This window comes from Manis javanica, chromosome 11 (assembly GCF_040802235.1).
Source record: "Manis javanica isolate MJ-LG chromosome 11, MJ_LKY, whole genome shotgun sequence".
Classification (NCBI taxonomy): domain Eukaryota; kingdom Metazoa; phylum Chordata; class Mammalia; order Pholidota; family Manidae; genus Manis; species Manis javanica.
Window position 1 is genome coordinate 72,312,893 of NC_133166.1, and position 72,089 is coordinate 72,384,981.

Consider the following 72,089-nt stretch of genomic DNA (forward strand, 5'->3'; position numbering starts at 1 on the left):
TTGAGACCCCTATAATGCAGATATTATTCTTCTTGATGATGACCTTTAATGTATCTTTACTTTATATATTTTTGCTGTTCTATCTGGGTGAGTCCATTGCTTTGTCTTCAGTTTGCTGTGTTCTTCTGCTTAATCCAGTCTGCTATTAAACTCTTCTAGTCTATTTTTCAGTTTAGTTATTGTATTCAGTTTTGTGACTTCTGTTGGGCACTTTCTTATATTTTGTATCTCTTTGTTGAATTTCTCATTGTGTTCAACCATTCTCCTGCATTCAGTGAACATCTTTATGACCATAAGTTTAAAGTCTTTATCAGGGAGTTCACTTATGCATATTTCATTAAGGTATTTTCCTGAGGTTTTGCTTCTTTCATTTGCAAAAATAGTCCTGTCTCATTTTGCCTGTTTCTATTTCCATGTATTAGGTGAAACAGCTACCTCTCCAAGTCTTGAAGGAATGAAGGAGTGGCCTTGTGCACAGAAAGACCTATAATTCTTAGAAGTGCAATCACCCTGGTCACCAGAGCCAAGCACTCAAAGGGTGTCCCATGTGGGCTGTGCATGGTCCACCAGTGTAGCATGGTGGGTGGGGCTAGTGCTTGCTTGGCCAGCTGTCAACACAGCTCTGGTGCAGAGAAGCAGAGCACACCCATCTCACTAGCAGGTTAGAGGGAGTTTGCCAAAATGGCCCCTATGAGCACCAGCATTAGCAGAGTAGAATGAGATCACAAAAATGATGCCTTACCAGTGCTCCCAGAGAAAGGGTCAACAGGTACTGCCTCTCCAGCAGTCATTTTAAGATTAGTAATGGGTCTCCTTCACATGTGGTCCAGGTGTTTTCAAACTGCTCCTTTGCTCTGGGTCCCAGAGCATGTGAGTGTGCATGTGAGCCCTTAAAGAACTAGTTCTCCATACCCCACAAGTCTATGATTCTCCTATATATAATCTCCACTGGTTTTATGATTGGGGGCTCACCACTTTGGTGCAGAATCCAAGGACTGGGGTGCTTGATGTTGGGCACAAACCCTTTGGTCCTCAGGGAAAAGTTCCATTTAGGTCCCTCATGACTGTGGGGCACTCTGCCTGAAGCGGGGTTTTTGGCAAGGGTGTGCCTCTGCCTCTCCTACCCATTTCAGTGAGGCCCTTTTATCCTTTGTTGTGGAGGTGCTGTTCATCTAGTATTCAGGACTTTCTCTGAGGAAATTATTCCATTTGTAGTTGCGGATTTGTTATATCGATTGGAGAAGAGTTTAGAACCTTCCTACATTGCCATCTTGTCTAAAAACATCTTATGGAGTACTCCATGTCTTAGTAATTCCCCATAAATATGTCATTATATAGTAAAACCCAGGTGTTACCCTGACAATTGTTATTTCAACAGGATCATACTACAAATAATTGGCTTCATTCTCATTCATCTCACCGAAAATTGTAAAAGATCTTGAATTGCTGTAATAAAAAGTTACAGCTTCTTTCTAATAGTCATTCAAAAGTAGGTACAAGTACAATTTCTTCTACACTACCTATTTTCATAACCTACAAATAGAAAGCACAAAACTATGACTTTCTTTCTTAATAAAGTATGCACTATTTTCAAGAAATTAGAATCTCTGTATTTGACTCATAACAACTTGCCTTTATAATTAGCCTTTTCTATATCCCACCACCCAAATTTGATTTTATCTACACCCAAACTTGATTTCCCTGCACACACTGCTTCTATACTTGCCATTTTTATGCTATTTCTTAGGCTCCAATAGAGGGAGGATAAAAAACCTTCTTTCACTCCCTGAAATGCTTTTCACAAATTGCTTAATCATTTTTGAGTTTCATAACTCTCATATTTTCTGAGTGTAATATTCATGAACCTAATTTTAACTATAGGAATGTTAAAATTATAGGAAGTTACAAAGTGGCTAATAATCCCATTATTCAGATACCTCATTTTAATATTCAAAAACAAGAGGGCCCTCATCAAGGAATTCTCTCTCTTCCCAAGAATCCCTCTACTTCATCCAATGTTAACGTTTTCTAAAATTTCTTTAAAAAATGAAAGTATGTCTTTATCAGCACATATATGTTTATGTGCATATTTTTGTTTCCATAGAAGTTGTTCCTTCCATTTTCAGTTGGTAATGATGTTAGAGATATTTCCCTATCTGCACATACAGATCTCCTTCATTTAGATGTGGTCCTGTCCACACATACTTGGAGTTTAATAGGGAGGATAGAGGTAGGAAGATATTAAACAAATGACCAAAACAAATAATTGTATAATTTGTGATAAATATAAAAATGCTATATAAGAGTAATAGGATTTCTACATCTGGCAATAAAGTTTCTGACAAATCTGAGAAAACATTCTTTCATTATTATTATGCCAGCAAATGCCTGTTTTCTAGTTCTTTCTTTTAAAAACTGCACTAAATATTAACAAAGTTTATGAAAGGTAAAAAAAAATATTTAAATTAAATCATCAAACGTAAATCTCTACAAAAATGTAAAAGAAGTCACTATTAAATAACTTCTGCCAAGAAGGTTTTTAAACATAAACCATTCCTCAAATGATCAGTTTGTCTCACATACACAAACATAAGTTTATTCAATTAAATTCTAGATTAGATAATATCTTCCCATTACGGCTCTGAAAGTTGAGAATATCCATTGAATTTTACCTTTAAATGAAGCAGTAACAATCCAAAATTCTTTGCAATGTCTAGCTCTGTGGGCAGAGACTACCTGAAGATCATATGGATTATAAGGGACTAAGCATTTTTCCAAGGAAGGCAATATACAAATTCTCCATCATCTTTCAGAGGTTTCTGAGGTTAAAAAAGCTTTTTAAATTAACTTTACCAAATTAAGTAGTAAAATGGCTGAACAAGTTACTCATTAAATTGAAACAATTTAATATAGATTAAAAATAATATCCCTGATGAAAGCTAACATCAAATTGCCTAATCAAAATTCAGTAAGATCAATCTTTTGCAAGATTTAATATATTTAACTTTCATTCTTGTAATGTGGTGATAGAACACTGGTGAAAACTGATCTATGTGCTTACTAACACATGCTTATTAACCCAAAGAACTTGATGACATACCCTAGGCATATATACTGCACTTCCAGTAAATCTGTCTGCAAAAACAGAAGCCTTTTGATCATATTAAATTTATCATTTATTTTTATAATGATGGTGGTTTAGTATAAAAATAATAATAATAACTAATATTTGTTAAGTAGAAAGTGTTTCATATACATTATCTTTACAACCACAGGAGTTTAATCCCTTAAGATATTAAAGTTTGGTCTTTTCAGCCTTATTAAACAGATGCAGAAACTAATATTTTGAGAAAGTAAGGGTCTAGATAGCACTTTGAATAAAAGTCTAACTCTAGGGGTGGAGCCAAGATGGCGGGGTGAGTAGAGCAGAGGAACTCTCCTCCCAAAACCACATAGAATTATGAAAATATAACAAAGACAACTCTTCCTAAAATAGAGACCAGAAGACACAGGACAACATCCAGACCACATCCACACCTGAGAGAACCCAGCGCCTCGTGAAAGGGGTAAGATACAAGCCTCGGCCCGGCGGGACCTGAGCGCCCCTCCCCCTGCTCCCAGTGGGTGGAAAGAAACCTGAGTGGTTTTTTTCTTTTTTTTTGGCGAGTGCTATTTGGAAGCCTTAAAGGGACAGGAACCTAAATACCAGGGAAACAGGGCAGTAAGGCCGGTGAGCGGGTGCCTGAGACTGGCACCTGAGGACAAAGAAAATCTCGTGAATTTTTTCCTTTTTTTTTTTTTTCCTCTTTCATTGTTGCTGTTCTTGTTTTGGTTTGGAGAGTGCTTTTTGGAAGTCTTAAAGGGGCAGGACAGGACACTTTCCCCAGAGGTATGGAATTTGGGGGTCTCTGGGCACTCTAACCCCTGGACAAGAGGGAGCACAGAGGAACATTACACAGATAAATAGCCTCCTGGCCAATCCCCATACAACGGGGCTCCACCATATTGGAGGAGCTGACCCAGCCAGGCCACGCCCACAGCAACAGCAGATATAAACTCCATAGCAACCGGGCAGGTAGCAGAAGCCCTGTCTGTGCACAGCTGCCAGGCATAAGCCACTAGAGGTCGCTATTCTCCCAGGAGAGGAAGGCCACAAACCACCAAGAAGGAAAGCTCTTCCAGCTGTCACTCGTACCAGCTCTGCAAACTATCTCTACCACCATGAAAGGCAAAACTACAGGCAGACAAAGATCACAGAGACAACACCTGAGATGGAGACAGACCTAACCAGTCCTCCTGAAAAAGAATTCAAAATAAAAATCATGAACATGCTGACAGAGATGCAGAGAAAAATGCGAGAGCAATGGGATGAAGTCCGGAGGGAGATCACAGACGTCAGGAAGGAGATCACAGAAGTGAAAGAATCCCTGGAAGGATTTATAAGCAGAATGGATAAGATGCAAGAGGCCATTGAAGGAATAGAAACCAGAGAACAGGAAAGTATAGAAGCTGACATAGAGAGAGATAAAAGGATCTCCAGGAATGAAACAACACTAAGAGAACTATGTGACCAAACCAAAAGGAATAATATTCGTATTATAGGGGTAGCAGAAGAAGGAGAAAGAGGAAAAGGAATAGAAAGTCTCTTTGAAGAAATGCTGAAAACTTCCCCAAACTGGGGGAGGAAATAATCGAACAGACCATGGAATTACACAGAACTCCCAACAGAAAGGATCCAAGGAGGAAAACACCAAGACACATAATAATTAAAATGGCAAGGATCAAGGACAAGGAAAGAGTTTTAAAGGCAGCTAGAGAGAAAAAGGTCACCTATAAAGGAAAACCCATCAGGCTAACATCAGACTTCTCGACAGAAACCCTACAGGCCAGAAGAGAATGGCATGATATATTTAATGCAATGAAACAGAAGGGCCTTGAACCAAGGATACTGTATCCAGCACGATTATCATTTAAATATGATGGTGTGATTAAACAATTCCCAGACAAGCAAAAGCTGAGGGAATTTGCTTCCCACAAACCACCTCTACAGGGCATCATACAGGGACCGCTCTACATGGGAGCAGTCCTAAAAAGAGCACAGAACAAAACATACAACATATGAAGAATGGAGGAGGAGGAATAAGAAGGGAGAGAAGAAAAGAATCTCCAGACAGAGTATATAACAGCTCAATAAGCGAGCTAAGTTAGGCAGTAAGATACTAAAGAAGCTAACCTTGAACCTTTGGTAACCACGAATCAAAAGCCTGCAATGGCAATAAGTACATATCTCTCAATAGTCACCCTAAATGTAAATGGACTTAATGCACCAATCAAAAGACACAGAGTAACAGAATGGATAAAAAAGCAAGACCCATCTATACACTGCTTAAAAGAAACTCACCTCAAACCCAAAGACAAGTGCAGACTAAAAGTGAAAGGATGGAAAAACATATTTCAGGCAAACAACAGTGAGAAGAAAGCAGGGATTGTGGTACTAATATCAGACAAAATAGATTTCAAAACAAAGAAAGCAACAAGAGATAAAGAAGGACACTACATAATGATAAAGGGCTCAGTCCAACAAGAGGATATAACCATTCTAAATATATATGCACCCAATATAGGAGCACCAGCATTTGTGAAACAAATACTAACAGAACTAAAGAAGGAAACAGACTGCAATGCATTCATCTTAGGAGACTTCAACACACCACTCACCCCAAAGGATAGATCCACTGGGCAGAAAATAAGTAAGGACACACAGACATTGAACAACACACTAGAACAGATGGACCTAACAGACACCTATAGAACTCTACATCCAAAAGCAAGAGAATATACATTCTTCTCAAGTGCACATGGAACATTCTCCAGAATAGACCACATACTAGCTCACAAAAAGAGCCTCAGTAAATTCCAAAATATTGAAATTCTACCAACCAATTTTTCAGATCACAAAGGTATAAAACTAGAAATAAATTCTACAAAGAAAACAAAAAGGCCCACAAACACATGGATGATTAACAACATGGTTCTAAATAATCAATGGATCAATGAACAAATCAAAGTAGAGATCAAGGAATATATAGAAACAAATGACAACAACAACACAAAGCCCCAACTTCTATGGGATGCAGCGAAAGCAGTCTTAAGAGGAAAGTGTATAGTGATCCAGGCACACCTGAAGAAGGAAGAACAATCCCAAATGAATAGTCTAACATCACAATTATCGAAACTGGAAAAAGAAGAACAAATGAGGCCTAAAGTCAGCAGAAGGAGGGACATAATAAAGATCAGAGAAGAAATAAACAAAATTGAGAAGAAAAAAACAATAGCAAAAATCAATGAAACCAAGAGCTTGTTCTTTGAGAAAATAAAAAAAATAAATAAGCCTCTAGCCCAACTTATTAAGAGAAAAAGAGAATCAACACAAATCAACATAATCAGAAATGAGAAAGGAAAAATCATGACAGACCCCACAGAAATACAAAGAATTATTAAAGACTACTATGAAAACCTATATGCGAACAAGCTGGAAAACCTAGAAGAAATGGACAACTTCCTAGTAAAATACAACCTCCCAAGACTGACCAAGGAAGAAACACAAAAGTTAAAAAAACCAATTGTGAGCAAAGAAATTGAAATGGCAATCAAAAAACTACCGAAGAACAAAACCCAGGGGCTAGACGGATTTACCTCAGAATTTTATCAGACACACAGAGAAGACATAATACCCATTCTCCTTAAAGTGTTCCAAAAAATAGAAGAGGAGGGAATACTCTCAAACTCATTCTATGAAGCCAATATCACCCTAATACCAAAACCAGGCAAAGACCCCACCAAAATAGAAAATTACTGACCAATATCCTTGATGAATGTAGATGCAAAAATACTCAATAAAATATTAGCAAACAGAATTCAACAGTATATCAAAAGGATCATACACCATGACCAAGTGGGATTCATCCCAGGGATGCAAGGATGGTACAACATTCGAAAATCCATCAACATCATCCACCACATCAACAAAAAGAAAGACAAAAACCACATGATCATCTCCATAGATGCTGAAAAAGCATTTGACAAAATTCAACATCCATTCATGATAAAAACTCTCAGCAAAATGGGAATAGAGGGCAAGTACCTCAACATAATAAAGGCCATATATGATAAACCCACAGCCAGCATTATACTGAACAGCGAGTAGCTGAAATCATTCCCTCTGAGATTGGGAACAAGACAGGGATGCCCACTCTCCCCACTGTTATTCAACATAGTACTGGAGGTCCTAGCCACGGCAATCAGACAAAACAAAGAAACACAAGGAATCCAGATTGGTAAAGAAGAAGTTAAACTGTCACTATTTACAGATGATATGATACTGTACATAAAAAACCCTAAAGACACCACTCCAAAACCATTAGAACTGATATCAGAATACAGCAAAGTTGCAGGATACAAAATTAACACACAGAAATCTGTAGTTTCCTATGCACTAACAATGAACCAATAGAAAGAGAAATCAGGAAAACAATTCCATTCACAATTGCATCAAAAAGAATACAATACCTAGGAATAAGCCTAACCAAAGAAGTGAAAGACTTATACTCTGAAAACTACAAGTCACTCTTAAGAGAAATTAAAGGGGACACTAACAAATGGAAACTCATCCCCTGCTCATGGCTAGGAAGAATTAATATCTTCAAAATGGCCATCCTGATTGTGAGGGGCGGAGCCAGGATGGCGGTGTGAGTAGAGCAGTGGAAATCTCCTCCCAAAAACACATAGAGCTATGAAAATATAACAAAGAAAAATCTTCCTAAAATAGAGACCACAGGACACAGGACAACATCCAGACCACATCCACACCTGCAAGAACCCAGAGCCTTGCGAAGGGGGTAAGATACAAGCCCCGGCCCGGCGGGACCCGAGCGCCCCTCCCCCCGGCGGGTGGAAAGAAACCAGAGCAGGTTTTTTTTGGCGAGTGCTTTTTGGAAGCCTTAAAGGGACGGGCCCCCGTTGCTAGGGAGGCAGGGTGGCGGGACCGGTGAGCAGGTGCCTGGGACCGGCACCTGAGGACAAAGAATATCCCGCGTTTCTACCTGCGGGACCGACGGGCGGGTGCCTGAGACCGGCGCCTGAGGACGGAGGAAATGGCGCGTTTCCCCCCCTTTTTTTTTTCTCTTTTTGGCGAGCGCTTTTTGGAAGCCTTAAAGGGACAGTGACCCCGGTGCTAGGGAGGCAGGGCGGTGGGACTGGTGAGCGGGTGCCTGGGACCGGCGCCTAAGGACAAAGAATATCCCACGTTTTCCCTGCGGGACTGGTGGGCGGGTGCCTGAGACCTGCACTTGAGTACAGAGGAAATCGCGTGTTTTTCCACATTTTTTTTTTCTCTTTTTTGCGAGTGCTTTTTGGAAGCCTAAAAGAGACAGGGACCCCGGTGCTAGGGAGGCAGGGTGACGGGACTGGTGAGTGGGTGCCTGGGACCGGCACCTGAGGACAAAGAATATCCCGCATTTTTCCCTGTGGGACCGGTGGGCGGGTGCCTGAGACCTGCACCTGAGGACGGAGGAAATCGCACGTTTTCCCCCTTTTTTTCTCTCTTTTTGGTGAGGGCTTTTTGGAAGCCTTAAAGGGACAGGGACCCCGGTGCTAGGGAGGCAGGACGGCGGGACTGGTGAGCGGGTGCCTGGGACCAGCGCCTGAGGACAAAGAATATCGAGCGTTCTTTCCCTGCGGGACCGGTGGGTGGGTGCTTTTTGGAAGCCTTGAAAGGACAGGGACCCTGGTGCTAGGGAGACAGGGCAGCAGGACCAGTGAGCGGGTGCCTGGGACCGGCACCTGAGGACAAAAAAAAAAAAAAATCGCGTGTTTTTTCCTTTTTTTTTCTTTCTGTTCCCTCTCTCATTGTTGCTGTTGTTGTTTTGGTTTGGAGAGTGCTATTTGGAAGTCTTAAAAGGGCAGGACAGGTCACTTAGACCAGAGGCAGGGAATCTGGGGATCTCTCGGCACCCTAAGCCCCTGGGCAGCAGGGAGCACAGAGGCCCCTTACCGAGATAAATAGCCTCCCGGCCGCTCCCCCTCCAATGGGGCTCCACCATTTTGGAGGAACATCCCCAGCCAGGCCAAGCCCACAGCAACAGCGGAGATAAACCCCATAGCAACGGGGCAGGAAGCAGAGACCCTGTCTGTGCACAGCTGCCCAGCAGAAGCCACTAGAGGTCGCTATTTTCCCAGGAGAAGGCCACAAACCAACAAGAAGGGAAGCTCTTCCAGCAGTCACATGTACCAGCTCTGCAAACGGTCTCTATCACCATGAAAAGGCAAAACTACAGGCAGACAAAGATCACAGAGACAACACCTGAGAGGGAGACAGACCTAACTAGTCCTCCTGAGAAAGAATTCAAAATAAAAATCATGAACATGCTGACAGAGATGCAGAGAAAAATGCAAGAGCAATTGGATGAGATGCAGAGAAAAATACAAGAGCAGTGGGATGAGATGCAGAGAAAAATGCAAGAACAGTGGGATGAAGTCCGGAAGGAGATCACAGATGTCAGGAAAGAGATCACAGAAGTTAAACAATCCCTGGAAGGATTTATAAGCAGAATGGATAAGATGCAAGAGGCCATTGAAGGAATAGAAGCCAGAGAACAGGAACGTATAGAAGCTGACATAGAGAGAGATAAAAGGATCTCCAGGAAAGAAACAACACTAAGAGAAATATGTGACCAAGCCAAAAGGAATAATATTCGTATTACAGGGGTACCAGAAGAAGAAGAAAGAGGAAAAGGGATAGAAAGTCTCTTTGAAGAAATAATTGCTGAAAACTTCCCCAAACTGGGGGAGGAAATAATCGAACAGACCATGGAATTACACAGAACTCCCAACAGAAAGGATCCAAGGAGGACAACACCAAGACACACAGTAATTAAAATGGCAAAGACAAAGGACAAGGAAAGAGTTTTAAAGGCAGCTAGAGAGAAAAAGGTCACCTATAAAGGAAAACCCATCAGGCTAACATCAGACTTCTCGACAGAAACCCTACAGGCCAGAAGAGAATGGCATGATATACTTAATGCAATGAAACAGAAGGGCCTTGAACCAAGGATACTGTATCCAGCACGACTATCATTTAAATATGATGGCGGGATTAAACAATTCCCAGACAAGCAAAAGCTGAGGGAATTTGCTTCCCACAAACCACCTCTACAGGGTATCCTACAGGGACTGCTCTAGATGGGAGCACCCCTAAAAAGAGCACAGAACAAAACACACAACATATGAACAATGGAGGAGGAGGAATAAGAAGGGAGAGAAGAAAAGAATCTCCAGACAGAGTATATAACAGCTCAATAAGCGAGCTAAGTTAGGCAGTAAGATACTAAAGAAGCTAACCTTGAACCTTTGGTAACCACGAATCTAAAGCCTGAAATGGCAATAAGTACATATCTCTCAATAGTCACCCTAAATGTAAATGGACTTAATGCACCAATCAAAAGACATAGAGTAATAGAATGGATAAAAAAGCAAGACCCATCTATATGCTTCTTACAAGAAACTCACCTTAAACCCAAAGATAAGCATAGACTTAAAGTCAAGGGATGGAAAAACATATTTCAGGCAAACAACAGTGAGAAGAAAGCCGGGGTTGCAGTACTAATATCAGACAAAATAGACTTCAAAACAAATAAAGTAACAAGAGATAAAGAAGGATACTACATAATGATAAAGGGCTCAGTCCAACAAGAGGATATAACCATTCTAAATATATATGCACCAAACACAGGAGCACCAGCATTTGTGAAGCAAATACTAACAGAACTAAAGAGGGAAATAGACTGCAATGCATTCATTGTAGGAGACTTCAACACACCACTCACCCCAAAGGATAGATCCACCGGGCAGAAAATAAGTAAAGTCACACAGGCACTGAACAACACACTAGAACAGATGGAACTAATAGACATCTATAGAACTCTACATCCAAAAGCAACAGGATATACATTCTTCTCAAGTGCACATGGAACATTCTCCAGAATAGACCACATACTAGCTCACAAAAAGAGCCTCAGTAAATTCCAAAATATTGAAATTCTACCAACCAATTTTTCAGACCACAAAGGTATGAAACTAGAAATAAATTATACAAAGAAAACAAAAAAGGCTCACAAACACATGGAGGCTTAACAACATGGTTCTAAATAATCAATGGATCAATGAACAAATCAAAGTAGAGATCAAGGAATATATAGAAACAAATGACAACAACAACACTAAGCCCCAACTTCTGTGGGATGCAGTGAAAGCAGTTTTAAGAGGAAAGTATATAGCAATCCAGGCACACTTGAAGAAGGAAGAACAATCCCAAATGAATAGTCTAACATCACAATTATTAAAACTGGAAAAAGAAGAACAAATGAGGCCTAAAGTCAGCAGAAGGAGGGACATAATAAAGATCAGAGAAGAAATAAACAAAACTGAGAAGAATTAAACAATAGCAAAAATCAACGCAACCAAGAGCTGGTTTTTTGAGACAATAAACAAAATAGATAAGCCTCTAGCCCAACTTATTAAGAGAAAAAGAGAGTCAACACAAATCAACATAATCAGAAATGAGAATGGAAAAATCACGACAGACTCCACAGAAATACAAAGAATTATTAAAGACTACTATGAAAACCTATATGCCAAAAAGCTGGAAAACCTAGAAGAAATGGACAACTTCCTAGAAAAATACAACCTCCCAAGACTGACCAAGGAAGAAACACAAAAGTTAAACAAACCAATTACGAGCAAAGAAATTGAAACAGTAATCAAAAAACTACCCAAGAACAAAACCCTGTGGCCGGACGGATTTACCTCGGAATTTTATCAGACACACAGAGAAGACATAATACCCATTCTCCTTAAAGTGTTCGAAAAAACAGAAGAAGAGGGAATACTCCCAAACTCATTCTATGAGGCCAACATCACCCTAATACCAAAACCAGGCAAAGAACCCACAAAAAAAGAAAATTACAGACCAATATCCCTGATGAATGTAGATGCACAAATACTCAATAAAATATTAGCACACAGAATTCAACAGTATATCAAAAGGATCATACACCATGACCAAGTGGGGTTCATCCCAGGGATGCAAGGATGATACAACATTCAAAAATCCATCAACATCATCCACCACATCAACAAAAAGAAAGACAAAAACCACATGATCATCTCAATAGATGCTGAAAAAGCATTTGACAAAATTCAACATCCATTCATGATAAAAACTCTCAGCAAAATGGGAATAGAGGGCAAGTACCTCAACATAATAAAGGCCATATATGATAAACCCACAGCCAGCATTATACTGAACAGCGAGTAGCTGAAATCATTCCCTCTGAGATTGGGAACAAGACAGGGATGCCCACTCTCCCCACTGTTATTTAACATAGTACTGGAGGTCCTAGCCACAACAATTAGACAAAACAAAGAAATACAAGGAATCCAGATTGGTAAAGAAGAAGTTAAACTGTCACTATTTGCAGATGATATTATATTGTACATAAAAAACCCTAAAGACTCCACTCCAAAACTACGAGAACTGATATCAGTATACAGCAAAGTTGCAGGATACAAAATTATCACACAGAAATCTGTAGCTTTCCTATACACTAACAATGAATCAATAGAAAGAAATCAGGAAAACAATTCCATTCACCATTGCATCAAAAAGAATAAAATACCTAGGAATAAACCTAACCAAAGAAGTGAAAGACTTATACTCTGAAAACTACAAGTCACTCTTAAGAGAAATTAAAGGGGACACTAATAAATGGAAATTCATCCCATGCTCATGGCTAGGAAGAATTAATATCGTCAAAATGGCCATCCTGCCCAAAGCAATATACAGATATGATGCAATCCCTCTCAAGTTACCAGCAACATTCTTCAGTGAATTGGAACAAATAATTCAAACATTCATATGGAAACACCAAAGACCCCGAATAGCCAAAGCAATCCTGAAAAAGAAGAATAAAGTAGGGGGGATCTCACTCCCCAACTTCAGGCTCTACTACAAAGCCATAGTAATCAAGACAATTTGGTACTGGCACAAGAACAGAGCCACAGACCAGTGGAACAGATTAGAGACCCCAGAAATTAACCCAAACATATATGGTCAATTAATATTTGATAAAGGAGCCATGGACATACAATGGCAAAATGACAGTCTCTTCAACAGATGGTGCTGGCAAAACTGGACAGCTACATGTAGGAGAATGAAACTGGACCATTGTCTAACCCCATATACAAAGGTAAACTCAAAATGGATCAAAGACCTGAATGTAAGTCATGAAACCATTAAACTCTTGGAAAAAAACATAGGCAAAAACCTCTTAGACATAAACATGAGTGATCTCTTCTTGAACATATCTCCCCGGGCAAGGAAAACAACAGCAAAAATGAGCAAGTGGGACTACATTAAGCTGAAAATCTTCTGTACAGCGAAAGACACCATCAATAGAACAAAAAGGAACCCTACAGTATGGGAGAATATATTTGAAAATGACAGATCCGATAAAGGCTTGAAGTCCAGAATATATAAAGAGCTCACACGCCTCAACAAACAAAAAACAAATAACCCAATTAAAAAATGGGCAGAGGAACTGAACAGATAGTTCTCTAAAAAAGAAATACAGATGGCCAACAGACACATGAAAAGATGCTCCACATCGCTAATGATCTGAGAAATGCAAATGAAAACTACAATGAGGTATCACCTCACACCAGAAAGGATAGCTGCCATCCAAAAGACAAACAACAACAAATGTTGGTGAGGCTGTGGAGAAAGGGGAACCCTGCTACACTGCTGGAGGGAATGTAAATTAGTTCAACCATTGTGGAAAGCAGTATGGAGGTTCATCAAAATGCTCAAAACAGACCTACCATTTGACCCAGGAATTCCACTTCTAGGAATTTACCCTAAGAACACAGCAATCAAGTTTGAGAAAGACAGATGCACCCCTATGTTTATCGCAGCACTATTTACAAACGCCAAGAATTGGAAGCAACCTAAATGTCCATCGGTTGATCAATGGATAAAGAAGATGTGTTACATATACACAATGGAATACTACTCAGCCATAAGAAGTGGAAAAATCCAACCATTTGCAGCAACATGGATGGAGCTGGAGAGTATTATGCTCAGTGAAATAAGCCAAGCGGAGAAAGAGAAATACCAAATGATTTCACTCATCTGAGGAGTATAGGAACAAAGGAAAAACTGAAGGAACAAAACAGCAGCAGAATTACAGAACCCAAAAATGGACTAACAGGTACCAAAGGGAAAGGAACTGGGGAGGATGGGTGGGCAGGGAGGGAAAGGGGGGGAAAAAGAAGGGGGGTATTAAGATTAGCATGCATGGGGCAGAGGGAGAAAGGGGAGGGTGGGCTGCACAACACAGAGAGGACAAGTAGTGACTCGACAACATTTTGCTAAGCTGATGGACAGTAACTGTAATATGGTTGTTAGGGGGGACCTGATATAGGGGAGAGCATAGTAAACATAGTATTCTTCATGTAAGTGTAGATTAAAAATATAAAAAAAAAAAAAAGCAAGCAAGGAAGAAAAGGGGGATTACTCCTTGACAGGATAAAACTATTGGTAAATCAAAGATCAATGCATGCTTTAAATATCCTTAATGTTGATCACTTAAAGGGTGTAAGATGATCAGCTATGGAGTTACTCTTTTCTGATAATATTCCTTTCTCTTAATTAAAAAAAAAAAGCAGTTACTGTGTGCTGACCTCCATTGAGTTCTGCACAGTGGTATAGAGGGCATGTCAAAGTGTGGGCAAAGGGTCTGTTTGTTTCTATGCAGAAGATCAAGGCCTAGCTTGGATACCCAGAAAATGAACTAAGATACGATATGAGGAGGAGCTTCCGGCATCAGCACTCTCTGGAGGACTTGTGCTGGGGGATGATCATCAAAAAGCCTCCACAGGTATCTGGACGATGCTGCGGTTGTGGCTGCATCCAGCCCACTGTCTCCTGGACTTGCCATAGGAATGAGGAGGGAGATGTCTAGGCTGGCATGTGCATACAGTGAGACAACGAATTTGACCGGATCTGTACTGTTGGAACTCAACCAGGAGTTGGGAGGGGTGCAAGTTGTAGCACTCCAAAATCTCATGACTATAGACTATCTATGGTTAAAAGAACATATGGGATGTGAACAGATCCCAGAAATGGGCTGCTTTAATTTGTCTGATGGTTCAAGTACAGTTGGACAATATCCATCATATCATAGATAAATTTTCACAAATGCCTAGGGTGCCTAAATGGTTTTCTTGGCTTCACTGGAGATGGATGGTAATTATAGATTTGCTTTGTTTATGTCACTGTATTCCTATTATGTTAATATGTGTGTGCAAATTAGTTAGTAGTTTAAAACCTATACATACTTAAGGTACTATACAAGAAGATATGTCAAAGAAATAATCAATCCTCCCATGTTTCCTTCATATGCTACATCTATAGCTTTTCTTCTTCCTTCCTAATTACAACCCTTAAATAGAATTCGTGCCTCATATCGAATTTACCGAGTATCATAATTCCTCCAGGTGGTAAAGATACCTCGAGACAAGTGCTGGGCATAGAAGCCACAGGGCATAAATCTGCAAAGAAGTAAAAAGCTAACCTTTTCAAACAATATGGCTTCTCTCTCACTTACCAACTTTACATTTCCCTGTATGGCCCCGGAAGATGACTGGTTAGCCAGAGACGGGTAAGATTCCTCAAGGGAGGAACAACCTAAGACAGGCACAGTCGCAGGGGGGCCATCAGGTGAGAATTTGGGGATCAACAGAGGTGAGGCGCAGAACCTCACCCCCCCTGCTTTGAGAGAAATCTTCTGCATCCGTGGATGTCTTGCTGCCCTTGTCTAGCCTGGATTAATACTTAGTCCATAGGCACACACCTGATCATCTGATCATCTACATTTGCCCTCTTACAGCACTAAACTATGTTTTCTACCTTTATCTTGCATCTACCTACCACTTCAGCAGTTTATTAAAAATAAAAATAATAATAAAGGGAGAAATGTGGGATCCAAATATAAATCAAGTATAAAAATCAAACGAATATTCATATTCAACCTGATTGTTTATAGTTCATAATGCGTGATCAAAACTGAAAGTTTCTGTGATGAATGCCCTTGTACTGTTCACCATGTAAGAACTTATTCACTATGTAGGAATTTTTTCACCATGTAAAAACTTGTTCGTTATGCTTCAGAAGATTGGAGACTGAAGAGAACTAGGCTTGAGATGGATTAATGACTGTGCATTGAGCATTGACCTCCCTAAACAGAATTTTATTGTTGTTAACAACCATTTGATCAATAAATATGAGAGATGCCCTCTCAAAAAAAAAAAAAAAGTCTAACTCTAACTCTACACCCATGTTCTAAGCTAGTGTAATACACCATAATGCCTGTTTCTTATTTATTTGGTATTATTGAGAAATCAGACATTCCACATTAAGATAAAAATTTAAGTGATTCTTTTAGCTTTAAACCTTTTAACTTTTACTGATGAAACTCAACAAGAAAGTTTAATTTGATCTTTTCTATATAATTAAATTTTATTATAAAAAAGAATTTAGCATTCATCATCATAATTCAGTGATGCCTTCAGAAGCTGTTGAACTGAAAACTAAACAGTTTCTAATCATTGTAATTAAAATTTTTCAATATAGGTACTTTAAAAAAATTTTGTCTTCCTTGAAAACTGCTATTATTTTGACTGTCTCAGCTGTTTTACTTTCTTATTTTGACTTCTGATGTGTTGTACCCAGAAATCTTAACAAGTTTAAAAACTGCAAGTAAAATGGAAACGGTAAGCTCTCAGTGGTGACCTGTATGGCACATGGGCTTTATTACGGTTATTTGGCCACTTGAGTCAATTTGCTCTTAATTATCTTTCAAAAAGGTTGAAGTTACTAAAGACATAATATAGAGCAATTATTCTAAATAGATCATCCATGTAATTAAATAATCCAATTATGGAAGCATAAGAATATGTTACAATTAATTATTTTTTCAATTAAAAACAACTGTTTTTTCATATTCTACATTCTTTCTTTACTTACAAATGTAACATATCTTAGTAGAGAGTCCAACGATATTAAGCTCATGTACAGTTGTGGGTTTTTCAACTATCATGCCCACTATCTGCCTGGCACCATGCCATATGCAATATCTCACTTAATTTTCACATTACTGTAAGGTAAGTACTATTATCTCCATTTCAACATCAAAGACTCTAAAGATCAGAGAGGTTAGGAAGTTGCCCAAAAGTGAGCAAATACATAGAGATTCAAAACTAGGTGAATCTGGTTCTATTGTGCATGTACTTTCCTATACATGAAATGCTGCCTCTGAACAATGATCAAAAGACCATTGATCCTCGTGGTAACAAAAGCAGGGATTAGCAAACTATGGCCAGGATTATAAGCCTATTTTTGTAAATAAAGTTTTATTGGAGCAAAGGCATTTATCTATTACCTATTTATCTATTATCTATTGCCATTTTTGTGTTACAGTGACAGAGTTGGGTAATAGCAACATAGATCATATAACCTGCAAAGGCTAAAATATTTATTATCTGGCCCTTTCAGAAAAAGTTAGGTCACCCTTGGTCTAGAGCAGTGGTTCTTAATTATGCATCAGAATCACCTGGAGAGCTTAATAAAAATAGCAAAATACAGTTGTTGGGCTTCACCCCCAGAACTTTCGATTCAGAAGATCAGGAGTGGAGATGAGAGTATGCGTTTCTAGTAAGTTGCAAGGTGGCACTGATGCTACTTGCCTGGACCTGCTTTGAGAATCCCTGATCTAGAGGTGGGAGAAGATGGCTCTTGTTCAACCTCGGAGTACCTGTAATAAATTAGGTCACAGGAGACAGACCTAATTTCTTATCACAGCTTGTACCCTCTCCTCATGTGACCTTGGACAAGATCAGTTTCTCTGAAGAGATTACTGGCTAAGGAGAAATGAGAATGTTGAGGAAATACAGAGGTAATATAGAAAACCAGGTACCAGGGAGTAAGAAAGTGAGAAGGATAGAATAATACAAAAGTACATTAGGATTTCTTCTTAAATTACAAATAATGATAAATAGAAACATAGAGGAGGTTCAAATTTCAGATAGATGTCCTATCTGTTCTCCATTCTTTAATTAAGTGAATTGAAATGTCAACACTTCTTAAAAGCATTTAATCATGAAATGATTATAATCTGACATTAATGTAATAATACTGTAATCATGTCTGATTTTGATATAGTATCTGAAATGAATAAAATAGAAATTAACATTTCAAGTACTAAGATTTCAAACAGTTTTAACTATTAATTTTTTATAGTAAAAAATTGAATAAAATAAAAAAATGCCTTTAAAATAATCTTCCAAGCTGGAATTTTAGAACTTTTGCATTCCAAATTGTGCTGTGATAATATCGTTTGCCAGTCAAACTTTTCTCTTAGCCTAACAATATGCCTTACCACATCATCATCCTTTGGTTCTGGTTTAACACACTAAAAAAAGATCCAACATAAGGGTGAATATGGACACAACTTAAGGAAAATTCACAGTATTCCAAATACCTCTACATAGAGTAAATACTTAAATGGTAACATAAAGTTGACATAAAGACTATATAACTGGAGGAGAAAATAGCTTAAAATTCAATTTTAGCAGAAGCTGGAAAAAAGAAATATATTTTTCCATATAAGAAATCTATCACAAAGGACCTAATTCCACAATGACACAGGTAATTAGCAAGAGAAGACACTGAAACAGGAGCCAATTAGATGCTTTTCTTAATAAAACCCTAAGCTAGGATGGAGGCGGCAAAGAAGAAATGACTATGAAAGATGGAAATAGTCTTTCTAAGGATACCCATCCAGTCGACATCTTTCAGACCTCTTCTTTCTCAATTTATTAGCAGCTGATGACTCTCTCCTTGAAACAGTCTCTTTGCTTGGCTTATATTCACCATGCTCTCCAGGTTGCCCTTTTAGCCCTTAAACTTCCTTTGTTGATAAAACAAATCATGGGAGGAGAAGCACACCAAAGCCATGCTGGCAAAATCAACAATGTTATAAAGCTGTTCAAGATTTCTGTTCCTCCACAAATCACCAACAACTTCTTTGCTAAGGATTGAGTGAGACTTGAACTATTGTTCAAATGGTATCAGGACTAGGATAAGGCATTGCATGACTCTAACAGTAAGTTCCTTTTTACATTTTGTACTCTAGGCAACTAATTTGTCTCACCCTAGTTTGTGCCCTGTCAGTTGCTTAAACATGCAAAAAAATGAAAAATACTTAGTTGAAAATAAAGCTAGTTAACATTAGGTATAAAAGAGAGAAGAAGAGGTACTGAAACTAGCATAAGGAGATGGTGCAAACTGTCTGGATATGGTTTTCCTGGGTACTCCCTTAGGGTCTCAAAGGCTGCAGTCAAGGCATTGGCTGGGGCTGTATTCTCATTTGGAGGCTCAATTAGGAAAGGATGTGCTTCCAGGTTGTTGGCAGAATTCATTTCCTCGTGGCTGTGGAAGTAAGCAGCTTGCTTCTTTGAAGCCAGCGTAGAGGGGGACCAGCATGAGTTTGCTAGCAACATGGAGTCCTATCTAATGTAATATAATCACAGGAGTGCCAGCCCATCACTTTTGCCAAATACTGCTTAGAAGCAGTCACAGGTCCTGCCCACTCAAGGGGAGGGGATTAGACAAGGACTGAACACTACCACATTCATGCAGGTTCTCTGCTATTTGAGGCATTTATAATTTTGAGGATCTTCTTTTTAAGAAATGAAGCTTGTGTTTGTGAAGAGCCTTAAGTTTAAGCTTCTATTGCTTTATGACAAATCTGCCTTGGACCAACTGCCTTGGTATTTCAGTAAAGATAGAAAAGTTTCCTTCTTCCCATAAAATTTTAAGTAGTAATACAAACAAGAATTTGAGGTATAGAGAAAATACAAATTGGCAAATATTAGTGGAAGAAAATCTGCTTAAAAGAAGTATTCATTTGGGGATTTAAACTCTATGTCAAAGAAAGATACAAAATTATTAAGTACAATGATACTGTAAAGTTTTACTAAAAGGTACAACAAAACCATACAGTTCTGTCTTGGTTCTAGTTCTAGAACCATAAGCTTCAGAGATTAAGCTCTGAAGCTTTTAATTAAGAACATAATCATTGAAAAGTCTGTTAATTTTTTAATCTATTCATATTTTAGGTTTTAAAAAAGATAAAAAAAGATTTTAGCAATTCTTGAAGCAACCAAACATATAAAATTCAGTAAAAATGTTTCTTCTAAAATCAGTGCCCAACATAAGCACACAGAACTGCAGAATAATTTGAAAAAGCATAGTTCCTCAACAAGCTGGGACAGTAATATCACATACCTGTTCTATCATATGACACAAGGCTTTTTTCCCTAACTTTTGGACAAGCATGAGTTTGATCCTTTTTTCCTTTGATTTCTCATTCTTTGTATGGGAAACTGATTCTGGAGCAAGTCCTTCTTGTTGAGGTCTACTTCCTTGAATGTAACGTGAAAATAAGATTGTCTTGACTGAATAACTAGCAAAAGCCATAAATAATGGCATGATAATACTACATACTGAGCAATGTAGTCACTCTTTACGCCAATATAGGATTTAGGAGCAGAAGCTCTGAGTCAGATTGTCTTGGTTCCAAGCTCAGTTACCAGCAGTTCTGTGATAGACTTTGTAAGTTACCTGTCTGCCTTACTTTACTCACCGTTGAAATGAGGATTATTACACTAAATATCTCAGAGGGTATTATGAAGATTAAATTCGTTAATACTTTTGAAGCACATAGTAAGTGCTTCGTAAGGAAAATGTTATTGATTCTATTATTACAATAAATCTCTAAATGTGAATCTTCATGTGAAATATATAACAAAACCCTGTTCATTACCTTTTGGTGAATGAGCCCAGAAACTGTTTAGATACAAATGTAGAAAAGCAACATACCATATGGGAGAATATATTTGTAAATGATATATCCAATAAGGTGCTAATATCCAAAATACATAAGGAATTCAACAACAATAGAAGAAATAATCCAATTAAAAATGGGCAAAGGATGGTGTGCTGGGTATTAGAGAAATAGAAAAGTAAAATCTGCAAGCGGGTCCCTGCAGCCATCTCCCCTGGGACAAAAGAAAAGCGAGTGCTTTTTGAAAGTTTTAAAGGGACAGGGGCATCACAGCTGGACAGAAGCAGCCCAGCACACTCAGCCCAGCAGGCTGGGAATTGAGGAACTTTGGGCAACCCAGCTCCCTGGGTGGCAACGCACCCCTGAATCCCCCTCACAGTGATAGGCAGCCTGCTAGTCATTCCCCCAGCCAGTGCGGCCCTGACACAGCCGCCAAGCAGCCGGGGAGCAGCCGCGTCCACAGCAACCACCCAGAATCTCCTCCCAATGCGCAGCCACCTGGGCCAGACCCAGAAGCCGCCACAGATGCGCTGCTGCCTGATGCAGGCAGAGGAAACCAGGGCAAGGTGCATAGGGGCACGGCTCTAGCAGGAGAGCACACCAGGTGTGCCTGCCACTCCTCACAGGGCTCTGGACTACCCTGACAGCTACCCTGCCCATGGAAGCTTAGGGGATTAATCCCAAGGCTGCCCCAGGAGTGCGGGTAACCAACACAGGCAAAGGAGAAGGGTAAGGTGACCAACAAGCAGGAAAGGACTTTGTTCTCCCAGCTGACAAATGAGCGGCCTGCCTACAGATACCTCTACCACCAAAAGGCAGAAGAATTTGGTCCAGTCCAGAATTACCCAGACAACCCCCAAGAGAGGGCCTGGGGAGATAGATTTAACCAATATTCCAGAAAAAGAATTCAAAATAAAGGTCTTAACCATGCTGATGGACTGCAGAGAAATATGCAAGATCTAAAGGATCAAGTTGGGACTGAGAATACAGAAATAAAACAACCTCTGGAAGGAATTAAGAACAGACTGGATGAGGTGCAAGAGGCTGTTAATGGGATAGAAATCAGAGAACAGGAACACAGAGAAGCTGAAGCAGAGAGAGATAAAAGGATCTCTAGGAATGAAAGAATATTAAGAGAACTGTGTGACCAATCCAAAAGGAACAATATTTGCATTATAGGAGAACCAGAAGAAGAAGAGAGAGAAAAAGGGATAGAAAGAGTCTTTGAAGAAATAATTGCTGAAAACTTCCCCAAACTGGGGGAGGAAATGGCCTCTCAGACCATGGAAGCCCACAGAACTCCAAACACAAGGAACCCAAGGAGGACAACACCAAGACATACAATAATTAAAATGGCAGAGGTCAAGGACAAGGACAGAGTATTAAAGGCAGCCAGAGAGAGAAAAAAGGTGACCTACAAAGGAAAACCCATCAGGCTATCATCAGACTTCCCAACAGAACCCTTACAGGCCAGAAGAAAATGGCATAATATATTTAATGCAATGAAACAGAAGGGCCTTGAACCATGAATACTGTATCCAGCATGATTATCATTCAAATATGAAGGCGGGATTAAACAATTCCCAGGCAAGCAAAAGTTGAGGGAATTTGCCTCCCACAAACCACCTATACAGGATGAACTGTGCTAGATGGAATGACTCCTAAGGCTAAATAGATGTCAACAGAGAAAATAAAATCACAACAAACAAAGCAGACCAACCAAATATTAACTAAAGACAAAAAATAAAATCAACTACTCACAAAAGCAGTCAAAGGAAACACAAAAGAGTACAGAATAAAACCCCTAACATATAAAGAATGGAGGATGAGGAATAAGAAGGGATAGAAATAAAGAATCATCAGACAGTGTTTATAATAGCTTAGTAAGAGAGTTAAGTTAGGCGGTTACATAGTAAAGAAGCTACCCTTGAACCTATGGTAACTATGAATCTAAAGCCTGAAATGGCAATAAGTATATATCTTTCAATAATCACCCTAAATGTAAATGGACTGAATGCACCAATCAAAAGACACAGAGTAATAGAATGGATAAAAAAGCAAGACCCAACTATATGCTGCTTACAAGAGATACACCTCAAACCCAAAGACATGCACAGACTAAAAGTGAAGTTATGGAGAAAGATATTTCATGCAAACAATAGGGAGAAAAAATCAGGTGTTGCAGTACTTAGACAAACTAGACTTTAAAACAAAGTAAGTAACAAGAGATAAAGAAGAACATTATATAATGATAAAGGGCTCAGTCCACCAAGAGGATATAACCATTATAAATATGTATGTACCCAATACAGAGGCACCAACGTATGTGAAACAAATACTAACAGAATTAAAGGAGGAAATAGAATGCAATGCATTCATTCTAGGAGACTTCAACACACTACTCACTCCAAAGGACAGATCCACTGAACAGTAAATAAGTAAGGACACAAAGGCACTGAACGACACACTAGAACAGATGGACTTGACAGACATCTACAGAACTCAACATCCAAAATCAGCAGGATACATATTCTTCTCAAGTGCACATGGAACATTCTCCAGAATAGATCACATACTAGGCCACAAAAAGAGCCTCAGTAAATTCAGAAAGACTGAAATTCCACCAAGCAACTTCTCAGACCACAAAAGCAAAAAACTAGAAATAAATTGTACAAACAAAACAAAAAGGCTCACAAACACATGGAGGTTTAGCAACATGCTCCTAAATAATCAATGGGTCAATGACCAAATTAAAACAGAGATCAAGCAATATATGGAGACAAATGACAACAACAACACAAAGCCCCAACTTCTGTGGGATGCAGTGAAGGCAGTTCTAAGAGGAAAGTATATAGCAATCCAGGCATATTTAAAGAAGGAAGATCAATCCCAAATGAATAGTCTAAAGTCATAATTATTGAAACCAGAAAAAGAAGAACAAATGGGGCCCAAAGTCAGCAGAAGGAGGGACATAATAAAGATCAGAGAGGAAATAAATAAAGTTGAGAAGAATAAAACAATAGAAAAAAATCAATGAACCCAAGAGCTGGTTCTTTGAGAAAATAAACATAATAGATAAGCCCCTAACCAGACTTACTAAGAGAAAATGAGAATCTACACACATCAACAGAACCAGAAATGAGAAAGGAGAAAATCATGACAGACCCCCAGAAATGCAAAAGATTATTAGAGAATACTATGAAAATCTATATGCTAACAAGCTGGAAAACCCAGAAGAAATGGACAACTTCCTAGAAAAATACAACCTTCCAAGACTGACCAAGGAAGAAAGAGAAAATCTAAACTGAGCATTTACTAGGAAAGAAATTGAATTGGTAATCAAAAAACACCCAAGAACAAAAGGCCTGGGACAGATGGATTCACTGGTGAATTTTATCAGACATATAGAGAAGACATAATACCCATTCTCCTTAAAGTTTTCCAAAAAATAGAAGAGGAGGGAATACCCCCAAACTCATTCTATGAAGCCAACATCACCCTAATACCAAAACCAGGCAAAGACCCCACAAAAAAAAGAAAACTACAGACCAATATCCCTGATGAACGTGGATGCAAAAATACTCAACAAAATATTAGCAAACCGAATTCAGAAATACATCAAGAAGATCATACACCATGATCAAGTGGGATTCATTGCAGGGATGCAAGGAAGGTACAACATTCAAAAATCCATCAACATCATCCACCACATCAACAAAAAGAAGGACAAAAACCACATGATCATCTCCATAGACACTGAAAAACATTCAACAAAATTCAACATCCATTCATGATAAAAACTCTCAAAATGGGTATACAGGGCAAGTACCTCAACATAATAAAGGCAATATATGACACACCCACAGCCAACATCATACCTAAGAGCGAGAAGCTCAAAGCTTTTCCTCTAAGATCAGGAACAAGACAGGGATGCCCACTCTCCCCACTGTTATTCAATATTGTACTGGAGGTTCTGGACATGGCAATCAGACAAAACAAAGAAATACAAAGCATCCAGATTGGTAAAGAAGAAGTTGAACTGTCACTATTTGCAGATGACATGATACTGTACATAAAAAAAACCTAAAAACTCTACTCTAAAACTGCTAGAACTAATATCTGAATTCAGCAAAGTTGCAGGATACAAAATTAATACACAGAAATCTGTAGCTTTCCTATACACTAACAATGAACTAATAGAAAGAGAAATCAGGAAAACAATTCCATTCACAATTGCATCAAAAAGAATAAAATACCTAGGAATAAACCTAACCAAGGAAGTGAAGGACCTATACCCTGAAAACTACAAGACACTCTTAAGAGAAATTAAAGAGGACACTAACAAATGGAAACTCATCCCATGCTCTTGGCTCAGAAGAATTAATATTGTCAAAATGGCCATCCTGCCTAAAGCAATCTAGAGATTCAATGCAATGCCTATCAAAATACCAACAGCATTCTCCAATGAACTGGAACAAATAGTTTTAAAATTCATAAGAAACCACAAAAGACCTCAAATAGCCAAAGGAATCCTGAGAAGGAACAATAAAGCAGGGGAGATCTCTCTACCCAACTTCAAGCTCTACTACAAAGCCATAGTAATCAAGACAATTTGGTACTGGCACAAGAACAGACACACAGACCAGTGGAACAGAATAGAGACTCCAGACATTAACCCAAACATATATGGTCAAGTAATATATAATAAAGGAGCCATGGACATACAGTGGGGAAATGGCCTCTTTAACAGCTGGTATTGGCAAAACTGGACAGCTACATCTAAGAGAATGAAACTGGATCATTGTCTAACCCCATACACAAAAGTAAATTTGAAATGGATCAGAGACCTGAATGTAAGTCATGAAACCATAAAACTCTTAGAAAAAACATAGGCAAAAAGCTCTTGGACATAAACATGAGCAACTTCTTCATGAAGATATCTCCCCGGGCAAGGGAAACAAAAGCAAAAATGAGCAAGTAGGACTACATCAAACAGAAAATCTTCTGTACAGCAAAGGATACCACCAATAGAACAAAAAGGCATCCTACAGTATAGGAGAATAAATGACAGATCCGATAAAGGGTTGACATCTAAAATACATAAAGAGCTCACACACCCCAACAAACAAAAAGCAAATAATCCAATCAAAAAAATGGTCAGAGAATCTGAACAGACAAATCTCCAAAGAAGAAATTCAGATGGCCAACAGACACATGAAAAAAAGCTCCACCTCATTAGTCATCAGAGAAATGCAAATTAAAACCACAATGAGATATTCATGTCACACCAGTTAGGATCACCACATCCAAAAGACAAACAACAGCAAATGTTGGTGAGGATGAGGAGAAAGGGGAACCCTCCTACACTGTTGGTGGGAATATAAATTAGTTCAACCATTGTGGAAAGCAGTATGGAGATTCCTCAAAAAACTAAACATAGAAATACCATTTGACCCAGGAATTCTACTCCTAGGAATTTACCCTAAGAATGCAGCAGCCCAGTTTGAAAAAGACATATGCACCCCTATGTTTATCACAGCACTATTCACAATAGCCAAAATATGGTAGCAACCTAAGTGTCCATCAGTAGATGAATGGAAAAAGAAGATGAGGTACATATGCACAATGGAATGTTATTCAGCTGTAACAAGAAAACAAATCCTACCATTTACAACATGGATGAAGCTAGAGGTTATTATGCTCCGTGAAATAAGCCAGGCAGAGAAAGACAAGTATCAAATGATTTCACTCATTTGTGGAGTATAAGAACAAAGAGAAACTGAAGGAGCAAAACAACAGTCGACTCAGAGAACTGAAAAATGGACTAACAGTTACCAAAGGGAAAGGGATCCGGGAGATTGGTGGGAAGGGAGGGATGAGGTGGGGGGGAAAGAAAGGGAGCATTATGATCAGCATGTATAATGTGGGTGGGTGGGCATAGGGAGGGATGTACAACATAGAGAAGACACGTAGTGATTCTACAGCATCTTACTATGCTGATGGACAGTGACTGTAATGGGGTATGTGGGGGGAACTTGGTGATGGGGGGAGTCTAGTAAACATAATGTTTGTCAAGGTGGGGATCAGTGAAACAAGTGAGGGGAATTAAAAAAAAATAAATACAGGAAAGTAACATAGGGCCTATTTCTCATATTCATTCTGTAACTCAACAGACTGGTAGATTTTCAACATGAAGAATAGGGAAATTATTGAAAAATAGGGTTTTTTTTAAAGCAAATAAATTTTACTTTTTCTCCTCATTGATTTAACAAATATTTATGTAGTGGATGGCACTGAGCAACAGTCAAGTAGCTGATAAGACACAACAATTATAAACTAAACTGAGTACAAATGGAGTAGTCAACAACTTCTGTTTCAGTCGACAGTCCTAATTCAGAGGCAAGACACATGTAAAGATACTCAACATCACAGAAAGTTTCCCATATATGTAATCCAAGGAGGCTATACATCAGTCCTGTCCTGACCTGCAGGACTATCAACAGGGGTCGACGACCTGGAGGAGAGAATTGAAAAAAAAAAAAAAGAGGGGCAAGGGACACAAAGAACGACCAGCAAGACAGGATGTCTGATCAAGCTGGCACAGTTTATTGTTTGCAGGCTCAATTTATACAGGTTAGCAAGTAAATGGTGGGTCAGGAGATAATTGGACCTTAGGTGGCACCAGCGGGGAGGTGTAGAGGGGTGATTGGGTCTTGGTTGACGCCAGCGGGAACAGAGGACCCGGAAGAGAAGCGGGGAGTTGGCCATTTTGGGGGTGGGGGCCCTTGGGAGGGAGGTTTTAAGGGAGGGGCTTTCCCCTGGGGCAGAGGGTGTTTCTTGATTAACAAAGGACAGAAAAAGCACATGTTGCGAGGTAGCCTAACCACTAGCTCTAACCTAGGAGTTCACTAAATGCGTTTCTTGGTAATAGGGGAAAACTTGTTTCTAACGCGTGGATGGATTCATTGTTGCTGAGTTTACAGGAAAGACTTTACTCAAACGTTGCTGTTGTCTTAAGGCTTTTGTGACCGAGTCTGCCTAAAGGCCCACAGGTTTGCTCCCAACACAGTCCCATTCTATATACATCTGAATGATGGTAAGGGGACACTGTGGGGTGGGAACAGGGCTGGGGACGGAAGAAGGAAGAAAACAGAAGGTGCGCTTAAGAGATGACAATGAGAAGACGTGGGCTTCAGTGGAAAGCTCATGTGAGATAATTGTGAAAATCTTCTTTTAACATCTATTCCAAGAGTTCCCCCCAAATTTTTTGTCTCAATTGAACATTTCTTAGTGAAAGCACTAACATGCAACTCTTTAAAGTAGTGGTTGTGTATTCTCCAACACCCCCAGAGACCTCAGCTTTGGTAAGTGGGCTTGCTCCCTGCTTGCTCCCCATTTACCACTTCCAAATCATTACAATTTGCCCTTCTTAAAAAAATCTGAAGCTCATGTCTTTTCATTACCTCATATTCTTCACTCTCCATTGACATCCACCAATTACGTGATGATTCAGTTAGTCTGGAACCCTGGCTCCAGGGAGGGCCTACTTTCACCGTATTAAATGTGCCATCATTCCAGAAGACTTTTTAGTGTTAAGAATTAAGACCTGTCTGATACCATGCCTCTGCCACTTTCTAGACATCCTCTCATCTCTAGTCTACTGCAACTGGCCACTCCCAAGATTATATCGTAGGGCTTGTCATCACTGACCTCTCTCTTTCCAGCTCGCTTCATATTCCCAATGTGACCATTATTTTACACCATTTAAAAATCCCTCTATTTTTTTAAATCTTTCTCTCTGTCCAGCTGTCTTTCAATACTCTTCCTAATATCCTAAACTCTTTTTGGTCTCACCTACAAGGAAACACACCAGCTCAGGATGAGCTCAGCTTGGTAAGTGCTCTCTGTACCTACATCTGCACAGCCAAGTGCTAGAGAAAGGCCCACAAATGGGTGAATTGGTAACCCCTAAAATTCACTTTAATTAACCAGAATGCACCCTGAACACAACCTGAATCATACTGTTTGTCTGGTTAACTTGCTCTTCTGGCTTCTCAATAGCTATTTCAGATTTTTTTTCTATACTCCTCAGGTCTCCAAACCCTTACCTCTCCCTCCCAATCTCTACCTCAACTGACCTCAGTGCCTACTTCCCAGGGAACATAAAAGGCAATAGACAGGAATTCCTTCAACTTGCCATTGCCAAATAAGCCAAACAATCCACACCTGCACTCGTCCTTTCCTCCTGCCCTCCTGGAGGTATCTGTTTCTCTTCTCATCTCAAACCAATCCATTCCACCTCTTTAGACCCCATCCCCTCATGCCTACACTATTACTCCCTTTTCCTTTTGCAGATCCAAGCAGCTCCTACCTGAAATAAAACCCATTCCTAGACCACATCTCTCTCTAGTTAGCAATGTTTCTTGCTTTTCTTTACAAACTTCTCAAGAATTGCCTATAGTCACTATTCTGTTTATTCATCTATTATCTTCTTCCTAATCCATTCCAGTGATGCCTCAGAACTCCACTTCAACACCACTCAAGTGTCTGTACCCTTTAAGTCAGTAAATTGAACATTTTCAGTCCTCTCATGGATGCAAGCCCCACTGGCTTTCAAAGCTAGATGTTTTGGGTGCTCATCTCTCAGGAGTAGGCCTTAAAAACTGGGGTCCAGGTGTGGGGTTCAAACTCTTCACTCCTCACGAAGCAGCTCAGGGTTGTGAGTTCCCTCCTGACTGGATCACTGCACCAAAGGAGAGCTTACAGCAAGATTGTTTCAGAATCTCCTACTCGTTTTAATGTGGGTTTTTTCTCATTCACCCAATGCACACAAGTCACTCAGCTAGTTTCTGAGTTTTTTCCAGAGTAAATTGTTCCATATGTAGCTGCAGATTGGATGTGTCTGTGGGACAAGGGGAGTTCAGGGTCCTCCTATGTTGCTTGCTGTCTTGAACCAGAATCCACCCCTTCCTTTCTGATATAATCATTTCCTTTGGCTTCTATGACACCAGCACACTCATTCTCTCCCTCATCATCCTACTTAGCCTCCTTTATCTGCCTTGTAATTGCTGTAGTTCCTTGGCCCTGTTTTAGCTCCATTTTATGTACTCTCCCTTTAAGCAGTCTCACCCATAGCCAAGGCTTTAAGTTTCTACCCATAGGATTAACTGCAAGTACATCATCTCAGCCCTAGCTTCCCTGAGCTCCAGACATGTACATTCAGCTGCTTCCTTAACATCTCCAATGGAATGCACAAAAGGTACTCCAAATCCAACATGTCCAAAATTGAACTCTTGATGTCTCCCCCAGACTCCACATACCCTGACCCTTTTTTAGGCTTTCCTATCTCACTGAACGGCACAACTATTAATTATAGTAAACAAACTAGAAACATAGGTATCATCTTTGATACCTCCCTTGTTCTCACCAATCTATCACCATAACTGATAACTTCCTTCAGAATATCTGAAGCCAATATGTGTTCCCTTCCAACCTATTTTTTCAATCTGAAGAGATCAGGTTTTCAATTTGAAAAGATCAGAGAGATCTTTTCAAAACAGAAATCTCATCACATCAACTCCTTGCTTAAAACCTTTCCACAGGCTCTTATCATCATAGTATAATGCCAAAAATCCTTATCATTAGAGGTGGAGCCAAGATGGCGGTGTGAGTAGAGCAGTGGAAATCTCCTCCCAAAAACACATAGAGCTATGAAAATATAACAAACAAAACTCTTCCTAAAATAGAGACCAGAGGACACAGGACAACATCCAGACCTCATCCACACATGCAAGAACCCAGCACCTTGCAAAGGGGGTAAGATACAAGCCCCAGCCCGGCGGGACCCGAGCGCCCCTCCCCCCGGCTCTGGTCGGGTGGAAAGAAACCGGAGTGGTTTTTTTTTTTTTTTTGGCGAGTGCTTTTTGGAAGCCTTAAAGGGACAGGGACTCCATTGCTAGGGAGGCAGGGCGGCAGGACCGGTGGGCGGGTGCCTGAGACCGGCGCTTGAGGACGGAGGAAATCGCGCGCTTCCCCCCCCCCTTTTTTTTTCTTTTTGGCGAGTGCTTTTTGGAAGCCTTTAAGGGACAGGGACCCTGGTGCTACGGACACAGGGCGGTGGGACTGCTGAGCGGGTGCCTGAGACCGGCGCCTGAGGACAAAGACTATCCCGTGTTTTTCCCTGCGGGACCGGTGGGCAGGTGCTTTTTGGAAGCCTTGAAGGGACAGGGATCCTGGTGCTAGGGAGCCAGGGCAGCAGGACCAGTGAACGGGTGCCTGGGACTGGCGCCTGAGGACAAAAAAAAAAAAAAAAAATCAAGTGTTTTTTCCTTTTTTTTTTTTTTTTCTTTTCTGTTCCCTCTCTCATTGTTGCTGTTGTTGTTTTGGTTTGGAGAGTGCTTCTTGGAAGTCTTAAAGGGGCAGGACAGAACACTTAGACCAGAGGCAGAGAATCTGGGGATCTCTGGGCACTCTAACCCCCTGGGCAACAGGGAGCACAGAGGCCCCTTACGGAGAAAAATAGCCTCCCGGCCGCTCCCCCTCCAACGGGACTCTACCACTTTGGAGGAGCAGCCCCAGCCAGGCCACAGCCACAGCAACAGCGGAGATAAACTCCATAGCAAATGGGCAGGTAGCAGAAGCCCTGTCTGTGCACAGCTGACAAGCATAAGCCACTAGAAGTCGCTATTCTCCCAGGAGAGGAAGGCCACAAACCAACAAGAAGGGAAGCTCTTCCAGCGGTCACTCATACCAGGTCTGCAAACTATCTCTATCACCATGAAAAGGCAAATCTACAGGCAGACAAAGATTACAGAGACAACACCTGAGAAGGAGAAAGACCTAACCAGTCCTCCTGAAAAAGAATTCAAAATAAAAATCATGAACATGCTGACAGAGATGCAGAGAAAAATGCAAGAGCAATGGGATGAGATGCAGAGAAAAATGCAAGAGCAATGGGATGAAGTCCGGAGGGAGATCACAGATGTCAGGAAGGAGATCACAGAAGTTAAACAATCCCTGGAAGGATTTATAAGCAGAATGGATAAGATGCAAGAGGCCATTGAAGGAATAGAAGCCAGAGAACAGGAATGTATAGAAGCTGACATAGAGAGAGATAAAAGGATCTCCAGGAATGAAACAACACTAAGAGAACTATGTGACCAAACCAAAAGGAATAATATTCGTATTATAGGGGTAGCAGAAGAAAAAGAAAGAGGAAAAGGGATAGAAAGTCTCTTTGAAGAAATAATTGCTGAAAACTTCCCCAAACTGGGGGAGGAAATAATCGAACAGACCATGGAATTACACAGAACTCCCAACAGAAAGGATCCAAGGAGGACATCACCAAGACACATAGTAATTACAATGGCAAGGATCAAGGACAAGGAAAGAGTTTTAAAGGCAGCTAGAGAGAAAAAGGTCACCTATAAAGGAAAACCCATCAGGCTAACATCAGACTTCTCGACAGAAACCCTACAGGCCAGAAGAGATTGGCATGATATACTTAATGCAATGAAACAGAAGGGCCTTGAAGCAAGGATACTATATCCAGCACGACTATCATTTAAATATGATGGCGGGATTAAACAATTCCCAGACAAGCAAAAGCTGAGGTATTTTGCTTACCACAAACCACCTCTACAGGGCATCCTACAGGGACTGCTCTAGATGGGAGCACTCCTAAAAAGAGCACAGAACAAAACACACAACATATGAAGAATGGAGGAGGAGGAATAAGAAGGGAGAGAAGAAAAGAATCTCCAGACAGTGTATGTAACAGCTCAATAAGCGAGCTAAGTTAGGTAGTAAGGTAGTAAACAAGCTAACCTTGAACCTTTGGTAACCACAAATCTAAAGCCTGCAATGGCAATAAGTACATATCTCTCAATAGTCACCCTAAATTTAAATGGACTTAATGCACCAATCAAAAGACACAGAGTAATAGATTGGAAAAAAAAGCAAGACCCATCTATACGCTGCCTACAAGAAACTCACCTTAAACCCAAAGACAAGCATAGACTAAAAGCCAAGGGATGGAAAAACATATTTCAGGCTAACAGCAGTGAGAAGAAAGCAGGGGTTGCAGTACTAATATCAGACAAAATAGACTTCAAAACAAATAAAGTAACAAGAGATAAAGAAGGATACTACATAATGATAAAGGGCTCAGTCCAACAAGAGGATATAACGATTCTAAATATATATGCACCCAATATAGGAGCACCAGCATATGTGAAGCAAATACTAACAGAACTAAAGAGGGAAGTAGACTGCAATGCATTCATTCTAGGAGACTTCAACACACCACTCACCCCAAAGGATAGATCCACCAGGCAGAAAATAAGTAAGGACACACAGGCACTGAACAACACACTAGAACAGATGGACCTAATAGACATCTATAGAACTCTACATCCAAAAGCAACAGGATATACATTCTTCTCAAGTGCACATGGAACATTCTCCAGAATAGACCACATACTAGCTCACAAAAAGAGCCTCAGTAAATTCCAAAATATTGAAATTCTACCAACCAATTTTTCAGACCACAAAGGTATAAAACTAGAAATAAATTCTACAAAGAAAACAAAAAGGCTCACAAATACACGGAGGCTTGACAACATGCTACTAAATAATCAATGGATCAATGAACAAATCAAAATAGAGATCAAGGAATATATAGAAACAAATGACAACAACAACACTAAGCCCCAACTTCTGTGGGACACAGCGAAAGCAGTCTTAAGAGGAAAGTATATAGCAATCCAGGCACACTTGAAGAAGGAAGAACAATCCCAAATGAATAGTCTAACATCACAATTATGGAAACTGGAAAAAGAAGAACAATGAGGCCTAAAGTCAGCAGAAGGAGGGACATAATAAAGATCAGAGAAGAAATAAACAAAATTGAGAAGAAAAAAACAATAGCAAAAATCAGCGAAACCAAGAGCTGGTTCTTTGAGAGAATAAACAAAATAGATAAGCCTCTAGCCCAACTTATTAAGAGAAAAAGAGAATAAACACAAATCAACATAATCAGAAATGAGAATGGAAAAATCACGACAGATTTCACAGAAATACAAAGAATTATTAAAGACTACTATGAAAACCTATATGCCAAAAAGCTGGAAAACCTAGAAGAAATGGACAACTTCCTAGAAAAATACAACCTCCCAAGACTGACCAAGGAAGAAACACAATAGTTAAACAAACCACTTACGAGCAAAGATACTGAAACAGTAATCAAAAAACTACCCAAGAACAAAACCCCGTGGCCGGATGGATTTACCTCGGAATTTTATCAGACACACAGAGAAGACATAATACCCATTCTCCTTAAAGTGTTCCAAAAAATAGAAGAAGAGGGAATACTCCCAAACTTATTCTATGAAGCCAACATCACCCTAATACCAAAACCAGGCAAAGACCCCACCAAAAAAGAAAATTACAGACCAATATCCCTGATGAATGTAGATGCAAAAATACTCAATAAAATATTAGCAAACAGAATTCAAACAATGTATCAAAAGGATCATACACCATGACCAAGTGGGATTCATCCAAGGGATGCAAGGATGGTACAACATTCGAAAATCCATCAACATCATCCACCACATCAACAAAAAGAAAGACAAAAACCACATGATCATCTCCATAGATGCTGAAAAAGCATTTGACAAAATTCAACATCCATTCATGATAAAAACTCTCAGCAAAATGGGAATAGAGGGCAAGTACCTCAACATAATAAAGGCCATATATGATAAACCCACAGCCAGCATTATACTGAACAGCGAGAAGCTGAAAGCATTTACTCTGAGATCGGGAACCAGACAGGGATGCCCACTCTCCCCACTGTTATTTAACATAGTACTGGAGGTCCTAGCCATGGCAATCAGACAAAACAAAGAAATACAAGGAATCCAGATTGGTAAAGAAGAAGTTAAACTGTCACTATTTGCAGATGACATGATATTGTACATAAAAAACCCTAAAGACTCCACTCCAAAACTACTAGAAGTGATATCGGAATACAGCAAAGTTGCAGGATACAAAATTAACACACAGAAATCTGTAGCTTTCCTATACACTAACAATGAATCAATAGAAAGAGAAATCAGGAAAACAATTCCATTCACAATTGCATCAAAAAGAATAAAATACCTAGGAATAAACCTAAGCAAAGAAGGGAAAGACTTATACTCTGAAAACTACAAGTCACTCTTAAGAGAAATTAAAGGGGACACTAACAAATGGAAACTCATCCCATGCTCATGGCTAGGAAGAATTAATATCATCAAAACGGCCATTCTGCCCAAAGCAATATACAGATTTGATGCAATCGCTCTCAAATTACCAGCAACATTCTTCAATGAATTGGAACAAATAATTCAAAAATTCATATGGTAACACCAAAGACCCCGAATAGCCAAAGCAATCCTGAAAAAGAAGAATAAAGTAGGGGGGATCTCACTCCCCAACTTCAGGCTCTACTACAAAGCCATAGTAATCAAGACAATTTGGTACTGGCACAAGAACAGAGCCACAGACCAGTGGAACAGATTAGAGACCCCAGAAATTAACCCAAACAAATATGGTCAATTAATATTTGATAAAGGAGCCATGGACATACAATGGCAAAATGACAGTCTCTTCAACAGATGGTGTTGGCAAAACTGGACAGCTACATGTAGGAGAGTGAAACTGGACCATTGTCTAACTCCATATACAAAGGTAAACTCAAAATGGATCAAAGACCTGAATGTAAGTCATGAAACCATTAAACTCTTGGAAAAAAACATAGGCAAAAACTTAGACATAAACATGAGTGACCTCTTCTTGAACATATCTCCCCGGGCAAGGAAAACAACAGCAAAAATGAGCAAGTGGGACTACATTAAGCTGAAAATCTTCTGTACAGCGAAAGACACCATCAATAGAACAAAAAGGAACCCTACAGTATGGGAGAATATATTTGAAAATGACAGATCCGATAAAGGCTTGACGTCCAGAATATATAAAGAGCTCACACGCCTCAACAAACAAAAAACAAATAACCCAATTAAAAAATGGGCAGAGGACAGACAGTTCTCTAAAAAAGAAATACAGATGGCCAACAGACACATGAAAAGATGCTCCACATGGCTAATTATCAGAGAAATGCAAATGAAAACTACAATGAGGTATCACCTCACACCAGAAAGGATAGCTGCCATCCAAAAGACAAACAACAACAAATGTTGGTGAGGCTGTGGAGAAAGGGGAACCCTCCTACACTGCTGGTGGGAATGTAAATTAGTTCAACCATTGTGGAAAGCAGTTTGGAGGTTCATCAAAATGCTCAAAATTCCACTCCTAGGAATTTACCCTAAGAACGCAGCAATCAAGTTTGAGAAAGACAGATGCACCCTTATGTTTATCGCAGCACTATTTACAATAGCCAAGAATTGGAAGCAACGTAAATGTCCATCGGTAGATGAATGGATAAAGATGTGGTACATATACACAATGGAATACTACTCAGCCATAAGAAGTGGAAAAATCCAACCATTTGCAGCAACATGGATGGAGCTGGAGAGTATTATCCTCAGTGAAATAAGCCAAGCGGAGAAAGAGAAATACCAAATGATTTCACTCATCTGAGGAGTATAAGAACAAAGGAAAAGCTGAAGGAACAAAACATCAGCGGAATTACAGAACCCAAAAATGGACTAACAAATACCAAAGGGAAAGGAACTGGGGAGGTTGTGTGGGCAGGGAGGGATAAGGGGGGGAAGAAGAAGGGGGGTATTAAGATTAGCATGCATGGGGGTCAGGGAGCAAGGGGAGGGTGGGCTGCACAACACAGAGAGGGCAAGTAGGGATTCTACAACATTTTGCTAAGCTGATGGACAGTAACCTTAATGTTGTTGTTAGGGGGGACCTGATATAGGGGAGAGCATAGTAAACATAGTACTCTTCATGTAAGTGTAGATTAAAGATTAAAAAAAAAAAAGAAAGAGAGAAAGAAAGAAAAGGGGGATTACTCCTTGATAGGATAAAACTATTGGTAAATCAAAGATCAACGCATGCTTTAAATATCCTTAATGTTGATCACTTAAAGGGTGTCAGATGATCAGCTATGGAGGTACTCTTTTCTGATAATATTCCTTTCTCTTAATAAAAAAAAAAAAAAGCAGTTACTGTGTGCTGACCTCCAATGAGTTCTGCACAGTGGTATAGAAGGCATGCCAAAGTGTGGGCAAAGGGTCTGTTTGTTTCTATGCAGAAGATCAAGGCCTAGCTTGGGTACCCAGAAAATGAAGTAAGATATGATAATGAGGAGGAGCTTCCGGCATCAGCACTCTCTGGAGGACTCATGCCAGGGGATGATAATCAAAAAGCCTCCACAGGGATCCGGGAGATGCTGCGGTTGTGGCTGCGTCCACCCCACCATTTCCTGGACTTGCCATTGGTATGAGGAGGGAGATGTCTAGACTGGCATGTGCATACAGTGAGACAACAAATTTGACCGGATCTGTACTGTTGGAACTCAACCAGGATTTGGGAGGGGTGCAAGTTGTTGCGCTCCAAAATCTTACGACTATAGACTATCTACAGTTAAAAGAACATATGGGATGTGAACAGATCCCAGAAATGGGTTGCTTTAATTTGTCTGATTTCTCTCAGACTGTTCAAGTACAGTTGGACAATATCCATCATATCATAGGCTAATTTTCACAAATGGTTTTCTTGGCTTCACTGGAGATGGCTGGCAATTATAGATTTGCTTTGTTTATGTCACCATATTCCTATTATGTTAATATGTGTGCACAAGTTAGTAGTTTAAAACCTATACATACTTAAGGTACTCTACAAGAAGATATGTCAAAGAAATAATCAATCCTCCCATGTTTTCTTCCATATGCTACCTCTATAGCTTTTCTTCTTCCTTCCTAATTACAACCCTTAAATAGAATTCGTGCCTCATATCGAATTTACCGAGCATCATAATTCCTCCAGGTGGTAAAGATACCTCGAGACAAGTGCTGGGCATAGAAGCCACAGGGCATAAATCTGCAAAGAAGTAAAAAGCTTACCTTTTCAAACAATATGGCTTCTCTCTCACTTACCAACTTTACATTTCCCTGTATGGCCCCAGAAGATGACTGGTTAGTCAGAGACGGGTAAGATTCCTCAAGGGAGGAACAACCTAAGACAGGCACAGTCGCAGGGGGGCCATCAGGTGAGAAATTGGGGATCAACAGATGTGAGGCTCAGAACCTCATCCCCCCTGCTTTGAGAGAAATCTTCTGCATCCGTGGATGGTTTATTGCCCTTGTCTAGCTTGGATTAACACATAGTCTACAGGCACACACCTGATCATCTACAATTGCTCTCCTACAACACTAAAGTATGTTTTCTACCTTTATCTTGCATCTACTTACCACTTCAGCATTTTATTAAAAATAAAAATAATAATAATAATAAAGGGAGAAATGTGGGATCAACATATAAATCAAGTATAAAAATCAAATGAATATTCATATTTGACCTGATTGTTTATAGTTCATAATGCGTGATCAAAACTGAAAGTTTCTGTGATGAATGCCCTTGTACTGTTCACCATGTAAGAATTTATTCAGTATGTAAGAATTCGTTCACCATGTAAGAACTTGTTCGTTATGCTTCAGAAGATTGGAGACTGACGAGAGTTAGGCTTGAGATGGATTAATGATTGTACTTTGAGCATTGACCCCCCTATACTGAATTTTATTGTTGTTAACAACCATTTGATCAATAAATATGAGAGATGCCCTCTCAAAAAAAAATCGTTATCATTGGCCAAAAGGCCCCTGCTTTGTCTGGCCCTTGTTTTCCTACCAGCCTTGTTCTTCTGTCCTGTAAAATCACAAAGGGTTCAGGGTATTCCTTCTAGTTTTCACTTTGCTAGAAAGGAAGCTTTGTCAAGCCTGCAAACACTTAGCTATAAGGCCCAGTGTGGGAAAAAGTGGACAACAACATGGTGTCTGTCAGACTCCCTCACACAGGATTTGCTATCCGGAGAGACATGATTCAGTATTATGTTATCTTGCTTGCTACATTGCACATGACAGTAAACACGTGCTCGCTGGCACTGTGCCTTTGTTTGGGAGCCCCGAATGTAAGAAGGCTGTATGGCAAGCTTTGCTGCTGCTTCCAATCCCTAAATGAAGGCATGTTCACTGCTCCAAATGAAGGCATGTTCACTGCTCCAACTTTGCCTCAGTTTTTCTTCCGCCTCCCTGAATCGCAGTTTAACCTTCAAGGTGTGAATCACCTGCATTACACCCAGGTACTCCCTCCATTTTAAATCTGTCAGATATAAACATTCTTGCCCAAAGGAGGCCAGAAGTTCTGGAGCACAGTTCCCTTCAGGAATCAAACATACCCATCTTCAGGCAGAGGCTGGAGGCAATTGTACTGTGTATCACACAAATGTTTTGGATGTATATTTAATCAGGAATATACAAGGAAATACATTATTAGAAATAAACTCTGACCTAGCCCAGAGAGGAGAGGGAATGTTAATTTTTGGCAGAACCTAAAACACTTAAAAGATAGGCAGAGGAATAAAAATCTATCAGTGAGACTGAAAAAGAGCAGCTAAAAAATCAGAAAGAAAGCCAAAGAGTAGTTTTCCTCAAAAGCCAAAGGAAGAGATAAGAAACAGGTGGTCAAAGAATAAAATGTTGCAGAACAGTACAGTAAAAGAAAGATTATTTTATTCATAAATTAAATCTTTTTAAAAGGAAATAGCCATGTGGAGGTATTTGGTGACCTTGGAAAGAGGCTGATGCAGAATGAATGAAGGAGACAGAATCCAGCTGAGGAGTGACTTAGAAGGAAGGAAGTGGAAGTAGGAAGCCTAGGTGACTTTCAAGAAGCCTGATCGTATAGTGGTAACTGTGAGAAGGGAACACAGGACTAAAGATGTTTCTGGGTTGTTTTGTTTAAGATGTGTAAGCCTTAAGCCTGTAGTATGTTTATGTGTGACAGAAGAGAACCCGAGAAAGGAAGAGGAGAGAAGATAACTGATGCCCCAAGGTCCTGAGGACATGGCAGCACAGCAGCTGGAGAACTAAGGTGGTGTGATCTCCCTTAAAGCAGAGGATACACAGGCACTCCCTGAGACAAGTACTGTAGATGGAGCTGAAGTAGAAGTTAAATGTCTCCATTTGATTACCTCAACTCTTAAGTTTTATTTTTTTATAAAGTATGAGGAGAGGACTGCAGTTACATTGTGTCAGTTTAATCAGATATGAGTAGTGGGAGGGGAAACTAAAAGGAAACATAAAATGACAGCAAGAGCTCTGAGCACCACGGTGATGGTGGAGACCATGAATGGGTTAAGAGCCAATCCATATGATTGTGTAAGGTTTCTGCAAAAATGCTTAGCACTCCAAGGGATAAACAGAGAAAACTGACAATTACATTGATCAGAGTTGAAATTTTGCAGTCCAGGTGCAGAGGAACGAAATGGAAAATGGAGTTGAAGATGTGGGTAACAGAATGGCTGATCCAGGAAGGGTGAAGACAATAATGGAGTTCAAAGAGTAACTGTTATAAAAGAGCTGGATAAAAAAAGGAAGCAGTGGCCACAAAATTTAAAAAAATTTTGGGAATGGTGGAATTTGGGATAGAGAAAAGGAAGGAAGACTAAAAACTGGAGGTGTGTACAGGAGTAATCAGGACACTTGTAGACCAGAGCAACAAAGGTCACAACATAGCCAGAAGGCCCTGGGAGGTCAGAGCACAGTGACCCAGCGATGCATCAAAGAGTGATGTGAACTGTGAACTGCCATGGAAATGTCAGATATTTCTTGGTGGTGGCAGAGTGATACCAAGGCTGTTATTTTTATTCTGATCAATATTTAGATTATGTTCCCTTTAAAAGTCAAACTTTGTACTTGAAGGTAATGCCACCTGCTATGACCAATGAATTTAGCCAAGTACCAAATTTTGTACTTTGAAAGTAGACTCCAGTATTTCAATATATTTCAATTGTTTTCTCGATTTAGTACTATGAAAACTCTTTTATCTCCATAGAAGAAAACATAAATTAACATGCCTGGATAGTAATCTTGATGCATTTCTTCTGTTCCCTCTGATTTCAAGGGTACAGATAATGTTCTAAATGTTTCCTTTTCTGTTGCTGTTTTAGCTGGTTGATTCTCTGATGGTGTGACTTCTTCATATTTTAAAAGCCAAATATAACAAAGAAAATAAGATGCTATGGTTATCATTTTGACTTAATTCTTTACTTTATAACACAACTATCCTTTCAAACAATTTCTGATAGGGACTTTGAAAGCAGATCTGAAACATGGAAGAGTTTAGCTAAAAGCTAAATATGTCTAAATGATATTATCATTGAAAATTTAAAGCTGGAAGGGACTTAAGAATGCTCACCTAATTTTAAAAGATAACTATTACCTAGTTAAGTCAGAGTGAGGTCAGAATACAGTTTTCCGAAAATTCAATTCTCATGTATTACCCTCATTTATAAAACCACCACGACCACCAACCCATATGAGGATTAAAACCAGTCTTTTCACAATACGTTAGCCAACTGTCTACTCTGTAAATGTTGAAAAAACCTTTTCAAAAGAACAGAATCCAGAATCACTGCCTACAAGTGACTTAAAACAGACCATATTTTTTAGAAGGCAAAGGATAGTCAGGTTTCTGTAAATCCTTACATATACTTTTCAGTGGAAAAAAAAGTAACCATTGGTGTACTGAACAATCATAATTATATAAAAAAGAAGGTAATACTTCTCTTCAAAGACAAAGCACACTTCTTTGAACTTGTTTATGGATAGCTTTATTGAGTATTAAATCCTTTTCCTTTGAGCACTTCATCAGTCCCAATTGGTTTGTATACACCTTGAACAGTTTCCTTTTCACTGACATGTCTATCCATATCCTTTGTTCCTTTTTTTATACTGAACTTTTTACCACTTTCTTAAGGTTTAGAAGTTCTTTTCACATTTTGGATAGTCATCTTCTGTCATTTTATATGCATTAAAAATATCTTCTGGTTTGGACTTATCTTTTCACTTTCTGGATGAAGTCTTGGTAAACAGAAGTTCTTAACCTTAACATAATCTAAAATACCTTTGCTCGTATGGTTTGTGTTGTTCATGTCCTGAGATATCTTTCCTTACAAGATGTTAAAAAAATTCTCTTACAGTTTTCCTAACAGTTTCTCTTATACTTGTTTCTTTTTACAAGTCTCACAATTCATGGTTAAGTTCTTAAACCCTTGAGTTTTGGGTACAGCATGCTTGCTCAATAGATCCAATTTTTTCCTCCTCCCCAGGAGGATACGCCATTGTCATGGCACCGCTATTGAACACCCCATCCTTCCTTCACTGACCTGTAACACCAAGTCTGTCATCACTCAAAATGTATACAATTATCTATCCCTGGCTTTTCATTTGTATTTGTCTATCCTTGTTTCTACATGACAATGCTCTTATCACTACAGTTTTGATAACTGTAGATTACGAACCCGTTTTCTTTTCCTTAAAGAGTGCTTGGCCTGCTACATATTCTTGGCCTGTTTTTCAATATAAATTTTGTTGTATTATCAATTAAACTTTATAATTTTCTCCATAAAGGTCAAATACATCATTTCAAAACTCATTTTTCTAGGTACTTTATTTTTCATTAATATTACAAATTGCAGTTCAATCTATTGCTGGACTACAGAAATGCAATTCAGTTATAATATACTGATTTTAATCTAGCTGCTTCAATAATTTCACTTCTTATAAACTTTGTACATTCTTTTGTATTTTCTTGATTGACAATCATATCATTTGTGATTGATTACAGTTGGTTTCTCTCTTTTTAAACCTTATAGCTTTCATTTCCTTTTATCTTTTTCTTGCCTTATTGCCCTACACTCTGCAACAGGCTGTTGAATAGAAATTGGCAGAAGCATCCTTGTTACTTTTGTGATTTTAAAAGGAACATTTTAAAATTTGACAGTAAGTCAGTTATTTGCTTTAGGTTTCTGGAAATGCCTCTGATCAAGTAGATTACTAAGAGGTTTTATCATTAAGAGATAATGAATTTTTCAAATTCTTTTCTTCCTTTAAACTATTAATGATAATTAATATTGATAGGTTTTCTAATATTGAACTAAACTTGCATTTCTGATGTAAACTACTCACCTTGATCCTGATGTATCATTCATTTTTATACACTGCTATGACCTGTAAGTTAATATTTTATTTAGGATGTCCTGCTTCTAAGGTCTTGAGCGACTTGGAAGGCTGTATAAACTACCCTCACAAATTGAGCTGGGGACTATTTTTTCTTTTTTTCTATCCTGTACAAGAAATTGTATACAATTGGAATTGTACTTTTTCAATTTTTGTTGTAACTTGTAAATCTGTTAGAAACTCAGAAACAGTATAAATATGTCTGGGCTTGATCTGTATGACCAGGGGCAGAAGCAGGAAGGACAGCAGGGGCATGGTAGCAATTCATAACTCCTAAATCAAAAATTTCAGTGGTTAGAGGGCAGTTCATATTGTCTACTTTTTATTGAGTTTGTTTACTCAAAATAAACAATTCTAAAATCTTTTTCTTAAAATGCTTACATTTTGTGTAAATTTCAACTTACTGGCATGAAATAATGTTCTCTTATCTTTTTGACTGCTTATCTGTGTGTATTTATCTCCCTCTTCTGACCTAATGCTGGCTACAGGGCCATTGCCAGCCCTTCTCCCAGCTGCACCACTCTCATCAGGGCCCCATGTGTCTGTTTTAGGAGGCGGCAAGTAACAAGAAGACACTTGAGTGGTGCTTCCCAGAGTTGTGCAGTGTCACAACCCTGACTGTCTACTTTTGACTTCTGTCCTTCTCTTTTTATAGTATGATCTTGTAAAAGGTTTGTTAATTTTACTAACAACTAACTGTTGCTTTTGCTTCTCTGTCTTTGATTTCTACTTTGTTTATTTCTGGGAAGTTTTATCTCCTTCCTTCAACTTTCTTTGGTTTTATTCTGTTTAGTTTCCCCCCTAACTTCTTAAAGCGGATTGTTTGCTCATTAATTTTTCAGTCTTTCTTATTTTCTATCTAGTTTTTATGACTATAAATTTGTCTCTCTAAACGCTGAATTAGCTGTATCACAATTTTGGTATATGTGGCGTAGTTAATGCAGTACTTAAGCTCCTTCCTCCTTCCATCAACTTCTTCCTTCCTGCCCTTCTCTCTTTCCTTTACTATATTCAGTTCTAAGTTTTTTCTGATTTCCTTCAGGGGTCTTCCTTTCACCAATGAGTTATTCAAAAAAATATTTGTTTTTCAGATGTTTCATTTCCAAATGTATAAGGTTTCCTAGTTAACTTCTTGTAACTGATTTCTAATGTGATAACAAAGAGTACGTGATTTATATTGATTTTTTAAAAATCTGTTAAAACAAGTTTCACGGTTTTTCACGGTGAAGTGTTTTAATTGTTCCATATGACCTGGAAGAGAATATGTAACCATCTTTTTACTTTTCACCTATTGGTAACCTTTTGCTTTTCAGGATGTTTCCACACATGAATTTTATTTTTTTATTGTTTGACATTAAAAAAGTTTAGTTTATTTGCATTTATAGTGATTACATTTTTAGAATTTATTTCTATCAACTTATTTTGTCTTCTTTGTAGGTATCCCTTTTCTTATGTTTTCTGTCCTTGTTTTCTCATTTTTCTTTCTGGAAAATCCCTCCATTTATCTTCCAATTATTCTCTCAATCTTCATTTGTTACTATATATTTAATTTCCAAAAGCTGTATTTTTTCTCCAAATGTTCCATATTCTTTGTTCTCAAAGGTAAGTGCTGCTTCTGTCGCCTCTCTCTGATCATCTAATGATAGGTTCATGGTGGCTGTTGAACTCTTCGCCCTGCACTGTCTTATTTTCTCCTCACTTCTTTTATTTGTTTGGGTTTCTATCAGGCTGTAAACTTTCTCAAGTGACTATGAATTGTCTGCCCATACTTAAGATATCACCACTAAAACATCAATGAAGTAGCCCTTCGTGACCGGTAGAGTTTGTCAACTGGTAAATCTCACTATATGATGACTGGAGGCTTTGCTAGGGTATTTCCAATCCTCATTTTCTATAGGTCTTTCCTTTTGCCTGCTCAGTTTCACAGAGAAAAATTTTCTCAAGCTTTTGGCTGTGAGCTTTCTCAAAGTCAAGCAGAGGAAAAAGACTAATGATCCCTTTGAGAACCGTAATATACTCTCAGCTGTGCTGGGTATTGCCAAATTCTGGATCTCTTCTACTGGAATGAAGGAAGAAAGTCTCTTGACTGAGAGAAGTAAGGACGGGGATCTGGATCCTAACTACTTCTTATGCAAACATCAGCTTACTGATCTGAGCCTCAGCTGCATTGCCATTTTCAGAGATAACTAGTATCCTTCTATCCTGAGTGTTGGGGGCTGGGAGAAGAAAGATCAAAAGGGGTACCTGGGCAGGGATGAACCAGCCTGCTCCTGAGCTTCACCCACTGTCCAGAGGTGTAGATTTACATTTTCTGCTCTACAAAATCAATAATCACGTATCCATCTATTGTCAAGCTTCCAAAATTGCACTGGTATCTCCCACTTGCTTTTATCTCATCTTTCATTCTCCTGTGGGTTTATTCCTTTTGATGTCTTACTATTATTTTAGTGGGATTTTAGGAAGGGGAACAGTAAAAGCCTGTGTCAAGCCATCGTGTTTAATAGAAGTCAGTAATATTTTGAAGTACTTTCTTATTTTATTTTATTTTTCTTGCTGAGTGGATGCTGATCCATTCAGATGAATGTGATAAAGAAAAAAAAAGCACATGAATCTCTCCATCCTTTTTTCTGACTTGCATTTCCATTCATGATCCATACCTAGAAACTACCACCTTTTATCATCCTACAATTTATTAGTCATTGGTTAATGTATCATATCCATCAATCTTTTTCACTTTCTTTTAGCATATTCAAGTTTGGTCTGGGGAAAGGAGCCAGCAGCCAGTGTTAATATGCCTATCCTGCAGCAAACTACTCCCTAAGAAATCAAGGCTTTCTAAACTCCAAAACCCTCAGCTAATCCTCATATGACACTACATTTTTCAGTGTCGGAATGGCTTGCCCCTAGCTATATGTTGTTAAAATTTTAATTGTATTTCTTATTTTACCTTGGTTTTGTGTTGCTTTTCTCCTTGTTCATGTCTTGATTTACTGCTGTCAAATCAATGGGTATAAATGTCTCCATATTTTATTTTTCTGAACAAAACTATTAAGTAATGAGCTGTAAAAAATACACTCACGTTATTTTTTAAACATAAAAGATAACTTCACAGCTATGACTATTATATGTATTCAAAACTACATATGCAATTCCCAGCTTCTCACAAGGCTCAATTTAATAACCCCAATACCTTCAAGCATTTCCTATGCAGTATAATAATTTCCAGGCCATTTACTATGCAGTCATCCTCCTTAGAGCAGTCTCTGTACTGCCTAACTTCCTCTCCAAAGCAATTTTTTCCCTTCTTACATTGATGGATTTATATACATACAATTCTGGCTTACCTTACATTCAATACTAAAGATAATAGTAAGTTTTAAGATAATCTCCTCAGGGAAAATTATCAAAAAGATCTTAGAGAAGTCAACAGAACTGATAGCCTAAGCCTGCTGAACTCATTTCACCATCCACACTGTGCACTAAAAGACCACATCCAGATACTACCAGCATGCCTCAGATAGGCAGGATAGAACAAAACGGAGTGAGTTTTAAAGAGCAAGGTCTCTTTCCAATTAGTAAAGGAAATCTAACAAGACATGGGAAATCTTCAAATAAAGACTATACAGTGCATGGAATATACTCAAACTAAATAATTTAAGCCAAGATGCTAGCCTAGAATCAACATGGGACAGAAAAAGCTTTAACTGGCAAGTGAATAAGCTTCAGACAAATCATGTAACAGACTGCAACAGGACAAGGGTAAGAGTACTTCTTAGTGGAATAGAAATGACAGAAATCTCTACATCAGGTAAGAAGCTGATAACTACAATATCAATGTAGGACAGTCTACCTAGTGATGAGACTTGGGGTGCAGAAAAAGTCCCAGTCAGGACCCAAAGAGTGCCAAGAATGGCCACATAAGTATCGTTTACTGCAACCAAGAACTGAACGATACAACTTTGAGGCCCACACTTGAGAACAGATGAAGGAACACCCTAACGGAGATTCCAATTATATCTGAAAGCATCTTTGAATCAAATCCACTTGGGATTCTCAATGGAGCAGAGGTCAGCAGACTTCTTCCAAAAACAGGCCAAAAAGTAAATATTTAGTCTTGTGGGCCAGAAGGCAAAATCAAAGCTATTACATTAAGTGTTCATGTGGCGAAAGAGAAGAATTTCCACAAAATGTTTTATTGATAAAACTCAGTATGTGAATAACAATTGAGTACATTTTTAAAATGCAAGACAGTTAATGAGGAAAACACAATTATTTTGAGAGGGATAACATGCCACTTAATTAGGATTTGAAGTTAGTGTTACCTATCCAATCTCATTATTAATCAAATGGTATAAAAAATCAAATGAGTTATTGTTTTTTACTATAAGACAAGTGAAAAATACCAAGTTTACCTCACACTTCTCCACAGCAACATTCAAATGTCAGAATATTTCCTCAGGAGAGAGAGGTGGCTTAAGAGCTAAGTTTTCATGTTAAGTATGAAGATAACACTTTCAAACATGCAAAATTCAGGAAAAGATCATCCATGAGCCTTTCTTGTACAAAGTACACAATAATAAATCCCACCAACACAGAGATGAGGGCAAAAATTATGGTAGTAAAGAAAATAATACTAAGAGATCTAAACTCATTTAAATATAGAATTAAATCAGAACAACTATGGGACTTATGATTACAGAACAAAACCTTGATAGTACAGAAATAATAGTAAAAGTACTAAAAAACATCATAGGGAGGAGAGGAGGTAAACAGAATGTAGAGAGCACACATGCTATGATATCCTAATCTTTTAGATACAGAGGTCAGAAGATACTATTTAAAGCTGAAAAATAAAATAACAGAAACTTATATAGTCTTAAAGTATATAGGTATTCATAAAAGAACATTATCAACAATGAAAATTTGGAAGTATAAAGTATCAGATCAAATGTAACTGTGTGAATTGTGTTCTAATTTCTCATCTCACAATGTGGAATCAATAGATACTATGCATAGATCACAAAGTTTGAAAGATAACGTATTATAAGTCTAGAAGAACTAAAATAACGCATGAAACTTCTGAAGTATCAGAAGCAAATATAACTATATATTTGCACAACAGAAAGATTTAAAACATTATAGAAAGTTGAAATAAATAGTAGGTTGACTTTAGTATGTTGCCTATACAACATTCATTCCCTGCTTCCCTTTGCCAAAAAGTATCCTGGATTTTATTCAAATAGATCTGACTAAATCTGATAGGTTAAATAGTATAGAGGATAAAATGATAAATCTGTCATAAACCAAATCAGAAGTCTGAAAGAAGTGATTAAAATGGGAAATGTAATGACTGAGAATTTTCCACACACCAATCTACAGTTCACAGAGTCCACAACATTCTAAGCAGGATAACATATACATATAAGTGTACATACACAAACACATACCTCCAACATGGTCAAACTGCAGAATGCCTAAGACAAAGAGGGGATCAAAACAGTAGCCAGAGATAGATTACTTAAAGTGGAAAATAGACTAAGGCTTCTCAGTACCAAAATCACAATTATCATCATCATTATCACTTAAATTGAAAGCAATGGTATAACATTACCAATGTTCCATGGAAAATAATTTTCCACTTAGAATTCTATACCTGATAAAAATGTTTCATTTTTATCAGCAAAGGAAGTAATGAATATGTGGATAAATCTAAGCAAACACTGCAAGAAACAGTAATTATTTCTTGTGGGATTAAAAGTGAGATGTAACTACAATACACATGAATAACAGCCAAGGGGTCAGGATGGAGATGATTAAAATTAAATTGTTTTAAGATCCTTGTATTTCTGGAGGAATATTAAAATTGATTAAATTTATACTTTGGTAAGTTAAGCATACATCTTAAAATTTCTACAGTAACTACAAAATAAGGCGGCAAAAACAAAAAAAAAATCTTAATAATATCAATATAAATGGACCACATTCTCAAAAAAAACAGAGAAAATGAGGGCCTAGTTACAGCCTATTTAAAAGATGATCTCTAAACATGAGGATATAAAACAGATGCAAGTAAAGGATGGGAAAAAGATATACCAGGAAACTATTAAGCAAAACAAAGATATTATAGCTATATTTACAGCAGCAAAAAAAATAGATATCAAGGCAGAAAGAGTCCCTAGCTATAAAGAGGTTCACTATATAATGATAAAAGGCTCATTTCACCAGGAAAATAAAATAATGCAGTACTAAACTTTCACCTAACAACATAGCTCCAAACTATATAATGCAAATTTGTAATGCAACACATAATTCAAAAACTAACAGAACAGTAAGGACAAACAAATATAGTAATAAATATAGTATGATAATGGACATTTTAACAAATTTATTTCATCAGGCTAACCCCCTCTACCACCAAAAACAACAAAAAACAAAATCAGTAAGGATACAGATTTTAACAATCTAATTTGTTTGACTTAACAAATATTTACAATATATACAACTCAAGCAGTGAAGAATGTATATATTTTAAAGCAGTTTAGGGAGAATGAAAGTTCCTATGGCCTGGATCCTCACCTGACTCTAAACTACTTGATGATGTAACTGGCCTAATACTAGGCTACTGCTTACTCACCAGTTGGCAGTGGTGTTACTACGTAAAGAACTCTGCCCAGTACTCCACCCAGAAGGCATGACAGATGCAGACATGATTCCAGCACTTGACCCGCCACTGTGAGAATAAAGCCTGGTATAAACCCTTTTACCCCTACTGTTCAGTTGCTGTTATTCGGTCTCACCGAATCCAGAGTGAATTTGCCTGGGGGCAAACCCCCTCAGGCAAGACAAGCATATATAGCACCATTTCCAAAGTAACCACCTGGGTCATAATGTAAGTCTCAAGAAATTTCAAATGATTTATCATTATACAATCCAAATTCTATGACCACAATGTAAATAAAGAGATAAAAATGAAATCCCATATATTTGGAAATTAAGAAAGACTCATCTAAATAATTCATGGTTCACATAAAGTATCAATGAAAATTTCAAAATATTAAAACTAAATGCTAAGATAGTAAAGGTTAAAACTTATGAGATGCATCTAAACAGGTACTTAAAGGTAAATATAAAGGCTTAAAATGCTTACATTCAAAAAGAAAGACAGATTACCTAAATAACCTTCATATGCCCTGGATCCCACATTCCCAGCTGCTCCACATGAAGTATGTCCACACTTCAGACTTCATTGCTGTGGCTGCTCTGCATGTACCCACACTCCAGCATCCATTTTGAGAAAATTTTTATGAGTGTGAAGGATAGGGATCCAGTTTTCTCAAACTACTGCCACACTCATGCTTCTGCTCAACAAATGTGTTGGGATTTTCCCAGACCAAGAAATTCTGCAACACGAGCTGAATGTCATACAATTTAACTCAATTATGACACTACCTAGGGAGAGTGTAAATCACACACATTAAGGGCTTACTCCCAGGAGATTGCCCCTCCTCTTCCCCTTCCCCCACCCCCTACTCCCACCCCTGCCTTCAGATGCCAAAAAGTATAAGTCCCCAGGTTACCAACAATTTCTGCCTGACTTAACTACAAATCAGCCATTTCCATGACCTCCTCCCCATTGGATTTGATTATTTGCCAGAACAGATCACAGAACTCAGGGAAACACATTTACCAGTTTGTTAAAGAATATGATAAAGGATACAGATGAACATCCAGTGAAGAGATACACAAGGTAAAACCTGGAAGGATCCCAAATGTAGGAGATTCTACCCCAGCGGAGTTGAGGTGCATCACTCTCCCGGTTCGTAGATGTGTTCACCAAGCTGAAAGTTTTCTGCAAACCATACTACTGAGATTTTCATGAGGCTTCCTCACATTGTCATTAACTCCACTTACGGGTCATCTTGCCAATGGGTTTCAGCCCCAGGCAAGTTCGCTACAGATTTGATTTGACCAAAGAAATTGACAGCAAAACTTTCTTGGGGTGAAAGGGTTATACCCAACTTTATTTCCAGATGGCAGGTCAGTCACTAAAATCCTGTTCACTCAGAGCAACTCTGAATGCAGCAAGCTGGTGTCTGCCCCTGGGCACCTCTCCCCATACAGCCGTGCTCTGGGCCCCTCTGTCCACACAGCTGTCCTCGGGGCCTCTCTGCCTGCACAGCCATCCAAACAGCTGTCCTCTGGGCCTCTCTGCACAGTCATCCCACACAGCTGTCCTCTGGGCCTCTGTCCTCAGCGCTGCCACCACTCCAGCCTCTGCTCTGCTCTCCTGCAGCTTTGCAGCTGTGCCACCATGTCTCACCCAGAGCACTGGGCAGAGCTCTTTACAAAGAGTCAACAGCCATGTGTTGCCCACAGGTGTGCAGTGAGCTAGACAACCAGGGCCAGATGAGAATCCTGGCCACAGGAACTCTCACTGTATCCACACTCTTCTCCTCCAGGATTCCCTCCTCTCAATCTATGTGCCCTCAGTCCTCTGCAATGGTCCCTGTGCAAGGAAGCACGAACATTGCTCTCCAGCTTCTCCAGCAAAAAGCCTTGCAGACACACAGGCTGGACTCATGGCTCTGTCTCTGACATCTGCCTCTTTAGTCTTAATGGCTTGAACTGCTGCACTGGTTTCAGTTGTTGTTATAGCTCCAGTAAGATCCTATTTGGCTTCCCATCTAATTTCCTTCCATCTCCTCTGGCCCATATTAAATCAACCCACATTTGGGTTCTTGTAACCTTCATGGGGCCTTGTAAATTCTTCTTGTGAGTAACAGGTCTTATTTCTTTCTGGGTTCTCATTGCTTCAGCCTCTCCTAAGTCTGCTACTGTACATGTCACCTCACTTATGGGATGCCCTAAGTGAGGGGAAAGAATGGCCACTAGGGACCCAAAAAGGGATGTAGGAGGCATTTAAAGTACAATATTTCTCATCAGAGTAGTGAAAATCTCTTCATCTGGGCCATAATTCACTGGACTATAGTTGGCATTTCTTATGCCTAGCTTTCACAACACCTGTTCGAGCTCAGCATGCATCTACCATGTAACAGGAGAGGATGGGAGATCACCTGGATTGGGCCACACAGCATGAAGTGCAGCCATAAGCCAATTGAGGAGGGAGTGACTCCCTGGGGTCTGATGTGCATTTTGTAATTGCTGCCTCAAGACAGGCCGCTCTGTCAGGGAAGGCAGCTTTCCCATCTCTGCTCCTGACAGAACAATTCTATCCACCCCTAAGTCCCACAGATGCAGGAGCCAAGCTGATATTGACTCCTAGGGCTTCTGTCTAAACTGGGTGCCCAAATCCACCAGCTTAGCTTGAGTATAGGGGTGGACCATATAGTGCTCCACCACCTGGGGAGGGGGCTGCTCCTCTCCTTGGGGAACTTTTGGCTGCTGGGTCTTTATTTTCTTTACAACCACTGGGCATGTTTTCATTACAGGAGGGGCCAGTGCCTCTGGCACCACCCCTTCATCCTTCCCCAGCTCCTCCATTTCTGGGGCTGATGGCACCTTTCTCTCAACTCCCCCAAGTGCTTCCTCTGCTACAGTGCCTCGCAACAATGCCAGCTCAGTCTTCAGAAGCTCTCTTACCTTCACCTCAATGCTTCACAGCTGACATTCTTATGCCACCCTTGCCTGTGCTTCTCTCAGGAGTTCCTCTTTTTTCTTGATGGCCTCTTCCTCCTTCAGAACACCTGGCAGTGCTGCCATCTCATTCTGTAAAGAACTGTTTACCTCTCCAATGGCACCTTGCTGCCGGCATTCTTGTGCTGCCTCCTTTTGCATTAATGACATTTCCTCCTTCAGGGAATCCACAGAAGTTTGCAGCTCGTGTTCTCATGCTGCCATTTCTTGGGTTTCTTCTGTAGACCTTTTTGATACTGTGAGAAGCAGTCAAACCACAGTCCTGCTGCTTCACAGGCACTCTGCTTCTTAAAGGATCTTCTTACTATACTAAGGGCCACCCCTACTGCCTCAGGTGTCACCTCCACTTGCCTCCAATCCTGGGGTGAGGTCCAGTCCTCTAGAAGGCAAGCCACCTCAGACCACATACCCATTGGGGGACAATCCATTGTCTTCCCACTCACAGGGGCAGCCCACTGAAGCACCCTTCCAATAAAGGCAGCCTGTCTTTTTCCTTGGTCAACAATGAATTCTGTCAACTACACCAATTGTCTTGCCAATGGGTTTCAGCCCGGGGCAAGTTCTCTATGGATTCAATGTGACCAAAGAAATTGACAGCAAAACTTTCTTGGGGTGAAAGGGTTATACCCAACTTTATTTCCAGGTGGCAGACCCATCACTAAAGTCCCATTCACTCAAGAGTGAGTCTGCATGCAGCAAGCCAGTCTCTGCCTCTGGGCCTCTCTGCCCACACAGCCATCCTCTGGGCCCCTCTGTCTACACAACTGTCCTCTGGGCCTCTCTGCACAGTCATGCACACAGCTGTCCTCTGGGCCTCTGTCCTTGGTGCTGCCACCACTCCAGCCTCTGCTCTGCTCTCCTGCAGCCTTGCAGCCCTGCCACCATGTCACACCCAGAGCACTGGATGAAGCTCTTTATATAGAGTCAACAGCAATGTATTGCCCACAGGTGTGCAGTGTGCTAGTCAACCAGGGCCAGGTGTGAATCCTGACCATAGAACTCTCATTTTGTTCACATGAGCCCTCTTCTCTCTCCAGAGAATGGGGAGTCAGGTTGAAAATTCTAAGCTTCCAATCATGGTTTAGTCTTTCTGGTGATCAGTGCCTATCCAGAAGCCACCCAGAAACCCACCCAGAGTCACCTCATTAAAACAAAAGAAACTCCTTTCACCTAGGAAATGTCAATGGGTTGGGAGACTTATGTCAGGAACTGAGGGCAGGACCCAATATCTTAATCCCCAGAACCTGTGAATCTGTTATCTAAAATGGTAAGAGGGTGTCTTGCCAATGGGTTTCAGCCCCCGGCAAGTTCACTATAGATTCAATGTGACAAAGAAATGACAGTAGAACGTTCTTAGGGTGAAAGGGTTATACCCAACTTTATTCCCACAGTGGCAGGTCAATCACTAGAATCCCACCAACTCAGAGCAAGTCTGCATGAAGCAAGCTGGTCTCTGCCTCTGGACCTCTCTGCCCACACAGCCATCCTCTGGGCCTCTGTCCTTGGTGCTGCCACCACTCCAGTCTCTGCTCTCCTGCAGCCTTGCAGCCATGCCACCGTGTCGGCCAAAGTACTGGGTGGAGCTCTTTATATAGAGTCAATAACAATATATTGCCCACATGTGTAGTGAGCTAGCCAACTAGGGCCAGGTGAGAATTCTGACTACAGGAACCTTCATTTTATCCACAGACAGATATTGCAGATATGGCTAAATTAAAGATTTCAATATGGGGAGTTTCCTGAATTATCAGTGGGCCCAACATAATCACAAGGATCCATATAAGAGGTACACAGTAGGATCAGAGTCAAAGAAAGAAGCTCTAAGGATGGAAGCAGAAGTCACAGGAGAGAGGATGCAATACTACCAGCTTTAAAGAGAAGTGGTTACCAGCCAAGGGATGAAGGCAACATACAGAAGGTGGAAAAGGTAAGGGAATGGATTCTCCTCTAGAGCCTCCAAAAGGAATGCAGCACACAAATTTTAGACTTTTGACTTCCAGAATGGTAGAATAATAAATTTGGGTTTCTTTAAGTCACTAAATTTGTGGTAACTCCAGAATACATACAGTTATACATATTCACTTGTTAAATCCTCATAAAACCTTTCTGCATTAGGCACTAGTCTTATACCCACTTTACATGGGCAAACCAGTATTACAACCACTTTACATAGGAACATTAAGGCACAAAATAAGTGGTAGGACAGAGTTCAAAAAGAAGTCTGAATCCAGAATCCACACCCTTAGCCATCAGAAAAGAGTTATTTGTATATAAACTATGTTTAAAAAATACTATTAAAAAAGTGGCTTTTTACAAGAAAACTGTACCAGAAAAAATTACCCCCAAAAAACTTTCGAATTACTTATTGTCCATCAACATAATGAACTATTGCATTTTAAATATTAAACTACAATACTAAGATAATAACAGGACTAAGTGGGAAGAAGTTCAGTGGGTTTAGTGTGTTAAGATCCTTGCATGGTCAAGAGATGCACAGCAATACTGAAAAAGTACTGACTGTCAGAAAAACTTACAGGCAAATATATGTTAAGGGTACATACTGAAATAACATAAACATAATCTATGGGGCCCAGAGTAGACAATAAATAATAATTGGGAGGAGTACAGATGATATAAAAAACTGTATCAATCCAACAGAAGGCAGCGGAGAATGGTATAGAAAAAACAAAAAAAAGAAAATGTTATTTGACCTTGTTTTTTCAGTAATTGCAGTAGTACAAATGGATTTATCTCGTTTCTTAAAATACAGATTGGACAATCAAATTGGACAATCCAGCTTTATATGCAAACACATTCATATAACAAAACCATATTAAAATGTTAAAAATAAATGGAGCTGGCAGATATGTAAAATGGTGTGGGTTCTATGGAAAACAGTGTGGTGGTTCCTCAAAAAAATTAAACATGGAATTACCATATGATCCATCAATCTACTTATAGGTGTATACCCAAGAGAACTGAAAACAAGGATTCAAACAGATATTTAACACAATGTTCACAGCAGCATTATTCACAATAGGCAAAAGATAGAAACAATCCCAATATCTATCAATAGATGAATGGACAATGCGGTACATACATACAATGGAATATTAATTCAGCCTTAAAAAGGAATGATATTCTGGCACATGCTACAACATGAACTTTGAAGACATCACCTTAGTAAAAAGAAGCCAAAAACAAAGGACAAATATTGTATGAGTCCACTTGTATAAGGTTCATAGAATGGTCAAATTCATGGAGACAGAAAGCAGAATAGTGGTTACCAGGAGCTAGAGGGAGGGAAGTAATGGGGAGTTCATGATTAAGGGGTACAGAATTTTAATTTGGGATGATGAAAAGTTCTAAAGATAGATGGTACTGATGTTTACACAACAATATGAATGTACTTAAGGCCACTGAACTATAACTTTTAAAATGGTTTAAAATGATAAATTTTACATGATGCTTATTTACCACAATAAAAAAAAATAGAAAACACTACACTGTACCAATGCTAACCAAAAGAAAACTGATGTAGTAATATTCTATCATACAGAATGGAATTTAAGGGAAAAGCATTAATAAGGAGAAACTTGGACTGAATAATAGAAGGGACAATCCACTGAGAAGCTACAACATGTAACTTTTATATACTTAACATTACCTCAAAATATATAAAGCAAAAACCTAACACAATTACAGAAAATTTTTACCTACCTCAATCAAATTAACTAAAAAGTAGCAAGTATATGAAAGTATTTGACCCTCACAATTAATAGGTTTGACCTAAAAGATGCATGTACATACTAAAGAATTCACGTTCTTTTCAAATCACATAAAGCATTTATGAAACTTGACACATCCTAGGTAGCAAAAGACTTCACAAATTCAAAGAATCAGTATCATGTGGACCACATTTTCCAAATAGTGCAAATAAGCTACAAGTCAACAATAAAAATACGCTTTAGAATACCTCTGTTTGAGGACTTGAAATAGCATTCTTAAATCATGGATTAAGAAGAAAATAAAAATGGAAACTACTCTCTAGTTAAAACCATTCAACAATTAAAATATCACATATTCAAACTTGGTGAATTCAGCTATAGCAGTGCTTAAAACTTAAAACTTAAAATTGAGAAGAGTACTCATTGCATTTAGTATTTTAAGGATTGAAAATAAATGTGTTCAATAAAGAAGCTAGAAAATGAACAACAAGCTTAGAGGAGAAATTACTATAATATAAAACAAATAACAAGATTGATAAAATAAAAAGCTAATGAAAAATATAAAAAGTATTCAAAAGACGGTTATCCCAAAAAGTTAAAGCTATCAGGTCAAAAGAGTTTTACATGCAAATATCAAAAAAATCCTTATAATGTACTACAAAGTCCTATCAGAAACAAAGAAGAAAAGCTATCAGACTCATTTCTTGAAACGAAAATAGCCATGTTTCCCCAACCAGATGAGAATAATTACCAAAAAATTATGGACAATAACATATATAACAACATAAATGCAAATATCCTAAGTGATATTTTAATATCCTAAGTTTAATTAATGCCTTAAATGATCATTTACTCTCATAAATTAGCAAATATTATCCAATAATGTGTGCCGATGTACATATGTGAGATAGATACTTTCACTGTAGTGTTTATTCCATGAATGCAAGTACCTTATCTAGGAATGTCCTTACTACAGTTTGAAATACGAACTAAAAAGTTGTGCGTATCTACATCTCCTTACATAGTCATCTGTATTTGTGCTGTGTGTATACATATATGTGGATGGATAAATTACACAATAAATGATGAAAAAGTTTTTCCAAGAGTTCATTGCTCACTTATGACTGTAAAAAAGAAAAAAGAAAAAGAAAAATAATAACTCTCATTAATCTAGGATTAGAAGAGAGCTCACCTGTCCTAGTAAGGTGTCACCAAAACCCACACTAGGAAGGCAGAGAGATTTGGTGACTCCTGAGGGCGCAGCCAGCGCTCAAGGGGGATCGCGAGTCGCGCCCATGCACGCGGCCCTCCACTCACCGCCCTGCCCACAGCCAAGCCACCCTAAACCCCCCACTTCCCTCCTTGCTCTGCACCCCAGCCCCTCCTGACCCATCCCTTCGCACCTTCCCTCCGGTTGGAGTCGCAGAGTTCCCGCCCCTAACACAGAGCTGCAGCCTAATGGCCGCCTGGGCCCTTCTCCAGGTGGAGAGGCGATGGTCCAGCCACACACGCAGGTGAGCGCCAGTCAAGGACCACCCTGGAGCACATCGGATGGTGCCCACCCCCTTGTGGCCTAACGGAAAGCTGCAGCCCCGAGGCCTGCAGGAGGGATACTGGGAGCGGAGTGGGTGCGGTACATGCCGGGGGGGAGGGGTACTGAGCCTCACTGAGGAGGTAGCTCAGGGCTTCGTCGAGCCTACCCAGCGACGCCTCGCCCCAAGGAAGGCCGTTGTGACACTGGCTGAGGTGGGGCACACGGTGTGGCTGAGAAATGTGCCCTGAAGGCAGATAAGCTCTGTGGCGCTAAAGGCCTCCGTGTAGCCTTTCTACTGCCTGGGTGTGGCCTAGGGTGGGGAAAGAGTGCGCCACAGGTGACCCTGGGAACCACTGAAACCGGTAACTTGCCTCTAAGACTTCCACAATCTGTTTGCATAAACTTATTAAAAAGCCTCAGTGATTAGTAAAAGAGTACATTGGAAATGTAATCAAATGGGTGTAAGAAATAATTGTGTGTGTGAAAACATCTCGTTTCCGTTTAAATGCCTTATAAGAAATTTAGTAAGTGGATTCCCTATATTCACCCACTCAGCAACTTTATTGAGCACTTACTGCGTGCCAGCCATTGAACTAAACATGCAAGAGGCAGAGGTTTCCTTAATTCTCTATATTACTTGGTAGCGACCACAGAAGAGGAACAGTAAGAGATTTGCAGGGGTCTACTGTATCTAAGACTGTGTTTAATGTTAAAGAAAGAAACTTCCCACCTTAAATAATAATAAGTTTGAATATATAATCATTCAGCATGTCCCAATAAAATTAGAGTGTGAATATGAGACTTTGACATACTTTGTTAAGAGGATTTGAGTGTTGAGGGTGAGGAAATGGTTATGTGCTAAATAATCATCTCCAATAAAATTAGCCAAAATGCTGAGTCATAACTCAATTGCCTAATGAAACAAAATAAGATAAACAATGAAGTCAAACTATAGGGTCCTATTCTCCAGTCTCAACAAACAGCATCTCTGCTGTGGAGTCTTCCTTGACCCTTTCCTTTTATCTCCTACCCCAATTCAGTTTATTACCAAGTCCTGTGGATTCTACTAATCTAAACTAAATCAAAACTGTGTTTAATCTGTGTCTTCACTTTATCACTACCTTTTGCACTGCAGGCAAAGCAATAGTCTTCAAACCAAGGTACAATATTCTCCAGGAAGTACAGAGTTTCAGATGTGTTGAGGGCAGAGACAGTTTTAAAGAAATCTGTTTATAGATCCAGAAGTTCATAAAACTCCTTCACTAACATCATGAAGATTTTCCTTTGCTAACCCCTCTTTCAAAATCTCTCACCCACTTTACAAGAGAAAGACAAGCCCTCTCCTGTCTGGAATACCACTATAGTACTTTCCAGGTGTGAAAGCCTACAAAAACACCAGAGTCAATGGGGAAAAAAGGGATGAGGCACCTCTTTTAATGATTAGTTAAGCATCTCTAAACACATTGTAAGGCTTCCCATTCTTTGTCTTTATTTCTGTTAGGAGGGAAGAGTGGTGCTAGAAATAGCAGCTTTTGGGATATCCTGAAATCAGATGATAGTACAAGGGGGACAGTGGATTGATGAGGACTTTCCCTTAATGCTCTCATCTCTTCTATACTCCAACCAATGTCAAAGAATTCTTTGCTCCTAATGGAGAGTCAAATAAATGCAAAACAAAGAGGATCAGGAAAGATATTGGTTATGAAATAGGCCTTTTTTAATGTATTAAAATGTAATAAATATTTTTCAACCATTCACAATATTCATTCCTACCAGACTTCATTATCTAAGAATTAAAAGCACCTTTCAACTGTGTAGCAGAACTGGTGACACTGATTCTTTTAAATGGAACTGGAATATTTTCTAGACCTCCAGATTCTTCAAAATACACCAGATTAAACCAGAGGATTAAATATTATGTGATTTCTTTTAAATTCATTCTGTTATACAGTAAGTTAAAACATTTTATCTAATTATATCATAAAGTATGATTTAAGCACTAAGCACATTCAATCTCCATATCATTTCATAATATATGTAATATTTTCTATCTACTATCAAAAATATATATTACTTCCTAGATGCTGGACCAAATAGATTATTTTAGCTTTATATACTTTTCTCTCCCATTAAATACCTAGAGATATTTTGATCATAAAATATATGACAATAGAGTTATTTCCGAAGTGGTTTCTATGATTCTTACTTGATAGCAAAAGCCAATAACCAGTTTTCAATACCAAAGAATGTGTTTTTATTCACATCTCTTCCTACATAAATATGTATATTTTAAATATATATTACATTGCATTATTAAAACTTAAGTAATGAGAAATGGTATATAGGTTTATTCTTATTTACATAACTTAAAATGAATAAACTAAATCTACATTATTTAATCTCACCTTGATTGGTTTTATTAATCCATTTTTAAAAATGCATTCATAACGTCTAGTGCTTTCTGTGATAGTTTTTGAAATGTTTATTAATGAACTTATTTGAATTGAAAATGAACTCAGATTTTACAATCAGGTCAGTCTGATTTGGCGAATTGATTTGGCAATGCTAATTATGTAGCAGACATTTTGCATAAATTCAGTGAGCTAAATCCACAGATTCATGGTTTTGACAGAAAAATGTATTGAAAGGCATGAAAATACTAAGTTTTCAAAAAATACTGGCAAAGGTGTATAAAATTTTTGTTGGGGGGCGGAGCCAGGATGGCAGCATGAGTAGAGCAGTGGAAATCTCCTCCAAAAACCACATATATCTATGAAAATATAACAAAGACAACTCTTCCTAAAATAGAGACCAGAGGACACAGGACAACATCCAGACCACATCCACACCTGCAAGAACCCAGTGCCTCACAAGGGGTTAAGATACAAGCCCCAGCCTGGCGGGACCCAAGCACCCCTCCCCCCAGCCCCTGGCGGGTGGAGAGGAGTCAGCATGGAGGGAAAGAGAGACCAGGACTGCTGAACACCCAGCCCCAGGATTCCGGACCACAGCACAGACACAGTGCATGCGTGGGGTCCTGGACACTAGGGAAACAGGGTGGCAACACCGGTGAGCGGGTGCCTGAAGCTGATGCTGGAGAACAAAGAAATGGGAGAGGTTTTTTTTTGGGTGAGTGCTTTTTGGAAGCCTTAAAGGGAGAGGGACCCCAATACTAGGGAAACAGGGCAGCAAGACCGGTGAGCGGGTGCCTGAAACTGGTGCCTGAGGAAAAAGAAAATCATGTGTTTTTCCCTTTTTTTTTGGTGAGTGCTTTTTGGAAGCCTTAAGGGGACAGGGATACCAATACTAGGGAAACAAGGCAGCAAGACCGGTGAGCGGGTGCCTGAGACCGGCACCTGAGGACAAAGGAAATCACATGTATTTCCCTTTTTTTTCTTTTCTCTTTCGTTGTTGCTGTTGTTGTTTTGGTTTGGAGAGTGCTTTTTGGAAGTCTTAAAGGGGCAGGACAGGACACTTAGACCAGAGGCACGGAATCTGGGGAACTCTGGGCACTCTAACCCCCTGGGCAACAGGGAGCACAGAGGCCCCTTATGGAGATAAATAGTCTCCTGGCCACTCCACCTCCAACGGGGCTCCACCATTTTGGAGGAGCAGCCCCAGCCAGGCCACAGCCACAGCAACAGCGGAGATAAACTCCAAAACAACCGGGCAGGCAGCTGAAGCCCTGTCTGCGCACAGTTGCCAAGCATAAGCCACTAGAGGGCGCTACTCTCCCAGGAGAGGAAGGCCACAAACCAACAAGAAGGAAAGCTCTCCTAGCTGTCATGCGTACCAGCTCTGCAAACTATCTCTATCACCATAAAAAGGCAAAACTACAGGCAGACAAAGATCACAGAGACAACACCTGAGAAGGAGACAGACCTAACCACTCTTCCTGAAAAATAATTCAAAATAAAAATCATGAACATGCTGACAGAGATGCAGAGAAAAATGCAAGAGCAATGGGATGAAGTCTGGAGGGAGATCACAGATGTCAGGAAGGAGATCACAGAAGTGAAACAAACCCTGGAAGGATTTACAAGCAGAATGGATAAGATGCAAGAGGCCATTGAAGGGATAGAAGCCAGAGAACAGGAATGTATAGAAGCTGACATAGAGAGAGATAAAAGGATCTCCAAGAATGAAACAACACTAAGAGAATTATGTGACCAATCAAAAAGGAATAATATTCGTATTACAGGGGTACCAGAAGAAGAAGAAAGAGGAAAAGGGATAGAAAGTCTCTTTGAAGAAATAATTGCTGAAAACTTCCCCAAACTGGGGGAAAAAATAATCGAACAGACCACAGAAATACACAGAACCCCCAACAGAAAGGATCCAAGGAGGACAACGCCAAGACATATAATAATTAAAATGGCAAGGATCAAGGACAAGGAAAGAGTTTTAAAGGCAGCTAGAGAGGAAAAAGGTCACCTATAAAGGAAAACCCATCAGGCTAACATCAGACTTTTCGACAGAAGCCCTACAGGCCAGAAGAGAATGCCATGATATATTTAATGCAATGAAACAGAAAAGCCTTGAACCAAGGATACTATATCCAGCACGACTATCATTTTAATATGATGGCGGTATTAAACAATTCCCAAATAAACAAAAGCTGAGGGAATTTGCTTCCCACAAACCACCTCTACAGGGCATTTTACAAGGACGGCTCTAGATGGGAGCACTCCTAAAAAGAGCACAGAACAAAACACACAACATATGAAGAATGGACGAGGAGGAATAAGACGGGAGAGAAGAAAAGAATCTCCAGACAGAGTATATAACAGCTCAATAAGCGAGCTAAGTTAGGCAGTAAGATACTAAAGAAGCTAACCTTGAACCTTTGGTAACCACGAATTGAAAGCCTGCAATGGCAATAAGTACATATCTCTCAATAGTCACCCTAAATGTAAATGGACTTAATGCACCAATCAAAAGACACAGAGTAATAGAATGGATAAAAGAGCAAGACCCATCTATATGCGGCTTACAAGAAACTCATCTCAAGCCCAAAGACAGGTAGAGACTAAAAGTCAAGGGATGGAAAAACATATTTCAGGCAAACAACAGTGAGAAGAAAGCAGGGGTTGCAGTACTAATATCAGACAAAATAGACTTCAAAACAAATAAAGTAACAAGAGATAAAGAAGGACACTACATAATGATAAAGGGCTCAGTCCAACAAGAGGATATAACCATTCTAAATATATATGCATCCAACACAGGAGCACCAGCATTTGTGAAACAAATACTAACAGAACTAAAGAGGGAAATAAACTGCAATGCATTCATCTTAGGAGACTTCAACACACCACTCATCCCAAACGATAGATCCACCGGGCAGAAAATAAGTAAAGACACACAGTCACTGAACAACACAATAGAACAGATGGACCTAATAGACACCTATAGAACTCTACATCCAAAAGCAACAGGATATACATTCTTCTCAAGTGCACATGGAACATTCTCCAGAATGCACCACATACTAGCTCACAAAAAGAGCCTCAGTAAATTCCAAAATATTGAAATTCTACCAACCAATTTTTCAGATCACAAAGGTATAAAACTAGAAATAAATTCTACAAAGAAAACAAAAATGCTCACAAACACATGGATGCTTAACAACATGCTACTAAATAATCAATGGATCAATGAACAAATCAAAGTAGAGATCAAGGAATATATAGAAACAAATGACAACAAAAACACAAAGCCCCAACTTCTGTGGGATGCAGCAAAAGCACTCTGAAGAGGAAAGTATATAGCGATCCAGGCACACTTGAAGAAAGAAGAACAATCCCAAATGAATAGTCTAACATCACAATTATGGAAACTGGAAAAAGAAGAACAAATGAGGCCTATAGTCAGCAGAAGGAGGGACATAATAAAGATCAGAGAAGAAATAAAGAAAATTCAGAAGAATAAAACAATAGCAAAAATCAATTAAACCAAGAGCTGGTTCTTTGAGAAAATAAAATAGATAAGCCTCTAGCCAAACTTATTAAGAGAAAAAGAGAATCAACACGAATCAACAGCATGAGAAATGAGAAAGGAATAATCATGACAGACTCCACAGAAATACAAAGAATTATTAAAGACTACTATGAAAACCTATATGCCAACAAGCTGGAAAACCTAGAAGAAATGGACAACTTCCTAGAAAAATACAACCTCCCAAGACTGACCAAGGAAGAAACACAAAAGTTAAACAAACCACTTACGAGCAAAGATACTGAAACGGTAATCAAAAAACTACCCAAGAACAAAACCCCGTGGCCGGACGGATTTACCTCGGAATTTTATCAGACACACAGAGAAGACATAATACCCATTCTCCTTAAAGTGTTCCAAAAAATAGAAGAAGAGGGAATACTCCCAAACTCATTCTATGAAGCCAACATCACCCTAATACCAAAACCAGGCAAAGACCCCACAAAAAAAGAAAATTACAGACCAATATCCCTGATGAATATAGACGCAAAAATACTCAATAAAATATTAGCAAACAGAATTCAACAGTATATCAAAAGGATCATACACCATGACCAAGTGGGATTCATCCAAGGGATGCAAGGATGGTACAACATTCGAAAATCCATCAACATCATCCACCACATCAACAAAAAGAAAGACAAAAACCACATGATCATCTCCATAGATGCTGAAAAAGCATTTGACAAAATTCAACATCCATTCATGATAAAAACTCTCAGCAAAATGGGAATAGAGGGCAAGTACCTTAACATAATAAAGGCCATATATGATAAACCCACAGCCAGCATTATACTGAACAGCGAGAAGCTGAAAGCATTTCCTTTGAGATTGGGAACCAGACAAGGATGCCCACTCTCCCCACTGTTATTTAACATAGTACTGGAGGTCCTAGCCATGGCAATCAGACAAAACAAAGAAATACAAGGAATCCAGATTGGTAAAGAAGAAGTTAAACTGTCACTATTTGCAGATGATATGATACTGTACATAAAAAACCCTAAAGACTCCACTCCAAAACTACTAGAACTGATATCGGAATACAGCAAAGTTGCAGGATACAAAATTAACACACAGAAATCTGTAGCTTTCCTATACACTAACAATGAACCAATAGAAAGAGAAATCAGGAAAACAATTCCATTCACAATTGCATCAAAAAGAATAAAATACCTAGGAATAAACCTAACCAAAGAAGTGAAAGACCTATACCCTGAAAACTACAAGTCACTCTTAAGAGAAATTAAAGGGGACACTAACAATTGGAAACTCATCCCATGCTCATGGCTAGGAAGAATTAATATCGTCAAAATGGCCATCCTGCCCAAAGCAATATACAGATTTGATGCAATCCCTATCAAATTACCAGCAACATTGTTCAAAGAACTGGAAAAAATAATTCAAAACTTCATATGGAAACACCAAAGACCCCGAATAGCCAAAGCATTCCTGAAAAAGAAGAATAAAGTAGGGGGGATCTCACTCCCCAACTTCAAGCTCTACTACAAAGCCATAGTAATCAAGACAATTTGGTACTGGCACAAGAACAGAGCCACAGACCAGTGGAACAGATTAGAGACTCCAGAAATTAAACCAAACATATATGGTCAATTAATATTTGATAAAGGAGCCATGGACATACAATGGCAAAATAACAGTCTCTTCAACAGATGGTGCTGGCAAAACTGGACAGCTACATGTGGGAGAATGAAACTGGACCATTGTCTAGCCCGATATACAAAGGTAAACTCAAAATGGATCAAAGACCTGAATGTAAGTCATGAAACCATTAAACTCTTGGAAAAAAACATAGGCAAAAACCTCTTAGACATAAACATGAGTGATCTCTTCTTGAACATATCTCCCCGGGCAAGGAAAACAACAGGAAAAATGAGCAAGTGGGACTACATTAAGCTGAAAAGCTTCTGTACAGTGAAAGACACCATCAATAGAACAAAAAGGAACCCTACAGTATGGGAGAATATATTTGAAAATGACAGATCCGATAAAGGCTTGACGTCCAGAATATATAAAGAGCTCACACACCTCAACAACAAAAAAAACAAATAACCCAGTTAAAAAATGGGCAGAGGAACTGAACAGACAATTCTCTAAAAAGGAAATACAGATGGCCAATAGACACATGAAAAGATGCTCCACATCGCTAATTATCAGAGAAATGCAAATTATAACTACAATGAGGTATCACCTCACACCAGTAAGGATAGCTGTCATCCAAAAGACAAACAACAACAAATGTTGGCGAGGCTGTGGAGAAAGGGGAATCCTCCTACACTGCTGATGGGAATGTAAATTAGTTCGACCATTGTGGAAAGCAGTATGGAGATTCATCAAAATGCTCAAAACAGACCTACCATTTGACCCAGGAATTCCACTCCTAGGAATTTACCCTAAGAACGCAGCAATCAAGTTTGAGAAAGACAGATGCACCCCTATGTTTATTGCAGTGCTATTTACAATAGCCAAGAATTGGAAGTAACCTAAGTGTCCATCAGTAGATGAATGGATAAAGAAGATGTGGTACATATACGCAATGGAATACTACTCAGCCATAAGAAGAGGGAAAATCCTACCATTTGCAGCAACATGGATGGAGCTGGAGAGTATTATGCTCAGTGAAATAAGCCAAGCAGAGAAAGAGAAATACCAAGTGATTTCACTCAGCTGAGGAGTATAAGAACAAAGGAAAACCTGAAGGAACAAGACAGCAGCGGAATTACAGAACCCCAAAATGGACTAACAGGTACCAAAGGGAAAGGAACTGGGGGGGGGGATGTGTGGGCAGGGAGGGATAAGGGGGGGGAGAAAAAAGGGGGTATTAAGATTATCATGCATAGTGGGGGGAGGGAGCAAGGGGAGGGAGGGCTGTACAACTCAGAGAGGACAAGTAGTGATTCTACAACATTTTGCTATGCTGATAGACAGTGACCGTAATGTGGTTTTTAGGGGGGACTTGATATAGGGGAGAGCATAGTGAACATAGTATTCTTCATCTAAGTGTAGATTAAAGATTAAAAAAAATAAAATTAAATTAAAGAAAAGGAAAATAAAGGATAGAAAGAAAAAAAGAAAGAAAAGGGGGATTACTCCTTGATAGGATAAACTATTGGTAAATCAAAGATTAACGCATGCTTTAAATATCCTTAATTTTATCACTTAAAGGGTGTCAGATGATCGGCTATGGAGGTACTCTTTTCTGATAATATCCCTTTCTCTTAATAAAAATAAAAAAAATAATAAAATAAAAAAAGCAGTTCCTGTGTGCTCACCTCCAATGAGTTCTACACAGTGGTATAGAGGGCATGTCAAAGTGTGGGCAAAGGGTCTGTTTGTTTCTATGCAGAAGATCAAGGCCTAGCTTGGATACCCAGAAAATGAACTAAGATATGATATGAGGAGGATCTTCTGGCATCAGCACTCTCTGGAGGACTCGTGCCGGGGGATGAACATCAAAAAGCCTCCACAGGGATCTGGGCGATGGTGCAGTTGTGGCTGCATCCATCCCACCGTTTCCTGGACTTGCCACTGGAATGAGGAGGGAGATGTCTAGGCTGCCATGTGCATACAGTGAGACAACAAATTTGACTGGATCTGTACTGTTGGAACTCAACCAGGAGTTGGGAGGGGTGCAAGTTGTAGCGTTCCAAAATCTTATGACTATAGACTATCTACGGTTAAAAGAACATATGGGATGTGAACAGATCCCAGAAATGGGTTGCTTTAATTTGTCTGATTTCTCTCAGACTGTTCAAGTACAGTTGGACAATATCCATCATATCATAGACAAATTCTCACAAATGCCTAGGGTGCCTAACTGGTTTTCTTGGCTTCACTGGAGATGGCTGGTAATTATAGATTTGCTTAGTTTATGTCACCGTATTCCTATTATGTTAATATGTGTGCACAAGTTAGTTAGTAGTTTAAAACCTATACATGCTTAAGGTACTCTACAAGAAGATATGGCAAAGAAATAATCAATCCTCCCATGTTTTCGTCCATATGCTACCTCTATAGCTTTTCTTCTTCCTTCCTAATTACAACCCTTAAATAGAATTCGTGCCTCATATCGAATTTACCGAGCATCATAATTCCTCCAGGTGGTAAAGATACCTCAAGACAAGTGCTGGGCATAGAAGCCACAGGGCATAAATCTGCAAAGAAGTAAAAAGCTTACCTTTTCAAACAATATGGCTTCTCTCTCACTTACCAACTTTACATCTCCCTGTATGGCCCTGGAAGATGACTGGTTAGTCAGAGACGGGTAAGATTCCTCAAGGGAGGAACAACCTAAGACAGGCACAGTCGCAGGGGGGCCATCAGGTGAGAAATTGGGCATCAACAGTGGTGAGGCTTAGAACCTCACCCCCCCTGTTTTGAGAGAAATCTGCATCCGTGGATGTTTTAAGTCCCTTGTCTGGCTTTGATGAACACATAGTCTACAGGCACACACCTGATCATCTACAATTGCTCTCTTACAACACTAAACTATGTTTTCTACCTTTATCTTGCATCTACCTACCACTTCAGCATTTTATTTAAAATAATAATAATAATAATAATAATAATAATAATAATAATAAAGGGAGAAATGTGGTATCCACATATAAATCAAGTATAAAAATCAAACAAATATTCATATTTGACCTGATTGTTTATAATTCACAATGCGTGATCAAAACCGAAAATTTCTGTGATGAATGCCCTTGTACTGTTCACCAGGTAAGAATTTATTCAGTATGTAAGAATTCGTTCACCATGTAAGAACTTGTTCATTATGCTTCAGAAGATTGGAGACTGATGAGAATTAGGCTTGAGATGGATTAATGATTGTGCATTGAGCATTGACCCCCCTATACAGAATTTTATTGTTGTTAACAACCATTTGATCAATAAATATGAGAGATGCCCTCTCAAAAAAAATTTTTTTGTTAAGTAGTTCTATTGTCCTAAGCCTTTCTGAGAGCATTGGGTGAAATGAGGTACCTGTTAGTGAGAAAATAATAGTAACAGCATAATTTATTTCATAAAAATCTTGGTAATATTTTGGGGATAATACCTCTCTAAAATTGAGAAAATAGGGAGAGGGCTTAAAGATGGCTGCATGAGAAGTGAGACAGAAACCTCCTCCCAAAACCATATATAATATGAAAATAAAGCAAATACAACTAATCCTGAAAAGCGACCATAAAGAAGACAGAGGCAGACTGCCTACATCTGGGGAAAAGAGAAGACCTCATGGAAAAGGGTAAAGTAGCAAAGCCACTATTGAGCAGGACCCAAACCCTCCCCCAACCCCAGCTCACCAGATAGAGGAAGAGAAATAGAGATGGCAGGGGTGGGGGGCTGTGGGTCATGGAGGCCTAGAACTGCTGAACACTCAGCCCTGGAGATCTACTCTGGGAGTACAAACCTACATTACATGATGCTCTGGTGATTAGTGTGGTTGGAAAGCAAAGACAGGCAGAATGCTTGAAGAGACTGAGATTCTAGCCACTTGTGGAGAATGGGTACCCACAACTGGCCGCTCTGGGACAAAAGAAAGGTGGGCACTTTAAAAAACTTCCCAACAGTGAAAAGGGTGCTAAAGGGGCAAGGATTATACAGAGCTTGCTGCTCAGGACAAAGTTGTCCCAGCGCACTCAACACAGCAGGTTGGGAACTTTCAGGAGGTTCAGGCACTCTATCCCCCTGGCTGGCGACTCTGGCTGAGGTGCTCCACCGTGATACACAGCCTGCTACTCCTTCCTCCTAGCTAGCAACAGTTCACAAACCTGCTACCCCCACCATTGCACCAGGCTGGGCAGAGAGTGGCCCTGCCTGTGGCAGCTACAGAGTCATAATACAGAGGCTCCTCCTTGCCCACTAGGCCCTCTGTCTCTGGAAGTGGAGGCAGGCACTGCAGCCAGATGCAGGAAAGAGCTCCTTCCTCCTGGCAGGCACCAGCGCCACTCACCTGAAACCCCCACCATCACTCCAGGTGCTGAGCAGCTCCAGAGAGTAGAGCTTCTGGGCATTAAAGGGCATTGCCTATACAAAGTTATTATTCTGTATTATTCATTACAAATACGAAATGGCAAAACAACCCAAAATCCCACAAACACCATGAAGAAGGCCAAGTGAAACTGAAATCACCAATCTTACTGATAAAGATTTCAAAATAAAAATCATAAGCATATTTATGGAACTATGGAAAAATATTCAAGACCTCAGGGAAGAAATCAAGAAAGAGACAGAAACTTTGAAAAATATAGTATCCAAAATGAAACATACAAAGGAGGGATTTAAAAGCAGATTAGATGAAGTAGAAGAGATGATAAATGAAATAGAAACTAGGGAACATGGATACAAAGAAGCTGAGGCACAGAGAAAAAAGTATCTCTAGGAATGAAAGAATATTAAGAGAAGTGTGACAAATCCAAACAAAGCAATATTTGCATTATAGGGGTATCAGAAGAGAGAGAAAAGGGTAGAAAGTCTCTTTGAGGAGGTAATTGCTGAAAACTTCCCCAATCTGGGGAAGGAAATAATCTCTCAGGCCATGGAGGTGCACAGATCTCCCAACACAAGGGACCCAAGGAAGACAACACCAAGACATATCATAATTAAAATGGCAAAGATCAAGGACAAGGCCAGAGTATTAAAAAGAGCCAGAGAGAGAAAAAAGATCACTTACAAAAGAAAACCCATCAGGCTATCACCAGACTTCTCAGCAGAAACCTTACAGGCCAGAAGAGAATGGCATGATATATTTAACGCAATGAAGCAGAAGGGCTTTGAAGCAAGAATACTCTACCCAGTAAGATTATCATTTAAATTTGAAGGAGAGATTAAACAATTACCAGGTAAGCAAAAGTTGAGGGAATTTACCTCCCACAAACCATCTCTACAGTGTATTTTGGAGGAACTGCTATAGATGGAAGTGCTCCTAAGGCTAAATAGCCATTACCAGAAAAAATAAAGCCACAGTAAAGAAGGTAGAACAGTTAATTACTAAGCAAATGCAAAATTAAATCAGCTACCCACAAAGTCAGTCAAAGGAAACACAAAGAGCACAGAATATGATACCTAATATATAAAGAATGGAGGAGGAAGAAAAAGAAGGGAGAAAAAAAAGAACCTCTAGATTGTATTTGAAATAGTGTACTAAGTTACTTAAGTTAGACTGTTAGATTGTAAAGAAGCTACCTTTGAACCTTTGGTAATCACGATTCTAAAGCCTGCAATGGCAGTAAGTACATATCTACCAATAATCACCTTAATGTAAAGGGACTGAACGCACCAATCAAAAGACACAGATTTACTGAATGGATGAAAAAACAAGACCCATCTATATGCTGCCTACAAGAGACTCACTTCAAACCCAAAGATACACAGACTGAAAGTGAAGGGATGGAAAAAGATATTTCATTGCAAATAATAGGGAGAAAAAAGCAGGAGTTGCAGTACTTGTATCAGACAAAATAGACTTCAAAACAAAGGAAGTAACAAGAGACAAAGAAGAACATTACATAATGAAAAAGGGCTCAGTCCAACAAGAGGATGTAACCATTACAAATACCTATGCACCCAACACAGGAGCACCAACATATGTGAAACAAATACTAACGGAATTAAGAGGGGAAATAGAATGCAATGCATTCATTTTAGGAGACTTCAACATACCACTCACTCCAAAGGACAGATCAACCAGACAGAAAATAAGTAAGGACACAGAGGCACTGAACAACACATTAGAACAGGTGGACCTAACAGACATCTACAGAACTCTACACCCAAAAGCAGCAGGATACACATTCTTCTTAAGTGCACATGGAACATTTTCAAGACTAGATCATATACTAGCCCACAAAAAGAACCTCAGTAAATTCAGAAGAGTTGAAAG

General features: G+C 39.3%; 1 protein-coding gene across 1 annotated transcript; it reads right to left on the bottom strand.

The window, feature by feature from the left end:
* Positions 1-1,416: 1,416 nt before the first annotated feature.
* On the bottom strand, positions 1,417-46,297 carry DNAH14 (dynein axonemal heavy chain 14). The gene is given in 7 exon segments (XM_073217724.1): positions 1,417-1,520; positions 2,673-2,759; positions 2,762-2,819; positions 18,441-18,573; positions 41,136-41,240; positions 45,447-45,467; positions 46,221-46,297. Coding segments are annotated over 7 exon segments (585 nt in total).
* Positions 46,298-72,089: the final 25,792 nt, after the last annotated feature.